General features: G+C 35.9%; 5 protein-coding genes and 1 pseudogene across 5 annotated transcripts; 4 read left to right on the top strand and 2 right to left on the bottom strand.

The window, feature by feature from the left end:
- The first annotated feature begins 12385 nt into the window (after positions 1 to 12385).
- LOC142642580 (pathogenesis-related protein 1-like) lies at positions 12386 to 13030 on the top strand. The gene has a single exon (XM_075816963.1). The coding sequence runs from the start codon at positions 12434 to 12436 to the stop codon at positions 12914 to 12916; it is 483 nt and encodes a 160-aa protein (XP_075673078.1). The 5' UTR covers positions 12386 to 12433; the 3' UTR covers positions 12917 to 13030.
- Positions 13031 to 18915: 5885 nt separating this feature from the next.
- Positions 18916 to 19353, bottom strand: LOC142644190 (uncharacterized). The gene has a single exon (XM_075818853.1). It carries the CDS (start codon positions 19351 to 19353, stop codon positions 18916 to 18918), a length of 438 nt encoding a protein of 145 aa, XP_075674968.1.
- A 1142-nt stretch (positions 19354 to 20495) lies between these two features.
- LOC142644191 (basic form of pathogenesis-related protein 1-like) lies at positions 20496 to 22702 on the top strand (annotated as a pseudogene).
- A 5485-nt stretch (positions 22703 to 28187) lies between these two features.
- LOC142644636 (pathogenesis-related protein 1-like) lies at positions 28188 to 28823 on the top strand. Its single transcript, XM_075819212.1, has one exon. It carries the CDS (start codon positions 28190 to 28192, stop codon positions 28706 to 28708), a length of 519 nt encoding a protein of 172 aa, XP_075675327.1. The 5' UTR covers positions 28188 to 28189; the 3' UTR covers positions 28709 to 28823.
- A 2141-nt stretch (positions 28824 to 30964) lies between these two features.
- On the bottom strand, positions 30965 to 31678 carry LOC142644192 (L-type lectin-domain containing receptor kinase IX.1-like). The gene has a single exon (XM_075818854.1). It carries the CDS (start codon positions 31676 to 31678, stop codon positions 30965 to 30967), a length of 714 nt encoding a protein of 237 aa, XP_075674969.1.
- A 26735-nt stretch (positions 31679 to 58413) lies between these two features.
- LOC142644193 (uncharacterized) lies at positions 58414 to 59099 on the top strand. Its single transcript, XM_075818855.1, has 2 exons — positions 58414 to 58598; positions 58688 to 59099. The coding sequence occupies exons 1-2, from the start codon at positions 58414 to 58416 to the stop codon at positions 59097 to 59099; spliced, it is 597 nt and encodes a 198-aa protein (XP_075674970.1).
- The last annotated feature ends 12990 nt before the right edge of the window (positions 59100 to 72089 follow it).

A 72089-nucleotide genomic window follows, 5' to 3' on the forward strand; every position in this document is an offset into this window, starting at 1 on the left:
TAAATCACATACTATGCATCTCATGGACTATATGATAATGTCTAAATATTCATGTTACTATTATTTTAGATAATAATAAAACGACTTTATTAATCACAATATTAAGTCATACACAATATCATACATAATGTCATACATAGTATCATACAATAGGATTTAAGGGCACTAATCCTAACAATGAATGAATTTCATAAATATATACTTTAGTAATTTTTTACCAAAGTGGTTAGGCCTAACTCTTTGAATAACTGAACCCATTAAACTTATCTCAAGGGAATATTTTATATCTCCGTTAAGAGATTATGAATTCCATCTTAAGAATATATGTTCCATCAACACTAAATGTGGCTGCTCAACATACTGAGATTTTGACCAATACTTTAGATCTCACTCCTGATATATCAAAACAACCTACACCTCATGATCAGATCTATTATTCTCTCAGAATTAAGAGTTCATGCAAATAAAAGTCGTGAGATTTATTATTTATTTGACAGTCGTTAGGAGAATAATAAATCTCACAGCGGTCCAGTTCAATATGTCTTAACTCTTAAAGCATATCAACATATCAACTAGAAGTCTCCACTTTCATGATCAAGACAAATCATCTTAGTTGATACGTTATAGTCTTCGCAGATAAAATGTCAAATTTCATCACCGACTACGAACTATAAATTCTGAGTTTATAAAGAACTTGTGATTTATATCTTCTGTGACTTTTCACATAAATCACATACTATGCATCTCATGGACTATATGATAATGTCCCAATATTCATGTTACCATTACTTTAGATAATAAAATTTTTTTTTATTAAACACAACATTAAGTCATACAAAATATCATACAATAGAATTTAAGAGCACACATCCTAACAATTATGTCATTATATGATGTTATATAACTAATGTAATGATAAATTGATCAATTTGTTGTTATTTTTTCAAAATTTGGAGTTTTTGCTCTAAACCATTGTGCTCTAACCTTGTCTAATGCAGTCTGCCATTGTTTTTTTTTTTTTTTTTTTCTACTCTCTTAGCACTATGGTTAGGAAAACTAGGGTCAACAAGAAAACCTCCACTCCCTTTATCCAAGCTTTTGATAGTGATAAGTTTCAAACTGAGAAAAACCAAGAGACCTATGAAAAGAATGAAAGGTTGTCCTTGATGAGTTAGATCCGGAGATATGTAGGAACTTTAAGTGTAGGGGTTGGTTACCACTCTTAGAGGTAGAGTATCCTTCTCTGGCTGCTTTGATTAGAGAGTTCTATTCGAACCTCTTTGTCCACTCCGATATTTTCAACACTTAATATGTGAGGAGTTGGATAAGGGGTGAGGAGTATATCATTATACCCCATGTAGTGGTCACTGCTCTTGGTGTACCTTTGGTACAGTAGCCCGTGTACCCATACACTAAGTCCTCTCCTTTTGATGACATCATGTCCTTCATTATCGGTATCACCATTAGTTGGGATATTGATCCTCATATCACTTCTCATGAGCTTATTGAGCTTAATTATTTGTTTTTCTGGATCGCTTGTCATTCTATTTGGTCTATCTCTCATTTTCATACCATTCCCATTAAGAGATGTGCATTTTTGTATGCCTCAGTTACTGATGTCCCTATGAGTTTTCCTACTCTTTTTATTCGATCTGTTGTTGAGGTTCATAGGAATAGTGCAAAATCTCATGGTCTTTTCTTCCTTGTTTTTATTCATAAGATTCTTTTAGACTTAGATTTAAAGGATTTTCCAGGGCCTGAGCCAGTGCATATCATAGCTCCCATAAGTGCCACCTTTCTTTGGCAAAGAGTAGCTTAGATGAAAGCTAGCTCTAAACGCCCTAGAGTTGAGTCTTCTACAGGTGCATCTTGGCCTTTTACATCTGGCAACCCCACTGCTGAGGAGTATGTTGATCCTACCCCTGTTGTTAATCCTCCACCTTCTTCTAGTGATGCTTCTATATGGAGTTTGCTGGATGCTATGATGACCGTTCAGGCGACTCATGGACAGTTTTTGGTGGATGTGCTTATTGAGCTTCAGGCTTTATGAGCAGATTTGGCGAGTGCTAGACATTCTTCTCCACCTCCACCTTTTGCTGATGAGTCCTGATTGTTCTTTGGAAATTCGTCATAAAAAAGGGAGTACATATGCATGTTGATATGGGGAGTTTTGAGTTTTTGTTCATAGGGGGAGTTGTTTTTGTTTTGGAGCTAGATTGTATCTAGGTGCTTTTTTGATGTATTTCTTTGGCTCATGATGTGTTTATTTTTATAAGTTGTATATGCTAAGGGGAGATACTTTGTTTTATATTTCTATTATTGTTTCTTGTTTCACATATGATACATTGGTTTTTGATTTATATTATGAGGTTATTCATGGTATATGTATTTTATTTATGTGTTGTGAAATCAAGAATTTATTTATTTTAACTTGTATTTCCACACATGCGTTTATGTGTTTGTTGAAGTGTTTCAAGAATATACAGGTTAATTCATTCGTGGCTGCTGTCTACACTGGCAACTGATAGAAAATAGTTAGGTTTGAATTGTTCTTAGGGCTTTTTAATTTTAAATGGGCTGTTTTGTAACTTTGAGCATTTAATGTTTGTGATGTGTTTTGTTATAGATTGCCAAAGGGGGAGATTGTTAGGTTCTAAGACCTTAGGTACTAATGTATTAGAATTTCAATATGTATTTGTGTATTGTGTTGTCAAACCATAATCAAAACATAAACTCTAGGTTTAAGCTTGCTTAACGTATGTTTTGTTGTAAAGTTGGAATCGAGTGATGCAGATATTATTTGTCATATTCTGCAAGGCTCGATCGATTGAAAATTGGACTTGATCAATCAAGATTTGTGCAGATTGTTTTTTTTGTAGAATTTCTAACTCAGATCAAGCCCGTTTGACATGTAGGATTTTATGTTTCATGTCTCATATACATAAAAAAAACCCTAGCTACGTTTTTAGGTTTTTGATATATTGTGTGTTTAAATCTCTTGTAAGATCTAGAGGTGTTTACCTTCACACACATTTAGGGTTATTAAGATCATGATTGATGTCAAGAGCTTGGTGATCCTTTTAGTTACTGCACAAAAAACATTCAAGAAGATCAAGATTCACAAGTAGGAGAACTTGTGGTTGCTGTAGACAAGGAAATAAGTAATCCGTGGACTCGAAGATGTCACGTGGTCATGGTAGTAAGTTTTCTACTCGAGGTACCAATAGGATGTTAGTGGTCTAAGTCTTATTGTATAAACTTCAATTCTTTCATAGTGGCTCTGTTTTACCTTGAAGATAGTTAGGTTAAATCCTCCTTAAGTTTTTTACTAGTTTGGTTTTCTTGGGTCATTAGATCTTTATATTGCCGCATTATATATTTTTTACATATTGTGATTCAACCTAGTTTTAATTAACAAACTTGTTAATCAACTTGGAATAATATTAGGTTAATCATACTATGTTAAGGGGTCTAAATCTCAACATTCAAGCATCGAAGAGAGATCAATCAGTAAAGAACATGGCCTTCAATTGCATCTTGATGATATAGCCCTATGGTAGAAGTTGAGGATGAGAATGTAAAGGACTCGAATCAGCTCAACAAAAGGTTTGGGTAGAAAGCTCGAACAACACATAAAATAACACATAATGTTCAAATTATGTGCTGCAAGATGTGCTGCTACTCGATCCCACTAGTAGCCCTTTTTCTCCTTTGATCCTAGCCTATTCGCCTCATTTGCGAGGGCCTTCTTCCTCTTTCACCCTTTCCTCTTTCGTTTCAAATTTGTCCTTCCGTTGAATTGGGTGAGACAGAAAGACGTGATCTTGCAATGGAGGAATGTTGATTATCATGCCATTTTCCTTTATCATTTGACACCTTAGGCCTATCCTTTGCTAGCTGGTTTTCCCACAGGGACTACTTCTTGCTCTTTTCTTTATTGTTGGATGGGGAAGAATAAGGTTAGACTGTCTCTGGGTAGCGAAACCTATGATTGAAGGTCTTTAAGTTTTGAAGCATACAAGATGAAAAGAGAGTCGTTTGGTAATCTTAAAAAAATGGTGTTAAAACAGTTGCTTTTTCAGACCAAAAATAAGTGCTTTAATGCGTGGACCGTAAGCCCCTACTCCTAATAAGTTGCAGAGTTCAGTCCCTTCCAATATGAGTTTATGACTTGCATCACATTACCTCTTGTGATAAAAAAAAGCAACTAATTGAGAATGCTAGGTGATATAGGACTACCCTTGCTTGTTTGGCGTAATCCCTTAATCGATTTCTTTGTAAAAGAGATCCCCCTTCCCTTTCCAGTGTCGCTAAACCGGTATGGTATTTTTAGATGCATTCCTTCTTTTCATCAAAAGATGATCATGAAGAGAGATGTGTGGGGGAATAAACTAGTTTGCTTCTACCTTTTGATGTTCTTATTATCGAAGCTAATCCTAGTCAGAAAGAGGGGAAGTTTTGGTTATGAGATATAGTTCGAAAGCCGGCAACAGTCCCTATAGATCTATTTTATGATCTTAGCTACGTGTGTCTCGACTTGGTTCACAAGTATATCCCTTCGTGTCCTCAATAATCCTATGAATATTTGATTACGGTGGTTACCTGTATGGTAATCATCACCCATTAAGGATTTTGTTGTACGGTGTATCTAGGCCTAAGAAAAGTCCGCCACTAGAACCCAAGCCTTAAGCGACTAAGTTCTTTAGTTTCCTCTTCAATAACATGTCTCGATATTATCTTGTATTTGCATCTCTCTTCCCTTACTCTTTAAGATTTTTATTTGTTGTTGCTTGCTTATGGTTATGACTTAGATAGTAGTTCTGATTATTGTGTATCATTTACTTTAATTTTGCACTTAGATAATTTAGAGTAAAAGCATTTTAGCTACAAGTTTTGGAAGTTTAAATTAGATATGGTATTTCACACTATTTGAGCTTTTAAGTCCCAACCGAGGAAGCAGATGTCCTAGTAGGCTGTAGCTAAGAAATCTTCAATTGGTACATAGACAACTGTGTGGACTTATGCGCTTAACAGTCTTGATTGGCGTCCCAAAGATATGCTTACTGCTATACAATTACAACCATCATTGCTCCTTGGATACAAACACCCATGCTTTAGCACCTAGTTCAATGGCTTACAAGCAATATTTAGGAGGGTTTAACATTTCCAAACCAATTGATGAAATTATTAATTAAAATCTTTGGTACTTAAAACACATGCATCATGACGCAATAGCAAGTTACAATTGGTATGATAGGGATACAATGTATAAATATCCTTTTATGTGGAAGGAAAATAATTTATCACTATTTATCATTGATTGGTATGTGAGAGTTAGAAAAAGATTTCTTCTTTTTTTCTTTTTCGTTTTTTATTTTTTAATTGAGGAAGTTTGTTAGTGAGAACATGTATGAGTTTATTTGGAGTTAGACTTCCTGTTTGACATGACACTTTCTAGCGCAACATCCCTAGGCTTGGATAGTAAAAGGTACGAGGTTAAATTAGAGCATCCACATCAGTGGATGCAAAGTCTTGCAAAATGAAAAAATCCTTCATTTTATACATTTTAAGCAAAAAAATACCCACATTAGTGGGTGTAAAAATGTGCATAAATTGACAATTGCTACAGTAACTGTGTATATACGTACGGTTATTGTAGCACTTGCATTAAATTTTTTAATAATTTTCTCTCTCTTTGTCTCTGGTTCCTCTCACTCTCCGTTTTTCCCGTTTGATCAACACCAAACCCTTTCCGCCTTTCTCCCTATTTTTCATTTGATCAACATCAAGCCCCTGTCACCTCACTCTCCGTTTTTCTCATTTGATCAACATCAAACCACTGCCACTAATCTCTTAGTTTTTCTCATTTGATCAACATCAAATCACTGCCGCCGATCAACTCATCAAACTAGTGCCACCACGAAGCCTCTCCGATCGCCACTTGTCATTGATTTCTCGTTGTTTGATTAGTGGGTTTCAGGTTGGGTGGGTGATGATTTGGCTTTCGGATTGAGTGAGTTTCGGCTTGAATAGATTGGTTCTTATTAGTGTCAATGGGTTGGTTTTCTGATGGCTTGAATGGGTTTGTTTTCTGATCTTGAATGGTTTTCTGATCTTGAATGAGTTTCTGATCTTGGGTTGGTTTTCTGATCTTGAATGGTTTTCTAATCTTGGATGATGGTTGGGTTTGTTCGCTCGGGTAATGATGATGGTGGTTGGGCCTAAGAGAGAGAGAGAGAGAGGCAGTGAAGAAAATAATAAAACAATGGTAAAAGAATGAATATTTTATTGAATAAATGTGTAAAATAGATAGACTGATGTGAGTGTTTTGTAAAATTGGATGTGTAAAATAGAAAAAATAGTTTTTTTTGTGCAAAATAGATGGAAAATTTGCATCCACTAATGTGGATGCTCTTATATTTTTGACATAGAGAAAGATTGAATGGTGGATTATAGGGGTGGCAATTCGTGTTCGCGTGTCAGGTTCGTGTCGTGTCAAGTCATGAGTATTCGACTACATAGGTCAACACTAACCCGACCTGTTTATTAAACGGGTCAAAATTTCTCAACCCTAACACGACCCATTTATTAAACGGGTCAGTCGTGTCGACCTGTTTATTAGATTTTATCAAAATGAAAAATAAAAATTAATGAAAAAATAAACAAATAAATATTTTTAATATAAAATTCAGAACTAACGAGTAACTGCATCACAAATAATCATTCAAAATTAAAGCATATCCCAATATCACAAATAATCAATCACAATATGTCAAAGAAAATAAATCACAACAACTAATAAGTTTATATACCTAGAGTTTGAAGGGTATATTGGTAAAATATCATTTAATTAAACGGGTCAGACAGGTCAAACAGGTTCTATGTGTTCAACACTAACCCAACCCATTTATTAAACGGGTTAGTCGTGTCAACCCGAATATGACACGAATCCGTTAAGCCTCAACCCATAACCTGCTAATTTCGTATCGTGTCGTGTCGGGTTCGCGGGTCGTGTCAAATTTTGCCACCCCTAGTGGATTAGAGGTGAAACACAGAGAAGGGGAATTTAAAAAATATGAGAACGAATCAAGCAAGAGATCATGGAGGAAACAAAGAATATTGACTAGTTTTCAAATCCTTTTAATAAGCGAGTTTGGGGTTGAAAACTTATTTAGTTGTAATATACTATCTAAAATAAAAATAAAAATCTATATATAATAAACTAAATAATATCTGGTCATTGTAGTGCATGAAGTTTTTAATTTAAGAATGATGCATGCCTTTTGTGTGTTTACTGAAATTTGGGCCAAAATCGGCAAATGCCCTTTTCGAGAAAAAAAAAAAAAAAAAAAAAAAAAAAACAGCATTATGCCTCATTTCCCAAACTAATTAGGGAAATGCTTATCTTTTGAAACTCGATTTTCTCAAAATCGAGTTAAGCCCTATAGTGACGTTTTAAGGAGCCTATAACGACATTTTAAGAAGTTTATAGTGGCGTTTTAGAACTTGAGCTTCATAAAATCGGGTTATAGGTAAAAAAGAAGAAGAAAAACTTGCATGGAACTTGAGTTCATGAAACTTGAGTTACAAAACGGCACTATAGGTCCTTAAAACGTCGCTATAGGCTCCTTAAAACGTCACTATAGGGTTCTAGAATTTTTTTTTAACTCGATTTTGAGAAAATCGAGTTTCAAAAGAAGGATATTTCCTTAATTAGTTTGAGAAATGAGATATTTGCCCTTTTTTTTTTGCGCAAAATGGGCATTTGCCCATTTTCGCCTTGAAATTTGAAACAAATTTGTCCAGTTCATAGTGATATGACTTAAAATCTGCCTAAGGCTGATGTGTAGCGTGGACACAAGAAGTTTCTTATCATTTTCCTTTTACCAAAAATTGGAAAAAAAATTTACCCAACAAATTGATATGCCAATTCATGGACTTCAGAATTTTTCTGTGGTTCATTTGTTTTCACGTAATTTTTTTTATATGTATTTGTTATTTTTGGGAATTTGGATTGGTCGAAAATTTCAGTAAAATAAAACCATTTTCTCTTGATCAAGTAAAATACTCGCTCTAAGGTCTGAAGGAGTGAAACGATTTCAACGTAACAGAAAGTGCTCTTCTATCTCGGAAACTCAAAATCTTCATTTTTCTCCTTCAAAATAACACCACCCCTATAACGTACTTTGAAAATCCCTCTCTTTCTTCAAGAGGATTCACAATATTTTAAGCCTAGGTAAGGTTATTTGCTTTGCATCAGATAAAACATCATGCTCCACCTATATCTAAATTAAAAGCTCCGAATGATAGAAATTTTAGTAAAATCTTGAAAATTACATACCAAAATACCCTTATAAAATTGAACATCATGCTCCACCTACCCAATATATTGAGTGATCCTAAACTACAAAAGTAACAGAATTATTCCTCGAAAAATATTGAAATGATAAAAATATCTAAAATAACCACAATATTCCTCATAATTTCGAGATTTTCTCTCAAAGTTATAGAAGTTTCATACAAAACTTTTAAGTAGGTTTTTTTTTTTTTTTTTTTTTTCCTTTTTTTAAAGTTGAATATTTTATTAAATATCTCTTCCTTTTTTTTTTTTTCCCTTCACATGTGTCTATGGTTTGATACCATAACTTGTAGCCATAGTTTATTGAAAAATTAGCAAACTTTTTCAACTGAAAATAAGGAGAGAAAAAAATAAAATTGGGCTGCCATCATCGCTCATGTATTCTTTAACTTTTTCAAGTGAGATAAGAAAAAGAGATATTTTCGTTGTACCCACCACGCATTCTTGTCTCTTTTTCAAAGTGGCGTGTAGCCTAGGGCCCTTTAGAACGTGATGTTTGCCTTTGTTTCCCACTAAAAAAAAGAAAAGAAAAAGAAGAAGGGGATGTTAGTTTCAAAAGTAGTGCATTTAATTTTCCTTTTCGGGACTATAATTATTCTCTCGTTCAATTTTATAAATTAATAACTTGATTCGTTAACTAAAAATTAAAAAGGAATGAATCTCATAATTAAAAAATGGTAAAAGAAGAAGAAGAAGAAGAAGAAGAAGAAGTAGATATCCGCCAATTCACAAATGTATGGACCATGTAGAAGGAAAAAAAGTCAGTCACATCCACATGGCTATGTCCTAGGTCTATAATCACTCAGTTTTCCGTGATTGGTGGTTAGCGATTGACCCCGACCATTTTTTTTTTTTTTGGGTGTGTCTGTGCGAATCGACCTGACCTTTTTTAAGTCTTGGATAACGACCTAACAGACAAGTATGTGCATTTTAGACTCACCGAATATATAGTTCCAAAATAGAAAAGTAAAACAAGATTATTATTATTATTATTATTAATTTAACATTAAAAAACCACTAGACCGATTGATCCAAATACAAAGAGAGAGTTTGATAACGTTGTTTATAATTTTTAAAAATACGTGTGAATAAAAAAGTATGTGAAAATACTTGTAATATTCTTCAAAATTTGAAAATATGTATTTAAACATATATACTAAACCGGCCCAAAATGTTCTAAGTTTTTTTTGTTTCAATTTTTATTTTTTGTGAAATGTTCCAAATTAGCTACAAAGAATTGGAGAATATTAAATCTATACCGGTGGTCATGATTTGCCTGTGTAACACGTCACACTTTGGGTTGAATGTGTGTGTGCGAATTGACCTGACCGTTTTTAAGTCTTGGATAATGATGTGCTTTTTAGACTCACCAAATGTATAGTTCCAAAATAGAAAAGTAAAACAAGATGATTATTATTATTATTATTATTAAAAAACCACTTGATCGATTGATCCAAATACAAAGAAAGAGTTTGGTAATGTTATTTGTAATTTTTAAAAATACATGTGGGTAAAAAAGTATGTAAAAATATTTGTAATATTTTTCAAAAATTAAAAATATGTTTTTAAACTTATGTATTAAAGGCCCGAAATGTTCCAAGTTTTTTTTTAAAATTTTTTTTTATTATTTTTTGAGAAATGTTCCAAATTAGCTACAAAGAATTGGAGAATATTAAATCTATACCGGTGGTCATGATTTGCCTGTGTAACACGTCACACTTTGGGTTGGTAGAAGGCAATGTTTGATCTGATCACAAGATAGCAACAAGTTCTAGTATGAAACCTGAACCAACAACTAAGAAAAGTTTGGTCCCAGCAAACTCGGCTCATTTTCTGCAAGAAAATGCGCTGTTACTTCCATGTAATTATTAGACAGACTTTCTAGGTAAGCTTTTATGCTGGTCAAAAAGTACGACTGTGAGGTAATTTTTTTGATGAATGACTGTGAGGTAATTTATGCTAGATTTTCACAACTATGGTAGATTGCGATTTGCCTCAGTTTACTTTCATACAGATCATCACATTTTTTTTCACCATTCAAAACTCACCAATGTGAGATTTATTTATGCAGTAAAATTTATAGTACTTTTTATATTTTTTAAAATTATAAATTTTAGTGACTCATTTTAAAACGAGTAATACTATCTATATTATATTTTCACAAAAAATTATAAGTGACAAACTATTATTGGTTCTAATATAAAGACTCCACTAATATTACTTTTTTACCTATCAATAATAACTTCACCTATAATTTGTTGTTTAATTGTTGTGAACATAATATTACTCTTTTAAAAATCATATGCCTGAAAAACTTAAATCAAGATCCTCTAGAGTTCCATAAAAAAAAAAAAAAAAAACCTTTAGAGTTGAGAGTTTTTAGGTTAATTAAAAGAATAGTTATATGATGTTAAAGTTATTTATTTTATTCTATTGCAATACTTAATAATATATCTTATATTATCTTAATATAATTTCATTAGATATTAAATAGAAATCAACTAAATAAGAATTTAATATACATCACCTCAATTTTTAGTTGTGTTTTCGAGAAATACATATAACAAGTTATTGAAGGAGTTTGATGTTTCATATTTTCCTTGTCACTTTTCTAAAAAATAAAAAATTTATTTATTGTATCATATTAATTATTATAACTTAATATGATTTTTTTTTTTTGTTCATCTAAAATCTAATATACATTCATGCATGCATACATATTATATATGAGTAGTAGAATCTAATTATTCAGATTATAGAAAACCTTAATAGAATATAAAGAAAATAAATAATATAATAAAAATATTGAAATTTAGTAAAGTTAAAGTATTTTTATACAAGTATTATACAAAAAGTTTAGAGTGCTTTCGTATGTATGGCAAATGGGGTTTCTTTAGAAACATACATACATGTATAACATCTGATATTGTATGTATGTATATGTAAGCAACTGAAAGTATTTAATTCAATTGACTTTACAAATAGTTAGTAAAATATGCGTACTATATGATATTTTATGTGAAAATATATTAAAAACGAATATTAAAATTCGAAATAATTTTTTAATTAAAATTATAAATTTTTAAAAAATATTTTCAATAATATACATGTACAGAAAATACTTGAACAAACATGTATTAAACATTGCTTGTATTAAATATTTAAATTTTGAACAAACACTTACCAACTACCAAGTTATTTTATTATATATGACAATAAAATAATGTAAATCAATATTTTCTAGATCCATGTGAATTTTACTATTTATACAAACATGTCTTTGTTCTCTCTCTCTATCTTATTGTGTGATGCACACATGCACATACAGAGGTATTAGAATTTAAATAAAAACAGAATTACATAAATTATAATAATATGTGTAATTAAATAATTTTGTTTGTTGTTGTTCTTGAAAATGTAGCTTTTTTTTTATTAAAAAAAATAATGAACTTAATATATATTAAATACTTAATCAGTTGCCTTTTAAGAATATCTTATAAAATTACGACTTGACGTGGTACTATGTTATTTCAATTTCAAAATTAAAATGTTTGCTACCAGCATTTGTTTCTTGAGATCCGGGTAGCCACTTAGATAATATATAATGCTACCAACCATTATAGTTATTCTGTCATTAGCAAATACCATTCAAGGGTTGTTTTTTCCTTCTAGTTCCTCCAACGTTTTTCGCGTTGTGCTTTTGAACATTGATTCTACCATTACTTTCAATGTTCATCACACCATTTTTCACATTATGGGTAAGTTTGAAATTTTGAATACGGTTTATTTTGCTGAAAATTAAAAACTAAAAATAATAAAAAAATAATTTTAAATTACTATTCACACTAAAATATACTGTTTATTTATTTATTTACACTGTCCATTTGTCTATTTGCACTTATGAATAGTGTAGCCGGCGTTGGTCCAAAGAAAAAAAAAAAAAGCTGAAATGCAAAACACGCGGAGGTGGACGTGATCCAAATGATCACTGTGTATATCCTTAATTCCCTATATATACCTCATGCACAAACCTTATTTCTCCAACAATCACTTGTGATTTTGCTTTGCACTAAAATGGGTTTGTGTAAAATTTCACTTGCTTTTGTTTTTCTCATGGGCTTAACCCTAGTCGATCTCACCCTTGCCCAAGACTCCAAAGAAGACTACCTTAATGCCCACAATGCAGCCCGTGCAGATGTGGGAGTTCCATCTCTGACTTGGGATGACACTGTAGCAGCATATGCACAGAACTATGCTAATCAGCGTATTGGAGATTGCAATCTTGTGCACTCCGGTGGAAAATATGGTGAAAACATTGCATGGGGCAGCGCTGACCTCTCAGGCACAGATGCAGTGAAGATGTGGGTCGACGAGAAAGCCAACTATGACTACAACTCTAACTCTTGTGTTGGAGGGCAGTGTGGTCACTATACTCAGGTGGTTTGGCGCAACTCGGTTCGTCTTGGATGTGCTAAAGTGAGGTGCAACAATGGTGGGACATTCATTGGTTGCAACTATGATCCTCCTGGCAACTACAATAACGAGCGGCCTTACTAAGAGCTATATGTTTCACTACCTATATAGCTGTTACTATAAGCATCTCCATCTATTACCTAAAAGTGCTTAATGATAATTAAATAATAAAAATCTATCATATTGTTAGTGTTTCAATATATTCTCAACGTTCATTTTCTCTGTTCCATAAAAAGTAATCAGGTCCCCTTTTTATTTTTATTTATATTTATTTTTATATATATAAGATATAACATAATCAAAATTGAAAACCGGAAAAGAATCATACACTTTGCACTTGATATAACGCAGTTTGTAGACTATAGATTAAAACACTAAGAGTGGATGAAAGTATTTTTATTCATACTTATGCTATATTTTAGGAGAAAAGGGATAAAATGAATTACAAAGTCATCCATCTTTTGATTCTCAAAAAAAAAAAAAAAAAAGCCATCCATCTTTTATTAGTGGGAATTCATCTTATTTGCATATTGGGGTATAATTGGAGACATTTATTTATCTATGGAGAATGAATTTAAACAAATATCAATGCTTCCTGGATAAAGACTTTTACTCTTGTAATCTGATACTTGTAAATTATTTTTTCTAGTAAATGAAATGAGACCTTGGTTGGGACAACGAAAATTTGTCACGGCAGGGGATATATACCACCCACCAAATTTGTCTTTGTGGTCATAATTTACTTGTAATGCATCCTTATTTTTAATCGTTCTAACACGGCACTTTGCAACTTTGTCAAGGCCCCTACTCCCTATTACCCAATCATGTTAGAGCATTCTTATCAACGATGCTATAAGTGTTAAAATGCTATTTTTAGCATTTATAACCATAAAATCCACTCTATCAAAGATTGCATATGGTAAAAAAATTTGACATCTTGCTACAGTGCGCTCTCATCTTAATATTTTCTCTTTCCTCTATTCTCTCATTCTCTCTACCCTTTCTCTCTTTCTCTTTCTTTCTGAGCTCTCTATTCTTTTCTCTGTTTTTCTCTGCCTCTCTGTCTCCCTCTTTCTTACATCAAGCTTCTTCTTCTTTTTTTCTTTTTTTTTTTTTCTTTTTTTTTCTGCTCTAAATTAGCACCGGTGTGGAGATCGGCATGCAGATCTTGCGCTCAGATTGACTCCCTTTGAAGATTTTCTCTCCATTTGTTGATTGTCGTTGGGTGTTTTGCCATGTGTTGATAGTCAAAGGCATCGGCGTGGGCATTAGTGTTAGGTGAGATCAGTGTGAAGATTGGCGTGGATCATTGGCATGAAGGTCTGTGGGTCATCAGCGTGGAATGGTGGTTGTTGTTTTGGGTTTTGTGGGTTTGAGTTGTGTGAATTTCGTGGGTTTGGATTTTGTGGATTTGGCTATGATGGGTGGGTTTTTGTTGGTTGTGGTATAAGTGGGTTCAACATCGTTGATGATGGTTGTGACTGTTGTGGCCGTGGTGGCTGGTGGCAGTGGCAATGGGTGTGGGTTTGAGTTTGAGATTTGATTTTGGGTTTGTGATTTGTTTTGAGATTGTGATTTGGTTTTGGGTTTGTTTTTGTTTGTGATTGGGGGTTGAGGTTGTGGTTAGTGTTGGTTGTGGCAATGGGTGCCGGGGGTGGTGGCTAGTGGTAGTGGGTTGGGTTTGCTGTGGGTTGGGTGTTTCTGTTTTGGAGAACATACATGTACAAAAGAGAGAGGAAGAAAGAAAGAGGGAGGAATAGATGAGATTGAGAATAATAAATAATTATAAAATAATATTTTAATGAAGTGTTAAAAAATATAAAACCTTTGATGTTGGTTATATTATAAAGTGAGGTGTTAAAATTGATAAAGTAGTATTTTGAGATGCTAAATGCTATATTTTTTAGCATTCTTGATGTGAATGCTCTTAGTATTAGGTCGATGGAAGGCAATATGATGTTTGATCACAAGATAACTTGGTTTACAACTCCCGTGAGAAAGAATTAATATTGCTATATATTTTAAAATTTTAACATTGAATTGTATGTTCTTAATGTTCTTAACATGTATGTCAAATTTCATGTCAATATATTATTTACTATTTGGTTCATAAACTTACTTTTTATGTATAATTCTAGATTACAAAAACTTGAATTTTCAACATTTGATTGATGATATAACTATAGTTTTGGTTTTTTGAAAAATTTTCAAGTATGAAGAATATAAGAAGAAAATATTATTCAATGGTAAATTTGTCAAAATTCACATCAAATTAAAAAATATTAAATGAAATTTTAATCATTAATTAACAACAACCAAATTTGTAGTCAAACTTTTTCCTTCAAAATAAGCTTTTATACAGGTCAAAATGTATGAATGTGTGGTAACTGATAATGCATTGATTTTGCTCCAACATATCACAAGAGATGCCTCTCCCAAATTTTGTTTAAGCACTACACTTTACATACCCAATGTGGACTCTCCCACATATATATATATATATATATATATATATATATATATATAATGATTTTCTTCTATCCAAATTACATAACCATCAACGTATTTGTCATACTAAACCAAAAGAAAAGTTGGGCAATTACCGTTTTTCTTAACATGGGATATACTCTCGTGTCTAAAATCCTGCAGTTTATTTCTAATCCCCAAAATGGTATTGTCAATAGCAACTGGAGGTTCACTTATACTATGTAACGAATTAACGACAATCTTAGAGTCACTCTCAAACACTACATCGCATACTCTCACATCCCTAGTGTACGGGGTGTTACTCCCCCTCAAGCCCATTGTTCATAAAAACTCATCTTAATGGTGCCACATGTGTAAGACCTTGGACTTGTTGGACCTTGGTTCTTAGGACATTGTGCACAATTGTATGTACTGTTGGGCCTACGAACTCAGCCTAGGCAAGCCTTGACGCCCATCAAAAGCCCAAAAACTGAGATAAAACCATTTATGACATGAATGGCGAAGGCAAGATCCTATATGGTCGGGGAATACAATTTCCCAGGAAGGTGAGTCCCAAGATGCTCAGTATCGCCTAGGAAGTATCGCTGCTGGACAAATTTTCTAGCGTGGGAACCAGTTCCAATGCCACTCTAACCACCTCCCACTCCCAACTAAACACTTACTTAAGGATAATAACATTGGACCTCCTTTTAATGGAATTTGTATTGCTTTCGAGTGGGCTTGTTTAAGAGTAATGAGTGAAGTTTATATTTGCTGAGTTGTCTAGGAAGAGACATGCATTGGGAATGATATGAAATTTATATTGCTTTTGAGTGTATGATGTTTTTCATGGGTTTGTTTCTGAGTGATGAGTGAAGTAAATGCTTGCTAAATTATGTAGGGAGATACATGAATTGGGGTATTCTATGGAATTTGTATTGCTTTTGATGAGTTAGTTTCCTAGTGAAGTTATAGACTCTTCCTAGTTGGTTAGAATTATAAAAAAAGAAAAGATGAGTATCCTTAGTTGTCTAGGAAGAAACATGAATTGGGTATTCTATGGAATTTGCATTGCTTTTGAGTTTGTGGTGCTTTTGATGAGTTTGTTTCCTAGTGAAGTTCGAGTGTTCTTAGGTGATTAGAATGATAAAAGAGAAAACAAAATAGTTTGCTAAGTTGGTAAAGGACATGATACAAGTACACGTTCATAGTTTGCTGTAAATGAAATATGGCTTTCGGGTGATATATGATACAAGTACCACAAGCAACTTGATCTGAGGCCAAGGTGAATTCTATATTGATTAAGAAAACATGGGTTTGGAAGGAAGCCTACAAGATCTAACTAGCTTTAGTCACCATGCAAAGCCAAATTTCTTTGGCAAATTGGTCTATCACTAGCTGCGGTTCAAACTTTCTTTGGCAAACTTGTTGACAATCTAAAACAAACTAACAAGGAAGGATACACTACTTCCATTAATGTTGTTTTGGTTACTTACTCTGGGCAAGTTGTAATTGTTCCTGTTGCTATGTTGGCTTATGGAAACTTTTTTGTGTACAGTTTGGAATTTTTGAAGCATTTTTCGTGCTTGCTAAATTGTTTAGGGAGATACATGAATTGGGTATTTTATGGAATTTGTATTGCTTTTGATGAGTTTGTTTCCTTTTAGTTATAGACAAGTATGCTTAGTTGTTTAGGAAGAAACATGAATTGGGTATTCTATGGAATTTGCATTGCTTTTAAGTTTATGGTGCTTTTGATGAGTTTGTTTCCTAGTGCTCTTAGGTGATTACAATGATAAAAGAGAAAAGAAAATAGTTTGCTAAGTTGGTTACAATTGAAAGTATAGAAGCTATATAAGATTGCATTTGGTAGTGCCATTATGGACATAAACTGTGTTCTACCTGTAAAAAAAAAAGGGTACAAAACCAATGCCCCACTTGTAGAGAAGAGCTTGGAGATGGTAAGGCACCCCTAGAAGCATCCGGGATAGCCATAGGAAGGTTAGAGACAGTTGAGGTATCTTGCCATCATATGTTGATGCTTGCTGCAACTTTTTTGTGTGAAATGGACCCTAAACTTTCCTCCATTTTGTTACTGTATTGAACTGCATATTCCTTAAAGATTTACAATAATCCATTTTCCGTATTCCTTAAAGCTTGATTTCAATTGTGACAGGTTTGAGAAAATTCTAGCTTGATATTCCTTTGAAATTCCGGCTTGTTTTTTTTGTTGCGTGCAACAAATTGGAATTTTGCAGGAATAACAAGCTAGAATTATGTGTGTGATAGGTTTTTTATAGTAGTGTTTGTAAAACTTATAGCAGCGTTTATAAATGCATTTGCCATCTGGCCTAGAAAAAAAAAAAAAAAAGAAAAAGAAGAAGAAGAAGTCTATTTTTAAAACGTGGCTATAGACAAATTCAAAAAACTATTCAAGGGTTATAGTCATAGTTTTAAATGCGGCTATAGTTCTGGGCTGAAGCCGCGTTTTCAAATGCGGCTATAGTTGGCACCTATAGCCGCGTTTTGAACGCAGCTAAAATGTCTTTGAACTTGTCAACATGTGACCGATAGCCACATTTTTAAACACGGCTATAGATGGCCCCTATAGCCGTTTTTATGAAAACGCGGCCGTTGGTCCAGGCCTATAGTCACGGGTTTTAGGCCACGATTGAAAACACAACCTAAAAAAATGTGGCTATAGGCCAAATTGTTCTATAGCCACGTTTTTTTTGAGCTATAGCCGCGTTTTTAAAACGCGGCTATAGAACTTTTTTTCGTAGTGATTTTCTAAGAAGAATGAATGTAATGCGAGTTAAATAAAAAAAGAAAAAAGAAAAAAAAAGCATTTGATATGAATTTCCTCAATGTTTGATCTAAAATGAATAACAATCTAGCTCCTTAAGCAATGAGCTTCACAATTTGGTTAAGACGAAATCTCTTTCCCTAGCCATTGAAATTTCTAATAAAAATGAAAAAAAAAAAAAAAAAAAAAGAATCCCGTTTACTCTTTGACTAAAATCCATTTTAGATTATTCAAATTCAAGTGGGTTCTAGTTAGCTCATCTGGTAAAATCTCTAATGATTGAATAATAGATTTAGGGTTCAATTCCTATATACACCAAAAGCCAATTGATGTTTTGGTTTGATGATAAAGAGCTATCTTCAGAAGTAAACGTCATAGTTTAAAACTCTCTCTAAAAAAAAAAAAAGATTATTCAAATTCAAGGGTTTAACAGGGTTGGCCCAAGAGATTTTGGGGCCTAAGGCAACATTTTAATTAAAGCCTTTTTATATAGTTAAATGATAGTTTTTTTTTAATACTTGAAATCTATTCTTCTAATTAGTTTTGATGCAATTTTTTTTTAATGAATTTCTCGTTCATTTTTTAGTTGTTCATCTTAATTTTTCTATAATTGTTTTATCTGAGATTACGTGCACTGTTATTAATGAGGTGAGAAACAATAAATACAGAGAGAGAGAGAGAGAGTTTTTTTTTTTTTTTTGGAGAAACCAAACCGGGATCAGCCTGGGCTTTATTCAACAACAAAAAATACTCAAGGTACATCAAAGAGGACTAGGGGGGAAATATCAGCAGGTAGGCATTCTAGCCATGCCTACATCCCCTCACTAAGTTTAGCCCTTTTAGCTAGCGCATTAGCCAAAATGTTGCAACTACGATTAACATGACAAATATCAAAAAAATGGAAAGCAGAAACTTGATGTCTAATATCATCAATGATGTTCCCAAACAGCAGAAAATCAGAATCCCTGCGAGTAATATCTTGAATGACTGTTGTTGAGTCACCTTCAAATACAACTCTTCTTAAACCAATTTCCCAAGCAAACTGAATTGCCCTACGGCAAGCCAGTGCTTCCAACTCATCAACTGACTGAGAAAGATGAATTGAAAGAGATAAAACTCCAATCACCTCACCTTCATGATCTCTGATAATGAAACCAATACCTGCAGAATTTGTGGCTTTAAAGACTGCCACATCAAAGTTTGCCTTGTAGTTTGGAGGATCAGGGGGATGCCATTGTTGCTGGGTCATTTGTGGAGGAGCATCTGGGATCAGAACCTAAACATCAAGGTATATATTCTTGGAGCATTCTACCTGCCGTAGTGATAATGCTAGCCAATGGTTGTGCTGTCAGTCCAAGCCGTAAGGAGTTGCAACGATTCCAGAGACACCAAGCACACAGAATAAAAATTCTTTTCTAAAGTCCTCGTGAAACTGTAAGAAGGTTGCTAGTAACTCTGAAAAGCTGGAGGGGGGCAATGTTGTAGAGTGGTGAGCCCACAAGAAATTGCCCCACACCGCTTTAACTTCTTTACACAACCATAAGGCATGAATTTGATTTTTAGGCTGTTCCTTGCATATCTCACAGGTGTCATTTGGAGTGATGTGTCGTCGATGAAGATTAACCATAGTTGGCAAAGCATTGTTACAAGCACGCCAAGCAAAATGCTTGATCTTATTAGGAATTCACATATTCCACACTCCTTTCCAAAATAGCTTTTGAGACCCTAAGTCAGAGCTACCTGCAGTGTTAAAAGAATCACAAGAAACTAATAGTTTGTAGGCATTAGAAGTTGTGAAACAACCAGAGGGGGTAAGGCCCCATATGATTCGATCAGGAGGCATTCTTGGGCTGAGGGGAATACCCAAAATGCTTCAAGCTTCATGGAGCAAAAACAATTGTTCCAACAGGTCAAATTTCCAAATACCAAGCTCTTGATTGATGAGGGAACTGACCTTAGTTCCATTTTGGATTGAAGGCCGCTGAGAGATGAGTGCTCTGTTACATTGTTTAGGGATCCATCTATCTTCTTTCACTCGGGCAGATTGACCATTCCCTATCTACCAAACCATCCCCTTACGGATAACATCTTGTGCACTTAGTATACTCTTCCATGCATATGACCCAATGGTGGACTCTTTTGCTTCGAGAGAGAGAGAGAGGTAATAATTAAGTAAATGGTAGAATATATATTTCCATATAAAAATATAATCATAATATGCCTATTACTAACTACTAAAGGGGAATTTTTGTCCCTTTAATCTACTTGTAAAAGCTTACCACACAACACTTAACACTATATCCCTGTAAATACCCCTTTAATTTACGCACATACCTTATTTTTCCATTAATCACTTGACATTTTACTTTGCATTTTAGGTCACAAACTAAAATGAGGTTGTCTAAGATATCACTACTAGCTCTTGAATTTTCCTTGGGCTTAACCCTGGTCCATCTCTCCTATGCCCAAAGCTCCATACAAGACTACCTTATTGTATAGAATGTAGCTCATGCAAAGGTGGGAGATCAACCTCTGATTTGGGATAATAAAGTAGCAGCATAAGCACAAAACTATGCTAATTAACATATTGGCGATTGCAATCTTGTGCACTCCGGTGGACCATATGGTGAAATCATTACAGGGGGTGGCAATGACCTTTCAGGTAGAGAAGCCGCAAATCTATGGGTGGCTGAGAAGCCCTACTATTGCTCCCCCCCCCCCCCCCCTCCCCCACGACCAAACCTTTGAAAAAAAATTCCATGGTATATATATTTACAAGAAAATTTTACTTTTAGCTCTAAAATTTATATACTTGACCCGCCTACCCAAAAAATTGATAGGCTGACCCGTAAATCTCAAAAATAGATAACAAGAAAAATCTTTAAAAAAAAAAAAAAAAAAAAAAACATATCCGAACAATAAGAAAAATCTTTAGACAAATCATAAATTTGGTCTTTTTTTTTTTTTTTTTTTTTCTCTAAAGAAGGTAGAATCATAAATCTAGTCTAAGCAAAAATAATAGCAACAAATTAATTACAAATCCTAGCAAAACAAATCACAAAAATCCAATAACTTTAACAAAATTTTCCCTCTTATTTGAGATATGCCCCTTTTAAATGACTCCACCTCATAGTCATAGAGACAATTCTTATGCCGCTGATTGCTCCATCCATACACCAGTTAATCAGCAACAGCTTGGATCAGTTGGTGTCCTTAACTCAACTAGTAGAAAAACATTTATCTATTTTTTGAATGGTAGAATTTTTATTTTTATTTTTAATGTTTTATTAACATTGGGACAGACTTGACATGCGTGCATAAATGCTAATGCATGTGTGAAACAATAATAATTTATTGTTTTATGCCTTACCTAAACTGCCACCAAAGCATGTGTGAGATTAGTCTATTGGTAATAAATTTTGTGACTTAACTAAATTAATTTAATGACAGGAAAAACTTTATTATTTACTTAGTTAGACAACTCTTTTCTATTATATTAGTATTAGTTAGCGATCCCAGCTCAGGGAGTCCTTTCTTCTGTGATGAACTGTTGGCACTAGTCCTCCATTTTTTCTCTGTGGACTGAGAAGAAAGGGGGCTCCGCAGGAAGGGGATTGTAACATGAGAAAAGCAAGGAGGTCAACCTCTTTCAAATATACAACATGGATTCTGGCAATGCAATGTAATGTAGTTGGACTATCATGTTGATTCGAATAAATCATCTTTTCCACGGAGGTAAATCTTTGCTTGCTCGGCAAGAGGATTTCAAGTTACAAATTCTGTCTCGGTAGGACATGTATGACTCAAAGTTATCGTCTATTATCATGTGATTGTTTAATAAATCTCTTTTAATTTCTTTTTACTATTTTTTCAAACTTGCAATTTTTCAAAGGAAATAATCTCAACCTTTCCAAGACACCAATAATTGTCTTACCCTATACTTCGTTGAATATTAGTGCATGATATTTATTAACCATTATTTTATCTGCTTTATTAATATAATGCTTGACATAGATTTGAACTTTTAACTAAAGTTTTTTGTTTTTGTTTTTTTTTTTTTTTTAAGAATCTTTTAACTATATATATAGCATTATGAAGTTATTAGTTGTAAAATTATGTGAAAAGAATACATAATTTTTTTTTAATTTATAATATCGATAGAATAAAGAATCGGACTAATCTTGGTCAAACCTTGAAAATATTAGGATGTGCTAATTGATTTACAAAACTCCTGATTATAAATTCTCATTTTTTTTTTCAAAATAAAAATCCAAATAATTATAATATTAATGCTAATAATGTATCGTTGTCAACCTCTAGTATTAATATTTCAATTTTTTAAAATCTTTTTTACAAAGAACTTCACCTCCTTAAGTTTGAATCCTGGTTCCATCCCTATGTATAACTCTAATTCTTGTATTGGTGGGGAGAGTGGCCACTATATTCAAGTAGTTTGGGCGAATTCACTTCATATAGGATGTGCTAAAGTGAGATGCAACAATGGAGGGATATTCATTGTCTGCAACTATGATCCCCCTGGCGACTAATTTGGCAAGCGGCCTTACATTAAGCATCTCCCTTCTCCATCTATGACCTAAAACGGGGAACTAGAAGGACATTTTCTAAGACAAATAAATGTAATGCGCGTTAATACATGTATAACATGCCATTGGAAAAGAAGAGTATAAATTGTTAAGATTAATATAGTTCAGAATAGAAATTAATTTCTTAATTTAATTGATAAATATTTAATTATTTTCACTAAACTAATCACACAAATTTTAAATTAATAATTTCATATGTTCGTAAATGTGTTTTTTCCCTTTTGGTTTGAAGTTGTTTCCATTGCTGTCAAAATAATGAAACTTAAGCAGGAATACTATGATCCTAATCAATTGTTTTCCACATAAATTTTAGAAAATAAATACAAAAATTTCATTTTATATAAATAATTAATGCGTCACTTTTTTTTGGACAAAAAAACATGAGTGGATTTTTATTAAGCCTTCGTTTGGGAGAAGAGAATGAAATGAAATAAAAATGAATGGAATGAAAAAATAATAATTTTAGAATATTCTTCCATTCCCTTGTTTGAGAGTTTTAATGGAGGGAATTGAAAATTCATTCCATTATTTAAGAGTTTAAGTGGAGGAGGGGGGAATGAAATGGGTAGGAAGGAACTCTCATTCCTCTCTATTCACTTAAAATATCAAATTTTCATTTTCTCTAAAATTGGGAAGAATGGGAGGGAATGAAATTAGATTTAATTAAATTTTTACTAAAACTTCCAAAATACCCCTACATATTCCACCATTTATTTTAAAACAGGGGTTTGATAGTAATATTTTTATAAAATTATTCTATTCCATTCCCTCTATGTTACTTCCAAACAAGATTACTGACATTCCATTTATTTTCATTCTTTTCCATTCCTTTATTTTAAAATATCAAATCAAGATTACTTAATTTCATTTCATTCCATTCTTTTCTATTCCTTTTCCTTGCTTAAATAGATTCCATTCCATTTCCTTATGATCATTTTATTCCATTCTTTTATGAACTCCCAAACGAAACTTAAGGTAAATCAACTATATCAGCCTGCATTACAAAAAAAAAAAAAAACTATAATGAAACATCCTCCACTCACACTAAAAAATTCTGAGACATTAACAGCGTGTCGAGCAAGGCCATAAGCAACTTTATTACCTTCCCTCCTAGTATGAGAGTAACATGACTGAGAAAAATATCTAGAAATATAAAATTAGCATCATTCAAAAGATTTGCATAAGAGGTCATAGATGAGACATGGTCACCCAATGACTTAATCACCAGCTCAGAGTCTCTCTCCAGTATAACATCTGTTATGCCAATCTCCAGAGCAAACTCTAGTGCATAGTTGCAAAAATCTCGACCTTAGTGGCTTGAAAGTCCTGTGATAGTTGTTGAGACAAAGAGCCAACGACTAAACCCTCGCTGTTTCTAATTAATGCATCACTATTTTTTTTTTATAATAATTAATGCATCACTCATACATAATTAGTGAGTGACAATAAATAAATGTGCCTCGTTAAGCTCTTTCTAATGACATGGTACAAATTTAGCGAACTACAACTTAGATTCAAATTACATCTAGTGTAATTTTTGCCAATTTTATTCCGTTTAATAAATTTTAATTAAATTTGTATTTTGTAAAATCCATCTTTGAATTACATTATGCAAATTTTCAAGAAAATCTAAGATTGATAGATATCTCATTTATATAATGTTTTAAGTTTCAAATTATTTTTACTTCAAAATTGTCCATTAAAATGAGTTAATAGATCAAATAGTAAATAACATCCTATTGATATACAATTTGGCATGTGTAAAATCTATTAGTGTAAAATTAAGAGTTACACTATTTATAACATGATACAAATAATAGTGGTGTGTGTGTGTGTATATATATATATATATTACATTGCTTCTTTGTATCCTCCATACTTGCAAAATATTAAAATAATAAGAAATTAAGAACCATTTTCTTTATAAAATAATAAATTTTAATTGTTTATGTATTAAATTTGATGTAGGAGCATACTAACAACTTATATGACATCCATGCATGCAGGCAACATATGTCATTTACAAACAAACGATTATACTTGTTTAGTCATTAGTAAGTTCTACTTAAGGGTTGCTTTTGTCTAGTTCCTCTAACGTTTTTCACGTTGTGTTTTTGAACATTCTACCATGACTTCTAATGTTCTCATAATATTTTCATAACAAATCTTAAGTAGCAAGTTTTTATTGACTGTTAAGGGTAGATAAAAAAGTAATTTTAGTAATAAGTTTAAATTTGAATTAATAACAATTTACCATGTAGAATTTGTTGTGAAAGTATTGTTTTTTTTTTCTTGAGAAAATTTCAACCTATGACTTCTGTTCTTGATGATAGCTCTTTATCATCAGATTAAGACACCAATCGGTTTTTGGTGTAAGCCGGGGTTGAACCTCAGATCTCTTATTCAACCATTAGAAACTTTACTAGTTGATAAGCTACTTGGAAAATATTATGAAAATTTGTTATGATCCTAGTATCCCACATTTGTTAATTGTGAGCTTAACCATGCATTTATAAGCTCTTGGGTACCCTCCCCTTGCAAACCGGTTTTCAAGGGTGAGTTCTACCCATGAGTTTGTAATATTTGGTATTAGAGCCAACCATCACTCTGATTAATTGGGTGTAGCTCATTGAGCATGAGATCAAATGAGGTGCAGCTTTGTGGTCGGATCTCAAAAGAGGTGATCTAGAGGCTGGATTAAAATTACTAATAGTTGAGTGGAGCCACCCAAAAGAGAAAAAGCTACCAACGAGTCAGTGTCGCTAGAGTGAGCTGTCGTGGATGTCGATTGTGGAACATGGTGGTATGTTATGACTCTAGTGTCCCACATTGGTTAAGTGTAAGCTTAATTATGCGTTTATAAGCTCTTGAGAACCCTCCCCTTGGAAGCCGATTTTCAAGAGTGAGTTCTACCCATGAGTTTGTAATAAAATGTTATAAACATAGCACTTCTCATAAATAAATACCCCCTCATGCATACCTTATTTCTCCACCAATCACTTTGAAAGTTCAAACCTACTAAATTAGGTAGTGACCCCCAAATTTTAATTTTGACTTGATTAATTAAGGCTAATTAACTATTAATTAATGTAGAATTAATCTAATTAACCTATTAACCAACCATACCATCAAACATTTGTATGGATATACATAATCAAACAGTGCAATTATGTAAGGGGTAGTTGATGAAGCATTAATCAGAAGCATATCATATTACAATTGATAAAACATAAAATAGAAGAAAAAAAAATGGAATAGATGATATTTATTTGTGGCCTACATGGTACGTATCCATTGTGATGATCAATAAAAAGTAATGGAGAAATTACACTTTAGCACTCTAAAATATACTCTAGATTCAACTTTGCACCATAAACTTTTTGAATCGACATTTTGCACCCTAAATTATGACTATTGATGCATTTTACATCTCAACATTAAGTTTGTTGTTAACTTTGGATGAAAAGTATGACATTTTTTGAATAAACCCAATTACCTCTTTTCTCAATCCCATAAAACAAATAGGAAATTACACTTTACCACCTTAAACTATACCCCTAATTACACTTTGCACCTAAACTTTAGATTTCCATTCAAATTAATGGCAAACTTAACATCGGGTTGGAAAATATAATTTAAGTCATAATTTATGGTTTAAAACATGCATTCAAAAAATTTAGATTGCAAAGCATAATTTGAGGTATAATTGAGGATGGTAAAATGTAATTTTTCCAAAAGTAAGAGTAATATATTTCTATGATTTTGCATGTAATTTCTTTCAACTTGAGGTGGTTGTTGTTTCTCAAAAAAAAAAAAAAAAAAAAAAAGAAAGAAAAACTTTGAGGTGGTTGTTCACTTGTTCTTCAATGCTGGATTAATTCTAAGCGCACCATTAAGTAACTGCATGTGCAAAGGTCAAATGCTTCCTGGATTAAACTTTTAGATCTTGTAATTTGTTCCTTGTAAATTTCTTTTCCTAGTAATTGAAACGACACCATGGATGGGACAATAAAGATTTCTCACGTATGTATTACGGGAGTAAATTAAGAAGGTATATATGGTTGTTTGTGCATTATGATTTTATTGGTGTAGGAGTCAGGTTAAAAATTTGAGAGAAATTATAATATTCTTGTGGTGGACTATGTCATTTATCTATCATTTTACTTAAAACTCTTACATGCATAAAATTGCTAAGTTAGAATTTTTTTAAAAAAAAAACAGAAACTAACTCTTTACTCAATAATTTTAAACATATAAGATTTTTTAGTGGAATGGTGGACAAATAGCGTATTTTATCACGAGAACTGTATAATTTCTCAAAATTTGGATTCAATAACCATGCAATTATCATATTTATGTGAGATGTAATAATTAATAGACGTGCTTTTAATGAATCCTTATTTTCAACCGTTTAAAATTTAAACGCGGCACTTTGAAGCTTTGTCAAGGTCCCTAGACTAGTGCTAACTGATGTTAGTAGATGTAACCCGACACACTTCAGGTCGATGCAAGGCAGGGAGGGAACCAGGATTCGTGCCCGGGGAGGGGGGCATAGCTTAAAACTTAAAAAAATTTATGAAAATAAAAACTAACATCTATTTCATATTCAACAAAATATTACATACAAAATAAGTATTTTTTTTAACATTTTTGTATTATAAAACACATCAATAAAGTATAACATACAAAATAAGTGTTTCTTATTTTGTGCGTGATTTTTGTTTAGTCCATATATATATAAGGGCAAATCTTAATTTTTTGTATACTATTTTTTTTTAGGTTATATGCATATATTAGTTTTTTTTGGGGGGGGGGGGGGCATGGCCCCCCTCTACCCTAGTGTAGGTCTATCATTGATGCAAGGCAATGTTTGATCACAATTAATGGCCTGTTTGGATGTTTAAAAAAGGAGGGGAGTAGAGTAAAGGAAGGAGGGGGAGGCATTGACCTTATAGCAACGAGGCATGATATGAAACCACAACCAAACACATTGGGAACAATTGGGCTCATTGTGTGCAACAAAATGCATTATTATTTCCATGTAATTGTACAACCACATTTATTTTGGAAGTCTCACAATTTTACATGTTATTATTATTATATATATAATTTAAAATTATTTTTTTAATATTTAAATCCTCCGTTAAAATCTTTGTACATAATATTTAGGCTATTTTAATTTCCTGAAATGGAAGAATATATAGCTCCATACATATAATCATAATAATTACCTAATGGTTGTATGTATTTTTTTTTTTAAATGGTTGAATGTATACTTCTATATAAAGATATAACCATAATAATGTCCATTAATGACTATTTGAGGTGTTATTTTGGTCCTTCTAATCCCTTAAGGTGTTACTTGCCAAAGATCATCAAATAACATTTAACACTATATCCCTATAAATACTCCCTCACTACGTACCTTACTTCTTACCAATCACTTGACATTTTACTTCGCATTGTAGGTCACAAACTAAAATGGGGTTGTGTAATATAGAACTAGTACTAGTTCTAGTATGTCTCTTGGGCTTATCCCTAGTCCATCTCTCCCATGCCCAAAGCTCCATACAAGACTACCTCAGTTCCCAGAATGCAGCTCGTGCACAGGTGGGAGATCCACCTCTGACTTGGGATAACAAAGTAGCAGCTTATGCACAAAACTATGCTAATCAGCGTATTGGCGATTGCAAGCTTGTGCACTCCGGTGGACCATATGGTGAAAACATTTCATGGGGCAGCGGTGATCTATCAATCAAAGATGGTGTGAATCTATGGGTAGCTGAGAAGCCCCACTATGACTACAACTCTAATTCTTGTATTGGTGGGGAGTGCGGCCACTATACTCAGGTGGTTTGGGCCAAATCACTTCGTATAGGATGTGCTAAAGTGCGTTGCACCAATGGAGGGACATTCATTACTTGCAACTATGATCCCCCTGGGAACTTCATTGGCGACCGGCCTTACATTAAGCATCCCACTTCCCCATCTATGACCTAAAAATGGGAATTAGGAGGACATTTTCTGAGATAAATAAATGTAATGTGCGTTAATATAAGTATGTTAGTGGTCTATGTATCTTTTTTATGAATAAAAAGTAAGAGTTGCATCTTGGTATGATCTTGATTATTTCTGTGGTTCGTGTATAATACTCATGTGTTATAACATTTGGAGATTTCTTTCGATTATATTACGTGACATTGAAAAAGAAGAGTATAAATTGTTAAGATCAATAAAATTTAAAACACATGTATTTCTTTATTGATTTAACAAATATTTAAGGTTAAAATGCAAATTGCACATTATAAATTTGACTAAAATTCATTTCAATCATAGCCGTAAGATTTTTCTCTTTTTGTTTTCAATTCTAACGGTTGTCTAAAAGCCAAAACTAAAAACTAAAATATTTAAATCTATTCAAAGGGAAATTATTGAGTACTCTGGAGTATCACAAATGTATAATCCCTCATCTCACATAATTATGAGTCTCACTAATTAAATTCGTGGTGGGACCCATAATTTATGTGAGATGAGAAAGTATGCATTTATGGTAGTTCGGAAGTAGTGAATAATTTTTCTTTTTAGACTATAAATTTTTATGAGATCCAACGGTTGTAAAAGTCAATTGTCCATGTCATTAGTAAATATTTATTACTTGCCACACTAACTAAATTAATTCAAAAGCTTTTTTTCTTCTCTGTCTATACCTTATTTAGTATTAAGATTACTTTTATAGAGAGAAGATTAAGCAATATTAATTACAATTTCTTTATATATATATATATATAGAGAGAGAGAGAGAGAGAGAGAGAGAGGTGTGTGAGATTTAACAATTAACACTGACGTTTTTTTTTTCTTTCTAAATTATGAAAAATATTAGAATAATTCTATAGAGAAGATGAATTTGAATTAAAAATAAATTCTCTAAGGATCAGATTGTGATGCTTTCTTCATCTAAAAATTAGCAAAAATGATCATTTCAATCTTATCATAATCTTTACAACTCTATCATTTCTATCTTTATCTTTGAGGATTGGACTTAAGCTTGATAAACAATAGATTGATGTTTAATGATAACATGAGTAGCTGATATTTTTTAACTGCTAAATTTTATAGAAATCTATGCTTTAAAAATAGTTCAATTTAAACCTTCTCTCTCCTCTAAACTTGCTTGTCAAATCACTCAAATTTCTAGAGCTTCTTCGACAAGTCACGACAAATTCTATAATTGCTGTTTTTTCAGTATTTATCAAGCAAATGTTGTGAATAATAGCACTCCAGTACCTTCTGTACTGTCTCAAGTTTAAGTTCCCTTTCCTTTTTTTTTTTTTTTTTCATGAACAAGTTTAACTTATCACGGCATATACTGTTTAGTTTTATTTTATTTTATTTTTTTATAAGTATTATATTTAATTATTAATATCTGTCATTTTCCAAATCCCGCCGCCCCTTCTTTTTTGGTTTTTGGTTGTCTTTTCGGTCCATGACCACTACCTAGTGACTTCCACCCCTAGTCATTATCATCAGTACTATTAATGCCACACCTTAACATGGTCACAATAAGTATCATTACCAAATTATTGTCAAACTATACTAGTATAAAGATATTAATTATCATCGTATACTCAAGCCGGACTGAAGTTCACAACTTGAATGTTGTTATTTAAAATTTTTTCTTTCAAATACAACCTTACCTACCCCAATCTTTTGTGGGCAAATATTCCAAAATTTCTACCTGCAAACCGAATAAAGATTCCTAACTATAGTCGAGAACATTTTCCACTTCCATTTTGATTTTTCAATTATTTCTAGGCTGTTAAACTTTTCTGGCAGCTAGAGTTTTGTAAAGATTCTATCTCTAATGTTTGCCCAACATGATAATGATGAATTGATAGAATATGGTACCACGAAAAGATTTTTTTTTTTTTTTTCCCCTCCCCTTATGTGCACATTTGGTTCTTAAACTTGGAACCTAATTATGACATTGTTACATATATTTAGAAATTTTTAACGTTTGCTTTAGTCCCTATATTCTCGTAACAACACAAACATATATAGGAGACGTAGCACCATCACAATCACTATAATTTTATGGGTCAGGACAAACAGAGTTTATATGCACCCATATAAAAAAGAGTATATATGCTATCATTTTTTCTTTAATATTTGAACTCAATTATGAACATGTACCCCATCCCACAATACTTATTATTATCAGGAAAGTAGAACAAATTTTAGAAAAAAGGAGTATAGAAGTTATTGAGTAGATGTATACGCCGCAGAATATGTTGTGAACTGTGAAGAACCGGTGTAGCTACCGGGGCTTGATGACTGAGCGTGGTGGTCTTCTGAATTACTAGTTGAAGATGTTGATGCAAGAATTGGAGGGGTAAGATAGGTTGGCATTGGCATCTTTGGTTCGAGAACGGGTAACGCAGCTTCAAAATCAAGCACATGAATGGCTTTTCTTATTGACGGCCTAGCATTGTAATCTGGATGAGCACACCAAAGTCCAACAACCATTAATCGTTCCATTTGCTGCTCATCAAAATCTCCACAAAATCTAGTATCGGTTGCCTTGAGAAGATTTCTTGTTCCATAAAGCTCCCAAATCCACTCTAACAAAATAGTTTCATCTTCCTTTGCCTTGGGTTCAACTGGTTTTCTTCCACAAGCGATCTCCAAAGCTACAACTCCGAAGCTATATACATCTGATCCCTTACTGGCCCTACTCGACATAATACATTCAGGGGCCAAGTAGCCCATGGTCCCGGCCAAAGCCGTGGTTTGTGTTCCTTTTACATGGTCCACTAGCCTAGCTAAGCCAAAATCCCCTAACTTTGCATTTAAATTTGAATCCAACATGACATTGCTTGACTTTATGTCTCTATGCAAAACACATTGTTCCCATTCTTCATGCAAGTATAGAAGTGCTGATGCTAGTCCTCGAGCAATATTGTACCTCTCCATCCATGTTAACATGCTTTTACCTTTGAAAAGATGCAAATCCAAACTGCCATTTGACATGAACTCATAAATTAGAAGAAGATCCTTTTTCTCATGGCACCAACCAATTAGTTGCACCAAATTCCTATGCCTGAGCCGACTGATACTCCTTACTTCAGATGCATACTCCTTTATCCCTTGTTTAGATCCCCTTGAAACTCTCTTAATAGCAACATAGGAATTCAGGTCTCCTAAATATCCTTTATAAACCCCACCAAACCCTCCTTGTCCAAGCTTATTTTCCTCGGCAAAGTTATTCGTTGCAGAAACTAATTCTTTGTAGGAAAACTTCTTTGGTCCAGTACCTCATTCAAATTCATCATCCATGGAAAGATCAAAGACTAAGTCGTCGTCGTCTTCTTCTTCTTCTTCGCTTGGACGCCACTTTTTCTTATACGCAAGGTAAAGCACCACCAAAAAATAATTAAAATGCATGCACCCACGCTGAGGCCCGCCGCCAATTTTTTGTTGGGCTCGTCTTTATTCTTTTCCACAGAAGGTGCTGGCGACTGCTGATTCAATAAAGGTGATGTCGATTCAAAAGACCACGCGGTAAGAATATGCAACTCTGAAAGCAATCCTGTAGATGCCGAGAACCCAAATTCAACCCATTCTGGTAGGAGAAGTGTCAAATTAATGATAGAAGATACGTGTTGTTGAATAGGGGTGGTATCATTATCAAAACTAGTGAAGGTGACACTAAAATTTAGTGTACTGGAATTGTAATTGATACTTGCATTATATGTTCTATTCTGCATAATAGTACAATACTGATGATGGCGAAAAATCACCAATAAGCTACACGCACTCTCAAATTGAAACAACACCTACAAAACGAAAAGCGAAGACCTAATAGAGAGCACTGGTATGGTGCCGGCAAAAAACCCTCCGAAGGTCAAATTATAACTTTTCACAACCTTAAAGTACCAGAGTTGAGTCAATAATGCATACCTTGATTTTTGAGGGTTTTAAGGTATTTATAGTAGTGTAGGGTTTTAACCTCCATGCCTTGTTCATGAAGTCCTTTTCTTATAGAATTAGAACTCTTTCCTTTTACACACCTCCCAGAATTCTTTTCCTTGTAGGAGTCCCTTGATCGAGGCTTAAACGTGTGACGCAAGGATTCTTCTTATGCACGTTTTTGTGGAGACCAAGCAAAGCCACACCAGACTTAACCGTAAAGTGAAAACCCTATTTTGGAATTAGTGGAACAAATGACTACTGTGTTGTATCTATCCGTCCACTGTGGATCCGAGCTCCTTGGCTATTGACCATTAATCCGTCACCCCCGTGTCGTCACATCCAGCCACGTGGACCTGTCGTGTTCATTTTTATTCCTCTTCAATTGCCCCCTCATTCCTTGAGATCGTTAACTTTCCTCTGCGGTTTCATGGAATGACAGTTAGTTTTGACACTTGACAGACGTGTTTTGATGGACAGGCTGGAACAATATCATAAATGTACCAAGGACACGTGGTGGTACTCTATTGGTTGTTTGTTGGAATCGATGAGCCCCTTCGTTTATCGCGCCGTTCCCTCTATATATACTGTCCACCCCCTTCATTTTTACACTTTGGAAAATTTTCTGCTGATCAGAGTGCAACCGTCCACATTGTGTGATCCGTCGCCTCGAGAAGTTGAGATTCGTTGTCCTCTTAGCTCGTCCGTCGCATTTCCTTGCCATCCAACTGTGAGTACCTTCTTTTCTTAGTTTCTGTTCTTTATTTCGCATGTTGGTCCGTCGTCGGTACAGATTTAGAGTCTTAGGTTTCCTTTACTCGTCATTTGTAGGTGTCAGATGTCTAGTGAGGTGTCAAGTGGTCAGTCTTATGTCCGTGAGGGAGCCGGCTATAAAGAGGTGTTCCCGTCAGGTCAAGTAGACCAAAACACCTCTAGCGAGGAGAGGGAACCGTCAGCCAGCTCTCCTTCCCATGTAGAAGATGAAGGGCAGGATGAGGACGGGTCAGAGTATGACTTGAACGATGACTTAGATGGTATAGATCCACCGATCTAGTCCGTCATAGGCCCTGATGGTTTCAGAGAATTTGTCTTGCTCCCCTTATGGACGGTGAACGACTTCATTTCTTCCGTCAAGCCAGCGCACTTCAATACACTAAGGCAAAAGTACCAAATACCCGACACCATACCCATCCATCTACCCTTAAAGTCAGAGAGATGTTACTACGACAGTCTTGAAGACGTCGGTGTTTACGAGCAGATGCTAAAAGCTGGCCTACCCTTTCCTCTGAGTGCCTTACACCGTCGTCTTCTTCAATACCTAGGTTTGGCTGTCACTCAGATCTCACCAAATGCTTGGAGGGTTTTCTTGAGCGTCGAGGTCTTGTATGGTGTAATGTTTGATGGGGCGAGACGGTTAACAGTGGAAGAGTTCTTTCATTGTTACCATCCGTCTGAGATTACCAAGTCGAAGGGCATGTATAGCTTTGCGCCGAGGAGTCCAGTGCTTAGGCTAGTGTCCGAGACCCCAGACTTCAATCGTAACTGGAAGGGTCGATACTTCTTCCTTCAAGAAGATAACTGGATGAGCCGCCCTAGTGATGATGAACACATGCCAGTAGATAAAACTTGGGGGATAATGCCCCCGTCCGGTATGAGCCCGCCTTATTCGTAACCGTTCACCCCCTTTTTTTATGGAATTATTCTTAGCCGTTCACTTTTTCAGCGAGGGACCGTCCACTTGTTACAACAGAGCAATTCGGCTTTCTGGAAAAAATCTTTCAAACCACTAAGTTGTCGGAGAGGACTTGGATAAAGCTCGTCACCTTAGACATGCTGCATTGGTATTGTGATGGTCCAGAACCTATAACTGCAGCCCGTCGATACGACGCAGGAGTACGTAAACGTAAGTCTTTAATCCTTCCGCCATCATTTTAACTTATACCACTACTTTTAACCGTCTTCTTTTGCAGAAATGGACGATGCAAGGAGAAGGGCCATTATTAAAGAGCAGGCAGCTAAGAAAAAATAAGGAGGTGATCTTCCTCCCAAGACGGGTCTGTCTCTTCCAGCTACAAAGAGACCTTCCACTGAAAAGTTGGACCGTCATAGTAAAAAACAAAAGCTAGTGACGGGATTACCTGCCGATCAAGGGTCTGACGTGATAAGGTTGCCTTCCAAGCTGGGAATAGGTAAGGGCAAGGGTCTGATGACCAATCCTGACCCCGTCAAGGAGAAACCGCCCGTCCTACTTTGGGAAGATCTCCAGTATGCTCTCTGTCAAATCAGATCTATTATCGAGGAGGAAGACTATGAGGATCTCGGAAACCATGCCACTAAAGCTATGGGGGAGACTTGTTTGTTTAGCCTAACTCAAGTTGTTACTCGTCACATATTTCCTTCATCTTGTTCCTTAATACTTCGAACTAACTTATTGATATTGGTGCAGGGGGTCCTTATGGCCAAAGACTTGACGGACCGTTGTCTTGCCCAAGAAAGAGCTCTAGAGCGCGTACGTGCAAAGGCGAAGGCGACGGTGGAGGAACTTGACGAGTTGAAACTTTGGAGGATTCGTCATGAAGAAAAGTTGAAAATATCCGAGCAGGCTCGTGAGAATTTGGAGAAAGATGTGGAGTTACTGAGGGAGATGGTAAAAGCTAATGAGGACAACATCCGTCAATAAAAAGTTGATGCTATTAAGGAATACCGCGACTCCGACTCCCTTCTGCCGAGCTTGGCTCCTCCTTTGGTGACGGGTTTGACAATTGTCTCCGTCAAGTGAAGGCCTCATTTCCTGACTTGAACCTGGGTCACATCAGTATAGACACCGAGGCCCAGACCCATGCTCGCCCCGTCGATTTTGAAGGGACGGATGAGCTTTTTGGCGAAGGTCTTGGTGATGACGGGGTCCCAAAGGTTGATGAAAAAGAATCCATCGAAGTTGACACCCGCTAGCCATTACCAGAAGGTCCTGAGGCCAACGAGGATACCGTCGTAGTTCAGGATTGATATGTATATTCTGTAGTGAACAAAAACAACTTATCCAGTTTCAACCGTTGCCTTTTGTTAACTTTGTTTCGGCGATATGTATAGCTATCCCTTTTTATGATCTTGTTGGTTTTTTATTTTTCATCGAGCAATCCATTCATTATGTGGACTATCAATTCCATCTCATTTGTGATGATCCATCCATTATGTGGACTTAATATATTTTTATCTTTCTTTGGATGATTCGTCCACTTGGTGGACCTGTATATTGTCATCCTACTTGGGATGATCCGGTCACTATGTGGACTTGATATATTATCTTCCATTTTGAGATGATCTGTCCACTATGTGGACTTGATATATTATCATCCAATTTGAGATGATCCGTCCACTATGTGGACTTAATACATTTTCATCCTTTTTGGATGATCTGTTCACTGTGTGGACTTTATATATTTTTCATCCTTCTTGGATGATCCGTCCAGTATGTGGATTTGTATATTGTTATCCTACTTGGGATGAACCGTCCACTGTGTGGACTTGATATATTATCATCCATTTTGGGATGATCCGTCCACTATGTGACTTAATACATTTTCATCATTTTTGGATGATCCGTCCACTGTGTGGACTATATATATATATTATCCTTCTTGGATGATCTGTCCACTTTGTGGACTTGTATACTGTCATTCTTCTTGGGATGATTCGTCCACTGTGTGGACTTGGTAGATTTTGAGCAAAACGTATTCCATATACTCTGAATAAACTCCTCTTATTATAATGGATTGGTAGACTATATTGTTCATAGAAAATTTAAAAAACGCCTTTTAGCTTAAAAAGTACTCGTAGGAAATAAAAACTATGGCTATCTAAAAATAAACTGGAAATGAGGAGATAAATGTTGCTGTCGTCTTTGCCTTTTGTCTATTGGTAGTATTTCTTCAAGTGCTTCGTGTTCCATGGATGACTCAGCTTTCTTTCGTCTAGTGTCTCTAAGTAGTATGTTCCCTTCCTATGCCATGAAATGATTTTGTATGGTCCTTCCCAGTTATGACCTAGTTTCCCTTGGGAGGCATCCTTTGTAGCGCCGAGTACTTTTCTCAAGACTAGATCTCCCACCTAGAAGTCCCTGTGCCTGACTTTGAAGTTGTAATGCTTCGCCATCAGGTCTTGGTATCACGCTAATCTTTGTTCAGTTGTGGCCTTGACTTCATCCACAAGGTCGAGTTGTAAACGCAAAACATCATCATTCTTGCTCTTTTCGTAGTTTTCCACACGGTAGCTTGTTAATCCTACCTCTGCCGATATGAGAGCCTCACTACCATAGGCCAATCGAAACGGTGTTTCCCTTGTCGGTGTTCTCGCCGTTGTCTTGTACGCCCATAAAACGCTTAGTAATTCGTTCGGCCATATGCCCTTTGCCCCATCGAGCCGGGTCTTGATAATCTTAAGCAAGGATTGGCTCATGATTTCAACCTGTCCGTTGGCCTACGGGTGAGCGGGTGACGAGTAGTGATTCTTGATCCCAAGCTGTGAACAAAAGTCTCTGAATGTGTCGTTGTCGAATTGTTTCCCATTGTCTGAAACCAGCACCCTCGGAATTCCATACCTGCAAATAATACTTCTCCATACAAAACTACAGATAATCTTCTCCATGATAGTGGTCAAAGCCTCTACTTCCACACATTTGGTGAAGTAGTCAATACCAATCACTATGAACTTTAGCTGCCTTACTACTGTCGGGAATAGACCCATGATGTCTATTCCCTATTGTGCAAACGGTCATTGGGCCGTCATAGGTATAAGTTCTTCCGTTGGTTGCCTTATGAAATTGCCAAATCATTGGCACTCGTCGCAAACTCTGACATATGTGTGGGCATCCTTCTGCATTGTTGGCCAGTAGTATCCTGCTCGGAGTAGCTTGTACACCAAAGACCTTGATCCAGAATGGTTTCCACAAACTCCTTCATGGACCTCCCTCATCACGTAGTCCGCTTCTTCGTGGCTGAGGCATCTTAGGTATGGTCAGGAGAATCCTCTTTTGTATAAGACGTCTTTAATCAAAACAAATCGGGCAGCTTTAACCTTCAACTTCCTTGCGTCCTTTTTGTTATCGGGTAGCTTGCCTTCCTTGAGATACACCGCTATTGGAGCTGTCCAACAACACTCATTGCTTACCTCCTGTATGCTAATGTCATCTAATAATGATGAGAGCTGGACGAAGGATAATACCTGTTTAGGGATGATCATAGGTTCGGCTGAAGCTGCCTTTGCGAGTCGATCGGCTTCTTGGTTCTCCTCCTTTGGGATTTGAATCATCTTGATTTGGAGGTTATTCATTCGACCCTATACTTCCTTAAGATACCTTCTCATCCTTTCATTCTTGTAGTCATAGCTCCCATTAACCTAGCTGGTCACGATTTGAGAATCGGAGTATACGACCACACTCTTAGCTCCTGCAACTATTGCAAGGTCCAGTCCTGCTACCAAGGCCTCGTATTCTGCCTCATTGTTGGTAGTAGAGAAGTCCAGATGGATCATGTATTAGATCTTATCTCCCTCCAAGGTGTGGAGTACAACTCCAACACCTCCAGCATGTTTATTGGAAGATCCGTCTGTATGGACTCTCCATATGGGCATCTTTTCTTTCCCCTGGTCTTTTATGATAGTGAATTCAGCGATGAAGTCTGCCAATATCTGTCCTTTCACGGCTGCCTGTGGTTGGTATCGAATATCGAATTCACTCAACTCGATCGCCCATAATGCCATCCGTCTGGCAGCTTCGGGACTACTCATTGCTCTTCGTAAGGGTTTATCTGTCAAGACATTTATGGTATGCGCTTGAAAGTATGGTTTGAGTTTTCGAGCTGCGGTTACTAGATCAAATGCGAGTTTTTCCATCTGAGGGCACCTCTCTTCTTCTCCTCTCAGTGCCCAGCTTATAAAATACATGGGCCTTTGACCTTACCTTCTTCTCTAATAAGAGCTGCACTGACCGCTACTGAGGAGACGGCAAGGTATAGGAATAATTCTTTCCCTAGCATAGATGGGCTAAGCAACGGCGGAGCGGAGAGATACACCTTTAACTCTTCAAATGCCTTTTGGCACTCGTCTGTCCATTCAAATGATCTTTTCAGTGTGCGAAAGAAAGGGAGGCATTTATCCGTCGCTCTTGATACGAATCCGTTCAAGGCTACTATCTTGTCGGTCAAGATTTGTACTTCCTTTACCATCCTTGGAGGAGATAGTTCCATGACTGCCTTTACCTTCTCAGGGTTGACTTCAATGCCCCTCTAGGATACCATAAATCCCAAGAATTTTCTTGCAGTTACCCCGAACGCGCACTTGCTCGGATTCAGCTTCATCTTGTACGATTGTAGGGTACTGAAAGTCTCCTGGAGGTCGCTCATGTGATTGGACTCTCGAATGCTTTTCACCAATATATCATCTACGTAAACTTGCACGTTTCGGACAATTTGGTGCGTGAACATCTTGTTCATCAATCTCTGATACGTGGCTCCAGCATTTTTAAGCCCGAAAGGCATTACTTTGTAGCAAAAAATCCCCTGACTTGTTACGAATGGTTTTTTCTTGATCAACCTCATCCAATTTAATTTGATTGTAGTCGGAAAAGTCATCCATGAAGCTCAAGAGTTCGTGTCTTGCAGTGGAATCCACCAAGGTGTTAATACGTGGAAGTGGGTAACTATCTTTAGGGCATGCCCTATTCAGATCCGTGAAGTCGACACACATTCTCCACTTCCCGTTGGCCTTCTTAACCATTACTACGTTTGCCAACCAATCTGGGTAGTACACTTCGCGTATGAATTCTGCTTCTTGTAACTTCTGTATTTCCTCAACTATGGCTCGATCTCGTTCCGGGGCGAATACTCGCTTCTTTTGTCGGACAGGGGAGAATGAGGGTGATACGTTCAACCTGTGGACTATGATCGACGGGTCAATTCTTGGCATGTCCTCGTGACTCCATGCAAAAACATCTTGGTTTTCCTTGAGGAATACTATAAGCGCCTGTCGGACTGTTTGGCTGGCCAAGGTGCCAATTCTGGTGGTCCGTTCCAGCCTAGAATCATCGAGGTGTACCTCTTCTAACTCTTCCGCCGGTTCCGCTACCATTTGCTGTTCCTCGATGTTCATTCCTTGCAGGTGGTCGTCCATTTCCATCATGGCGACGTAGCATTCTCGTGCAACCACCTGATTTTCGCGCAGCTCTCCAACTCCGTATTCAGTAGGGAGTTTGACCATTAAGTGATAGGTCGAAATTACAGCCTTCCATGCATTGAGAGTGGGCCGTTCGAGGATGGCGTTATAAGCAGAAGAGCAATCGACCACAAGAAAAGCTACATCCTTGGTTATTTGCTAAGGGTAATCTTTGACCGTCACAGGCAACGTGACGATGCCCAAAGGGTAGACCCTTGTTCCTCCGAAGCCAATAAGTGGTGCATTTGTTGGGATCAGTCGTTCTCTACCAATCCCTATTTGTTGGAACGCGGGGTAGTAGAGGATATTTGCTGAGCTTCTGTTATCCACTAAAACTCGATGCATGTTGTAGTCCCCTGCCCGTATGTTGACGACAAGCGCGTCGTCATGTGGGTGGTGAAGGCGTCGTGCATCTTCTTCCGAAAACCCGATGCTGGGATTATCACGTCACGCCATTTTCAGTGAGGAACCTATCAACTGGATGCTTTGAACCATCCGCAAATAGGTTTTTCGGGCCTTTTTAGATGACCCTGCAGAAGTAGTGCCCCCTACAGGTGGTCTAGGACACTCGTTCTCCCGTCGGGGATTTTGTTCCTGGAGTTGATCCGTTCTCTCTTTCCTTACAAACTTCTGCAACCTTCTTTGCCTAATAAGGGCTTCAATTTGCTGTTTTAAGTCATAACAATCCGTTGTATCGTGGCCATGATCGCCATGTAAACGGCAGTATCTGTCTTTTGGCCTCTTGTTCGGATCTCCCTTTAGCTTGACAAGAAACGTCAAGGTTCCTTCATCTTTGATCTGCATTAACACTTGGTCGATTGGGGCTGTGAGAGGGGTGAAGTTCGTGAATCTTCTCACGGGTGGTTTGGGTCATCGATCTTCTCGTCACTCACCGGTTCTAGCCATCTTCCGTCCCTTATCCGGTCGTGTATCTTCCTGCCTTTCCCTTTTTCTAGGCTTTTCCTCTCAGGCCAACAAGGCATCCTCTACGTTCATGTACTTCATTTCCCTATAAAACACTTCAGACATAGTCTTTGGGTCATTCTTATACAGAGAAAACAGGAACTTGAACGCAGCTACAAGTATCTTGTCATCCGCCTTGTCTATTGAGAGGGCTTCCTTATTAAAGCGAGCTATGTATGATCTTAGAGTCTCGTCTTCTTGTTGTCTAATGTTCATCAAACACGCAGTTGACTTCTTATGTCGGTGACTCCCGATAAAGTGTGATACGAACTGTGCGCTTAATTCCTTAAAAGTGCCGATGGAATTAGACGTCAGCCTACTGTACTAGTCCATCGTAGGTCCTTTCAATGTGGTGGGAAAATCCCTACACATGATTTCATCTGGTACACCCTGAAGATGCATTAGGGCCTTGAAAGATTCCAAGTGATCCAATGGGTCCTTGGATTCGTCGTAATTCTCCATCTGAGGCATGCAAAATTTTTGGGAGAAGGGGGCATGAACATACGAGCGCTGTGAAAGGCGAATCAGTTTTATGGACTAGGTCATCCAGGTCGCTGGAGATTTGACCTCTGAGGGTGTTCATCATCACATCCATCCGTTCCCTCATCTCCTGCATCTCAGCTGCTATGTGAAGTGGTAGGGTGTGCGAGATGGATGGCCGGTTAGTGTCATGCCGCTCCGGTCTACTTGGAGCGTTGCTACCCTCAAGCCCTTCTGGGTTCCTCCCATCTACGCTTGCACCTTCCTGAACTTTCTTTGGTGCGCTTGGGTATGAATTCCTTTGCCGCAGTTGCTCTTCTAGATCATGATTCTGCTTGGTTAGGCGCTCAACCGCTGCCGCAAGCGTTTGGACTTGCCTCTTTAAAGCTGTGGCGTATGGTTCGTCGCCTTGATTGTTAGTTGTTGCCATCGATCGAACGAGTACCATGCAACTTTTTGTCTCAGGGATAGAGCAAAGGCTGATTACTCTCTAGTGCTGATGCTCTTCCCACAGATGGTGCCAACTGATGATGCCGAAAAATCACCAATAAGCTACACGCACTCTCAAATCGAAGCAACACCTACAAAACGAAAAGCGAAGACCTAATAGAGAGCATCGGTGTGGTGCCGGCCAAAAACCTTCCGAATGTCAAATTAGAACTTTTCACAACCCTAAAGTGCCAGAGTTGAGTCAATAATGCATACCTTAATTTTTGAGGGTTTTAAGGTATTTATAGTAGTGTAGGGTTTTAACCTTCGTGCCTTGTTCATGAAGTCATTTCCTTATAGAATTAGAACTCTTTCCTTTTACACAACTCCCAAAATTATTTTCCTTGTAGGAGTCCCTTGATCGAGGCTTAAACATGTGATGCAAGGATTCTTCTTATGCACGTTTTCGTGGAGACCAAGCAAAGCCACACCAGACTTAACCGTAAAGTGAAAACCCTATTTTGGAATTAGTGAAACAAATGACTACTGTGCTATATCTATTCGTCCACTGTGGATCCGAACTCCTTGGCTATTGACCATCAATCCGTCACCCCCGTGTCGTCACATCCAGCCATGTGAACCTGTAGTGTTCATTTTTATTCCTCTTCAAATACCATGCTGTAGAGTTGTAAGATGTCATGTTGTTGCTATTGATACCAACGTGCTCAGGAACTTCATAGGAAGGATCCCATGGAGCATTGTGAAAAGTATCGAACTCCACTGCAACGAATTTATTGTAGCTAGGAAAATTGGTTGTTCCATTTGTACGAGGCTCACAAGGCCAAGGCCAGAGCCATCTGAATATGTATATTTACCTCGAGAATCGATGATGAAGGAAAAGTTGGAGGTGAAGTTGGCCACATTTCCTGAGTTCTTGTCCCAAAGATGCATTTGCTCTGAATATGTTGCTCGACCCCAGTTGTCCACTTCATCTGGTGTGAGTTGGATCACTGAACCTGAATTCGTAGCGTTCCTTGTTGGAGTTACAGGTTTGTACTTGGTTGTGTCATTGAAATCGCTGTAGTTGAAGGATATCTGAGTTGCACATGGGCTTATGAGATAGAGGAAAATTGCTTATCATCAAGTAGATAATAAACAGCTTTGGTGACTGGAAAATCATGGCCTAGAGCTAGTCTCCGTTTTTGGGACTTAGCTAGAGGCTTGTAAATTGTTATTATCAAATATGGTATGGACTGGATGACCACCACATCAACCTGTATCTTTTTTCTAAACACAGAAAATTTCACTATGTTTGATATGACAGGTTTTGATTTAAGTCATGTACAATATTACAAGGAATGTACCATTCATAACCTGCCACCTTAATCATTGTTAGAAAAATGATCAGATTTATTTTGCATTTGGAACTTGCTTTGGTTTGCAGAGATTGCGTATCCGAAATTGCTAGAAATTATTAGATTGATCGGTGGACGCCCACGTTTTTTTGACCGAGGACGCCCATGTGCTTATACCAACTAGTAGTAAAATTGACTTTGATAACTATTGTCATTTGGGCCAATATATTGAATTTTACGAGAATATATTTTAATAAATACATTATCAAGAATGTTCTGCTTAAAAATTTAAGTCTAGTGTTATGTTGAAATTTTTATTAAAAAGTATAAATGCTAAATAAAATGGTGTTTGGTTATGTTATTAGATAATATATTTGTTAACCTACAAACAAAAAACAAAAAGTGCATTTTTTATCATATTAAATAAGGACAAAGTTTAGCTATAAAATTGATTATAACTTTAGGCTATAAACTCATTCAATGAAATAAATATTATTATATATTTTGAAAATCTAACCGTTGAATTGAATATTCTTTACGCTTTTTATATACATGTCAAATTATCAAATTTTGTGTCAATTGGATCTTATAGTTTATACATAATTTTAAATTACAAAAACTTGCAATTTAAAAATTGATTGATGACATAGTTATTGTTATTTAATTTTCTTGAAATTTTGCAAACATGGAGGATATAAAAATAAGATGTAATCCAATGATAGATTTGTTAAAATTCACCTCCAATAAAAAGATATTGAGTGAGTTTGTAGCCTAAGGTAACAACTGATTTTGTAGCTAAACTTTGTCTATCAAATAATAACATTCAAAGTATTGCTCAATCCTTGGGAGGTTGCAGATTGAATTTTGTTCACTGAAAGGAAAATGCAATGACCCATGCTTTAGCTAGAAGAGCAAAATGCTCAAAAGAATTATTGGCCTAGATAGAGGATTTTCCACCAAACATCAATGTTGTATTACATTCTAATTAGCTTCTTAATGAATAATATCTATTGTTCTGATTATGAAAAGAAATATTATTACTATATAATAAAATAAATAAAAATTATTTAAAATTTGTAACTAATAACACAAAAATAAAATAGTTTCACGTACTCTAAATATAGGTCTAATATAAAAAGTAAAATACATTATACACTTGCACTATAAAATCTGAATCAAATAGTTTTTTAAATTTCTAATAAGAAACTCAATTCCCCCCTCCTTGTGTCTGTATATTTGTTTCTCAAGAAAAGAAAAATAGATAATTGTGTCAAATTACTTAAGATAGTGTGTTATCTGTAATATAACTTACTTCGTGCCCCTTAAAATTAATTACCATAATTTTAAATTAAAGTTGGTAGTGTACATTTGTGTTAGATCCCCATCTTCTCTCACTTATGTGTATGTGTGTTTTTCAAGAAAAAAAAAATTAATAAGAAGCAAATTACATTAAATTATTATAGATTCTGAAATTGCTTACCAACAATTCCATATTTTGCAAAATGCATCTTTTGTCTAAGAATTATATAGGTAGTGTTAGGAAGGACTGCCAGGAGAATGCATGCTACTAGAATGCATTTTGCATCATGTATGTTACTAGAATGTATTTCTTAAAAGTATATATTGCGTTTGGTATGACACTGAAACTTTAACTAAATTATAATTATACTGATTATATTGAATGAAATTTCGTTTGGTTTGAAGAAGTGTAAAATAAATTTTCAAAAATTATACCAATTTTTATAGTTATTTAAAATTTTCAACAAACATTAAGTGACTTTCATTACATAAAATACCAAAAGTATGAATTTTATTTAATAATATCAACTTAAAAATTGTCCCCTGCTTTTTCCCCAACATTGCATAAAATTTTCCCCCCAATTATTTTCCCACCTCTCTCTCTCTCTCTCTCTCTCTCTCTGATCAGAGTGGCTTGGAGGTGGTTTTGGGAGTGAGTATTTGGAAATCTGTTGTTTTAGGCATAGACTTGGCTGAATCAAGTTAAAATTTAGCTATCTATTCCATTCTCCCCTTTATGAGTAACACCCCAAGTCCCCCATCATAAAATTTAAAGATTCTAAAAATAAAGTTATTAAAAATTAAGAGCAGTGAAATGTTGCAAAATTTTTGAGAGAAAAGACTTAGAGAGGAGACATTAGGTTGCTCCAACAACATTACTCCTCTTAAGTCTTCAAACACATTTATATACATACAGAGACAAAGCTAGAAGTATAACAAAAGAAAATTTTAATTATGAAACTTTAGATAAGTTTTCCATTTAATATTAATAAACTATCAACAAGAATATAGACACAAATCACAAAATTATTATTTCTTTATATATATATATATATATATAAAGGGTTGGGTTCAAGTTACACCTGGTGTAACTCTAAGCAATATTACACCACTCAATATTTTTTAATTGGATGTGAATTTTGACAAATCCACCATTAGTTTAAATTATCTTCATATATTTTCTATGCTTGCAAATTTTCATGGTGATCATCATCAATCAATTGTTTAAATTAAATTTTTTGTAGTTTAAAATAATGTATAAAATATGAGCTTATGGGTCGAATAGTAAATAACATCCAATTGACATGAAAATTGGCAAGAATATTAAAAACATAAAAAATATGTAATTGAACAGTGAGATTTTTAAAATATGAATTTTATAACAAGTTATTAGGTGGTGTAGCATTGTTTAGAATAATACTAGATGTAACTTGAACCCAGCCCATATATATATATATATAGACACACACATATAAAAATAAATAAATAACAAAGAAATAAATGCACATACACAAAAAAATATTCATTGTCGCACTATGTACACAATACAACAATATAATTCACAAACTTTATTATATCTCAAATCCCAATTAATTTTAAAGTGTCAAACAAGCTCAACAGACAAACATAATTATTAACTATTAAACAAATTTCAATTCATATAAGCACAAAAGGACAATTCAACTCATAGAGCATAACATATGGGTGGACATCAATCCGCCACTAGTCACTTCTGCTATTTTTTTACAGTTGTTGTTTAAGTCTCTTAAAAAGAGAAAGAACACTCTCTTTGTCTTGCTCATATGAGAGAGAGAGAGAGAGAGAGAGAGAGAGAGATACTAGATCTAGTGAATCTGGGCTAGGGGCGGGATTGGCCGCTCTGCTGCTGCCGTGCTGCCGCTGCTGCCTCTCCCTACACTGCTTCAGTTCAGCCGTTCAGCCTCTAAGTCTCTTGGTTAGGCTTAGGGTTTTGTTTGTTTGTTTGAAATGACAAATTAGTTTTATTTTAAAATTGTGAAAGGTCGGGCTATTTGTTTTTAGCAAAATTTGATTGATTGGGTTAAATATTTTTTTAGCTTTGATATCTATGATTTTTGTTGTTATGCTAAATTTTTTGGGCTTGCTAAATTTTCATTTAAAATGGATCCATAAGTTTTTTTTTTTTTTTTTTCATGTCCATTTAGAGTGCAAATAATATTGGTAAGAGTGGCCAAGTGTAATTTTATTGAACCAAATTAGTAAAATTAATATATATATATATATAAGCATTTTTTTAAAAAAAATATTTGGGCGCTTCACGTCCAACAATAGCTCTGTCCTTGTATACGCAGATTCTTACCCATCAAATTCTTCATTAACATCACGTCAAGCAAGCTAGAACATGGCCTACGACATTACATAAGCACCCACATGCACAACTCCCCTTAGAGTCTTAGATGTTTGGCAAAAGATTCGTGAATAAGAAGGCCAAGCAAATAAGAGTCAATTAACCTTCAGATTCACCATCGAGCAATTTGAAGAAGGACGTGCATGCATGTATAGGAATCATATTCACATACCATGCATTAGATCAGGGACTTATTGATTATTTTCTATAATTTTATAATTATGTTCCACTGATAGTGGTATTTTTGACAAAGTAATTGAAACTTATTAAAAAAATGGCTAAGAAAGATGATGACACCAACTGGGCTGTCAGCCTCACAGAACTGATGGAGGCTCCAAAACAACTACAATGGAGGCGATGCACCCTTAATAATCAACAGTGCTTTCAAAGGACAATGCCACAACAAAAGCCAATGGATGCATCTCCCTTAAGAACTGACAGGAGATCCTTGAGCAACAGATGACCATAAGACTGACGGAGTGGAAAAGCCGATGGGTCCTACATGGCCTTGCTTGGTTTTCACAAACACTCATATATAGAAACATCTTGTGTATGCAAAAAAACCCTAATACTCACTCATATCTCCCTCATATGAGAAGACACCTTAAAATCTTGGAAACCTTAAAATCTTGGAAACCCTAAAACCATATCCTCCTCACAAGGAAAAATCCCTACTGTTAAGGGATCTTGGTTCACCATTCACCAGTATATAAGCACCAGACCCCTTCTTTCCACAGGTACGCAGAAAATCTCTAACTCTCTCACTATAGAGTTTTTAGAGATTTCTCATTCTTTAACTTGACATTTGGAAGGTTTTTGGCTGGTATCACATCGGTTCCTTCTGTTTGGTCCTTGTGTTCTTGTTCCTTAGGTACCCATCAGCGCGATTTGGAGCCAACAACTCACTAACGATTTTCGTGCATCATCAGTTGGTGCCATCTGTGGGAACAAGTGATTAGCCATATCATTGTTTCTAAGACAAAGATATGCATGGTCTTGACGTGTTCAATGGCCACCATCAACCAAGAAACAAGGAATCCCTCCAACGCCTTAGAAAGACAAGTGCAAACCCTAGATGCGGCAATAGAGCGACTTACCTAGCACAACCAAGAGTTGGAGCAATAGCTAGACCAAAGGAATGAGTGACGTCCATACAACTAGTGCAATGAGCGGGACAATGACGAGCAAAATGATAGTCACCAACCAACAAGAGACTGACAAGAGAGGGAGGACTAGGACGAAAGCAATGTCCCCAGCAGACGGGATGGGTTAGAGGACGCTAGTCATCCGACTAGCTGAAATGGAGATCAACGCAATGTGCATGGCCCAGGATATGCAAATGACAAAGGAGAAGATGGACGTGATGATGAATGCCATGAGACAATGGGTATTTACCAATTTGGACGAGTAGGTCCAGTGGACAGACTCCCCATTTACTACCCAGGTGACTTCTTTCCCCCTCCCCGCAAAGTTTTGGATGCTGCAGGTGGAAATGTATGACAGATCAAGGGACACGCTCGACCATCTAGAGTCATTCAAAACCCGCATGCACCTACAAAGGGTTCTAGATGAAATTATATGCAGAGTGTTCCCTACTACATTAAAGGGATTGGTAAGGGTATGGTTCAACAAACATACCCCCAACTCTGTCTCTACCTTTAAAGAATTGAGCAGACACTTCGTAATATACTTTATTGGGGGGCAGAGGTACAAGAGGTCCTCCACAAGTCTACTGAACATCAAGCAGCGGGATGACGAGAGCCTAAGGTCGTATGTGACTCATTTCAACAAGGAGGCCCTCTTGATTAACAAAGCCGATGATAAAGTTCTTATTACTACATTCACCAACAGGTTGCAGTCTGGAGAATTCCTATTCTCTATCTACAAGAATGACCCAAAAATGATGGCCGATATAATTTACGAGGCCATGAAATACTTGAATGCTAAATACATGATGATCATTGGGGGTAGACCAAAGAAGAGAGAAAGGCAGGATGATCCTTGTCCATAAAAAGGAAGCAAGTCAGCCAGAATGAGTGACCGAAGGGACGACAAGAGATTAAGACCACCACCGGGGAGGACGATGAACTTTACTCCTTTAAATACCCCGTTGGATCAAGTCCTCATGCAGATAAGAGATGACGCGGCATTGACTTGGCTGGATAAACTGAAGGGCGATCTAAACAAGAGGCGTAGAAACAAGTACTGTCGCTTCCACCGGGATCATGGGCACGACACTTCCAAGTGCTATGACCTAAAGCAGCAAGTAAAGGAAATTATAATGGTTCGTCAAGGATGGAGACAACCCGCTAGGGGACCCCGAACCTAACCGATGAGCTGAAGAAAGACCTAGAGCCCTGCTCGAAGAGATAAGGGTGATCGTACGAGGGAACACGATGGCAAGATCCTCTAAGAAGGCAAGGAAGACATACTTATGAATGGTGCAGAGCATCTAGACTTTTGGACGGCCACCTAAAGCAACCAAGGTTGACAACCCCACCATCAGCTTCACAGAAGAGGATGTTAGACGGCTACACCACCCTTATGATGACCCCCTGGTCATTAGCTTGTCAAGTGCAGATTTCACTACCCAACGAGTGCAAGTAGACAATGAGAGCTTAGCAAATATCCTCTACTATCCTGCATTCCAGCAAATGAGAGTCAATAAAGAGCATCCCCTACCCTCAAAGACACCATTAGTAGGATTTGGTGGCACCAAGATCTTCCCCATGGGGACCATCACCTTGCCAGTAACCATTGGGACATACCCTCAGCAACTCACTAAGGAAGTCAATTTCTTGGTCGTCGATTGCTCTTCTGCCTACAACGTCATCATTGGTCAACCTACACTTAATGCATGAAGAGCAGTTACGTCCACATACCTACTGGTAAAATTCCCAATGGAGTATGGGATAGGAGAAGCATGAGGGGACTAGATGGCCGCCTACGAATGCTACATTGCCATGCTAGAAATGGATGATCACTTGCAGGCTTTAAACATCGAAGAGAGAAGGGTCGTAGTAGAACCAATGGAAGACTTGGAAGAGATTTCCTTGGATGATAACGTCCCAGGCTGAACCACTCACTGTAGACACTTGATTTTGTACCCATAATTTAATCTTGGAAAATGACTAGAGTGACCATTCATATACCCAAAATTTAGAGTTGTATTACATGCATTAATTAATTCATTGCATATCATAAAATGATCTTGAGGTTTTAACGAACGTGACACTATGCTCGATTTCCAAATTGGACCAGATTGAAAGATATCACATGATCAAGATTTCGCGGTCTGCATGCATTTTTTTTTTGGGTGGAATGTATCACGCATAATTAATTTGAATTAATTCTTATTGGTTAAAAAATTGAAGTGAATTAAATAACTTTGTGAATGTTTGTTGGTTAGTGTCAAAAATAGGCCTGCTTGCATGGGAATAAAGTGGATAATCATATAAGAAAGAAGTTAAGGATAATCAAGTCTTTTTGGAATATTTATCTACAAGATAATTATCACTTTAAAGACCTGAATATCAAGAAAAAAGTCATTAATTTTTAGAATACGGATAAAAAATGCATCAAAGTGCAATTTTCGGCTAAATTGGACCAAAACTCAAACGTGTACCTAACACCCAAGAGGGCCATTCGGCATTCTTGGAGTGCCGATCACATGGCAAGTGGAATTGGCACTTCCCAAGTGCCGATTGGCCCAAACTTTTGGCCTAGCCCGGGGACCCCTTGATTGAGATAAAACCTATCTTTTTCTACTTTTTAGAGGTAAGGACGTGTTCCAATTCATATCTGATCTCATTCAACTTAATTTTTAAGCATTCCAACCTCTATAAATAGAGGGAAAAAAATAGAATTAAGGGCTTTTCTCTTCTAATTTGTTTGCTCCCCTTACGTTAAAGACATTCTGGAGGCTTTTGCCTTAGGAATTTCTTTTTTGTAAGGAAAGTATTTTAGACCTCAAAGAGGTGAACAAAATTCTTTTATTGCTAAAATATTCTTTCATTAGAAGAGCACGCTCATGCAAGAGGTATCTATTTTTCTTTCTTTTCTTCTTCCATTAATTAGTATGTTATTGTTCATCTCATGAATGTGATTAATATGTTTTATTGTGTCTTGTTCTTAATATATAGTTGCCATGCTTAGATACTTTGTTGGAATTTTCTTTGATATGTTCTTTAGATGATTGTTTGTTTTAATTCTTTCCCTTTGATTTCAAAATCTGCAAATGATCATCAAAGTTTTTTTTTTTTTTTTTCCCTAAACTCAAAACTGATCTATATTTTCGTTAAATACAGATCTGAGTTTTTTTCTAAACTCAAAAACTGATCTGTATTTTCATTAAATACAGATCTAAAAATTGTTCTAAAAAGTTTTCTTTGTTATAAAATTGCAAATTTTGAAATTTTAAAGAAGGGATTGAAAGTTAGGTTAAAGTTTTTTTAATATGCGATGTATGCATAAAAAATTTGTCTCATGAATGTGAACTCTCTTTCAATTTTTTTTTATTTGTTTCCAACAATAGATTTGATTTTTTTTATAAACCAAAAATTCTTTTCTTTTTCTTTTCAAAACAGATTTGCTTCTTTTTAACAAAATCTTATCCTTTTCTTTACAAAAGCAAATCTGATTTTCACAAATCAAATCTCATTTTTCTAACTTTACACAAAATAGATTTGATTTGTTTTAACAAAATCACTTTCTTTTTTTTTTAATTTTACAAATCAAATCTTTTTTTCTTTTTTTTTTTTAACTTTACACAAAACAGATCTGATTTTTCTTGATAAAATCTCTCTTTTTTTATTATTTTTTTTTTACAAAAACATATCTGATTTTTACAAAACAAATTTTTTTTTTTTTAATTTCCAAGATAAATAAGAATTTTCTTTAAAAAGAGGACACATCTATAAGGAAATTTATTTAAATTAATTTTTTTCAAGTGTTTCTCATGTGCATTATAACATATCACTCAACATCATTTAAAAAGGGTATATTAGTCATTAGTGTCTAGAAGACCAGACTCTGTTTGGATGGAATGAGTGCCTAACACCTTCTCATGTCGTAACCTAGCCCTCGAACTTAGGATTTTTGGATAGGTAGATTAGTGTTTTGTCCTTTAATTTTGGTAGATTGTAACTAGGACCAAAGTTTTGTATTCTTTTGCATAGATTGTAACTAGGACCAAAGCCATGTAAGGTTGATTTACCAAAATTGTACTTTTTCATTCAATCAATGACATTCAAAGTTTTTTGAACGTGTAATTATATTTATTTTTCTTATTTTTTTGTATAAAAAATAGGTGACGACTCCACACCACTACCCAAAAGAGAGGTTTCCTTACAAGCGCCCAAATCTCTTTTTGAGAAGCCTAATTTTCTGGTCCCTCATAGTGGCGACTCCACTAGGGATGTCGAGGGCTAAGCTTCATGTTAGACTTTAAGTGACCAACTATATACCCTTACAAGCTTTGTTTGTTTATGTCTTGAGATGTTTGCATTATATTTTTTGTTTGTGTTGCCTAATTGTTATAGTGTGTGCCATCAAAACAACAAATATATATGAACCCATCTCAACATATGGTGGTAGTAACCATGGATCACCGGTTTTTATTAGATTCAGATACCCAGTGGCAAACTCACCAACTCATAGCCCAAAGTGAATGGATCACTTCTTATTGACTATAAAGGATAGACCATGTCGTTTGGACCAATGTAATGTTCATTACATTACAAGTTGGGAGGTGTGATGTCCTAGTTATGGGAAACAATGAAACAACAAACCCACCCTACAATGTAATGACTTAGAACCTACCCTTAGGCCAGTCCATATTAAAATTACATTGCATGTTGTGTGTATTTGTTTGGTCAGCTGATTGATATAGATGGGGACCTAGCTTTGATTGACCTGACCAAGCCTTTTCTTAAGGGAGAATTTGGTCAAGATCAGAGGGAAGACTCCAAAGAGAACCCAAGATCAACACTCAAGCTAGCGGTTCCGATTCCAAGCCCATCACGGCACTGAAGCCCGTAAGCATAGAAGACATTCCACTGCTGCAACATCACAATCCTGTGTTCAACTTACAAGATAGTCTGAAGGCGAAAGGGGGAGAACTTCTAAACATTGAAGATCCCATGAACACTCAAGAGCTACTAAACACCATGGTAGCTAGTTAAATCCAACTGAGGGAGGACATGAACCTTATGGTGTAACAATTTCAAAATCTGAAGAGTGGCTAAAGGAGAACAGAACAGACCATAGTTCCCCAACCATGGAGGGTGAGAAGAAGATCAACGAGAGGATAAACAATGTAGAAGAGATGATCAAGAGAGCTCGCAAGATGGAAGACCTCATGGACTACCAATTACTCTCATTTTTCCCTGATGTGAGATTGCCTTCCAAGTTCAAGATGCCAACCTTGGACAAGTACGATGGGACTAGCTGCCCAAAGCCTCATTTGAAGATGTATTTGAGGGCCATACAACCCCTAGGAGCAACAGAAGAACTACTTGCTCAAATGTTCCAAAATACCTTGACTGGACCTGCTCATAGGTGGTTTCTCAACCTAGATGATGCTAGAGCAAGGAGTTGGAAGGAAATCTGCCACGAGTTTCACAATCAATACAAGTACAACATGGAGGTGGATGTGACAAGGAGAGACTTGGAGACCACGAAGCAAGAGCCGAAAGAATCTTTCTTTACCTTCATTACTAAGTGGAGGTCCAAAGCTGCACATATGATGAATAGGCCCAATGAAGAAGAGCAATTAGCAATCATTGGAAAAAATTTATTGCATGTATTCCATAAGTATTTTTTTGCCCAATATTTTCCTAATTTTAGAGCTTTAACTACTACTAGAACCCAAATTGAGGATGCAATAAATAATGGCACTATAAAGAATGAGGACCCACCAAAGTTTAAAAAGAATTTAGGATCTAGTTCTAAAACTATAGAAGTTTCTAATATATACAAAAATGATCCTTACCAACTTATTGCCCTTATTGCCCCCATGCAAATATCACAAGGGCCACCTCCAAGGCCGAGGAGGGAATTTCATGAATTATATATGCTCGTGAACCAAGTGTTTGAAAAACTAAAAGCAAAAGGGTTACTCAAACCCTTAGATCTGAGACCAATCCCAAACCCATTGCTTGAAAGATTTGAAGTGAGTAAGAGATGTGCCTACCACCAAAGCCCTGGCCATGATACTGACAAGTGTTTTGGCCTTCGTCTTGCAATTTAAGATCTGATAGGCACTAAGGTGATTGCACTGCCTACAAGGCTTAGCATCACTAATAATCCCTTGCCCAACCACAATTTTAGGAGAGGACTCAGGATTAATTGCTTAATGACTGAAGAGGAAAGTGAAGAGGACCCATCTAAGATGGTTTGTGACTTACCCGAGTGCTTTATGATGACATGGGAAGAGCTGGTGGGTATGACATCCACTACAGGGTATGATATATGGAGTGAAGATGTAACAAACACCTCAAATTATCCAACATCCACAAATAGGGAGAGACACTTTAAAGCCCAATCAAACTACCCAACATCCACAAATAAGGGGAGACACTTCAAACCCTAAGCAAGTTACCAAACGCTTACATATGGAGGGAGACACTTCGAACCCCAATTAAACAATCCAACATACATAAATGGGAGGAGACACTTCAAACCCCAAGATATTGATCTAAATGACACAAAAAAATTGCCACATCATAAGGGAGGATGAGGTCCTAAAACAACTATAGAAGACATAAGCCAATATATCTTTATGGGGTTTACTCATAGCCTCATACAATCACCGTCAGAACCTAGTAGACCTTCTCAATCAAATCCAAGTTCCTACAACCACTACTTCTCAAGATCTAAATGCTATGATTGGGTACATATGTAGGGAACTCACTATTTCCTACTTTGACAGAGATTTGACGAAGAAGGGAAAGCACGACAATGACCCATTGCACATTATTGTAGATGCCAAAGGCAAGAGGATTCCAATGGTTCTAATTAATGATGAAAGTGCCTTAAATGTGCGACCTTTAAAGACCACAAGTTGCTTGGACCTAAGTATTGAGGATTTTGTGGCGATTGATCAGCATGTGAGGGCATATGACAATAGTAGAAGAGAGGTTTTAGGAACTGTGACACTAGAGCTTACTATAGGGCCACTGATCAAGAAGGTGGAATTTCAAGTCCTAAACATAGCATCGTGTTTCAGTATGCTCCTTGGGCAACCATGGATCCATGACACAGAGGTCATGCCTTCATCCCTATACCAAAAGGTTTGGTTTCCACATGAAGGAGCCATAGTTACCATAAATGGCGATACTTTGACCATACCAAGGCCCATTTTTAGTATTGATTTGAGAAGAAGCATTGACCTTGGATGGCTTTGAAATTAAGAAGCCTGGTTTTGGAAGAAGAGAAGAGGAAGTGGAGAAGACCCCCAAGGAATTTGCCCCCTACAACAACAATAATGTGGTGGTAATGATGAGGAGAATGAATTACCTTCTGGAGATGTACTTAGGGAAAACTGTGAAGAAGCCAAATGCTTAAGTCCCAATAGTTCCTACTACCACACCACCTTTTAGGCTAGGGTATAAGCCCACAGATGATGACTTACTAGAAATGGAGGTGAGAAGAATGGCTCGTGCGAAGGCCAAAGCAAAGGGACTTCCTTGTTCTTTGGAACCCTTAAAGTCCTATACTCTCACATTGAAAGGAAAGTTTGTGAAAGCTGGAGATAGTTAACGCTATTGGGGATTTCTTGAACCGCGATTCGATCCTAAGTCAAGAACAATGGTGCTTAGGTTTGAGCTATTATTTGATTGCAACAACAAGCTTCCAGAGCTGAAGAAGGAAGACACAAATTGGGTCCCGACTGATTGGGCTGATTACGTGGACCCTAATGCAATGACTGCACTTTTGGGAGATGCCATTTGTAATATAGAGGAAGAAGAGTACTAGAAGGCTTGCTAACATGCATTGAAGAGACCAAATGAAGCAAGAATAAGTGATAAAGATGAGGAAGGGGAGAAGCCCCTAGTGATGATGATGAAGGTAGCAAGAGCAAGAGCGATAGTAGTAGTAATAGCAGTAGCAGTGACAATGGAGATGGTGAGGATGATAGCAACAGTTATAGTGAAAGAAACCATAATGAGGACTATGATAGCCAATATAGTGGCAATGATTAGGGTGTACCCCCTAGTGATAGAGAAGATGAAGATGTAGAACTTTTCTATGAAGACCGCTCTGATGATGACGTAGACTACTATGACAAAGATATTGAGGATGATGCTGAAGTTGAACCTATAGACATGGAGAGTGGTGCTGAAAGTGAAGAATCTGAGCTAGAAAATGTGCTGGAAGCTACAGGAGATGAGGTTAAAGAGGTCGGGAATATAGACTATGGTGATTACCCCTATGGGCATCCCTTGGATTGGAGCTGCATTACTAATGTTAGTTCAAACTCAAGTCCTCAATATGACAATCATGGTAGAGAAATTCTTGAGTTAGGATTATTTCACAATTCAGAACTTTTCTCACTAATCCTATACACTAAAGAAGTAGATGACATAGATGTTAGATTGGCCGCCCTAAACCGAAAGTCGGTGATCCACAGTTTCAAAAACTTAACACTGAAGAGTCTTAAAGGTGAAGATAAGAAGATGGAAGGGAATGAGTCAGAATACCTCCCCCAATACATCCATCAGAGCAATAAAGGAAAGCAAGATCTGTTTGGTGAATGGATGGACAGTATAGAACACTTGGATACTTATGTGATTGACAGGCCTACAAATATGAAGATTGATGGTGAAGGCACAAATTGTATGGATAAAGACCCCATGATACTAATGCTAAGGGAAGAAGGAACTCACTAGGAGCCACCTGCCATCATTGAAGCCATAACCGAGTTGAAGAATTGGGCAAGGGAGGGAGCCGCTCACCCCATGGAAGACTTCATGAAGAAGATCAAGACCATTGAGCCAATCACTCTTGCCAAGAAGATCAAGACTATTGAGCCAATCACTCCTGCCAAAAAACATTGTTTCTATCCCTATTAAGTTTGTTTCTGCTAGTATTATTGTTCCTGTTGAGCCTGTTTATGATTGTATTCCTATAGAGCTTGTTTTTGTTGAGTCTGTTGAGAATTCTTTTCCTTATAATGTGATTTTTTATTTTGCTTAAATGTTGGCTTTGAATGTTTTTATTTCGGAAATTGGTAAAGAAACTCTTAATAATAAAGAATTAAAACAAGGGCATCTAGAACTTATAAAAGAAGAAACCCAACCTGTTAACTTGGGAACTGATGATGAACCTAAAATGATACAACTGGGCAATACTCTAACCACCTTTGAGAAAGATGCATTAGTGGCACTACTGATAGAATTCAAAGAGATATTTGCATGGTCATACGAAGATGTGCTTGGGTTGATATAGATATAGTGCAGTATTGCATTCGAATAGATCCAACCATGAAGCCAATCAAGCAGAAGTTGAGAAGAATGAAGCTAGAGTGGATTCTCAAGATCAAAGAAGAGGTTGAGAAACAGTACAATGCAGAATTTCTAAGGGTCTTCAACTACCCAAAATGGTTAGCTAATATGGTTCCGGTGCTAAAGAAGGATAGGAAAGTGAGAATGTGTGTAGACTTCCGAGATCTCAATAAGGCTAGCCCAAAAGACCATGTCTTGAGAAGATAATACAACAGGACCCTTGCCTCACATTGACATCTTTGTTTATAATACAACAGGACATGTCTTGCTATCATTTATGGATGGATTTTTAGGGTACAATCAGATAAAGATGGCTCAAGAAGATATGGAGAAAACCCCATTCATTACTCCATGAAGGACGTATTGCTACAAGGTCATGCCATTTGGCCTTAAGAATACTGGTGCTACTTACCAACGTGCAGCCACCACTTTGTTAAATGACTTGATCTATAAAGACCACGAAGGGTATATACTAGCTTTACGAAAGTTCTTTGAAAGAATCCAATTCTATAAGTTGCGGTTGAATCTAAAGAAGTGCACTTTTGGCGTCACATCCAAAAAGTTGTTGGGGTTTATGGTAAGTCAAAGGGGAATTAAAGTCGATCCTGAAAAAATCAAGGAAATTATAGAGATGAAGCCTCCCAGGACTGAGAAGGAGATTCAAGCGTTTCTAGGGAGGATACGGTACATATTCATAGCCCAGCTCACCATGACATGTGAGCCACTTTTTCGACTACTCAAGAAGGAAGTTCCTACAGTATGGAATGAACAATGTCAAGAAGTTTTTGAAAAGATTAAGAATTATCTAATGAAGCCACCAAAAAATATTGGTTCCACTGATGCCTAAAAAGCCATTATTGTTGTATCTCACAACTACGAATACATCAATAGGGGCTTTGCTTGCATAGTATTTAGAGAAGACTAGAAAGGAGAATGTGATTTACTACATTAGCAAGAAGATGTTGGCTTATGAAGAGAAGTATTCACCACTTGAGAAGACATGTGTAGCACTTGTATGAGCAACCCAAAAACTCAAACATTATATGCTTGCTTTAAAGGTCTTATTGATTGCAAGAAGGGATCCTTTGAAATATCTAATTAAGAGTCCTGTGCAAGATGGGAAGACAGCTAAATGGGTTTTTCTTCTATCGGAATTTGATATTAAATGTGACCCAAAAGTCTATAAAGGGGAGAGCAATTACTGATCACTTAGCTCATTGTTCACCTAAAGAACCTAAAGAAATCCAAGGAGACTTTCCAGATGAGGATATCATGGGGCTCGAGGTAGAATCATGGAAGATGTATTTTAGTGAGCAACTAATCAAAATGGAAGTGGCATTGGAGTTCTCCTAATCTCTTCGAAAGGGAGACACATCTCATTTTTTGGTAGGCTTAACTTTCCTACCACTAACAATGCCACTGAATATGAAGCTTGCATTATGGGGTTACAAGCGGCCCTGGGTCTTGGAGTAAAAGAGTTGGAAGTATATAGTGACTCAGCCTTTATAATTTCTCAGATTCAAAATAAATGGAAGATCAAGGAAGAAAGGCTAATGCCTTATCATGAATGTCTTCAGAAGTGGGCCTCAAAATTCAGTAAAATCCAGTACCAATGTGTGCCACGAATGCAGAATCAGATTGCAAATGCTCTAGCAACAATGGCATCCATGATGGATGGACCTAAGGAGGATGAAGCTAGACCAATAGTGGTGGAACAAAAAGAAGAGCCAGCTTATTGCATGTCAATAGAAGAAGATAAGGAAAAGAATGAAGAAGGTAAATGGTATTCAGACATTCTATAGTACTTCAAGGATGGGACATACCCAAAGTCTACAGACAAGAATGACCAATTGACATCAGAAGGTTGTCCACTAATTATATTATTTGTGGCGAAAGGTTTTACAGAAGATCATATGATGCGATTCATCTCTTTTGCGTGACCACCAAGGAAGCACAGTGATAGGCCAAGAACGTATTGACCCATTGTGATAAATTAATCAATTAATTAGCCAAGTGAATTAATTAATCCAATTGACATGCAAGATGCTTGGTAGCATAAACAAATCACCAACTAAGTTAATATGTAGCAGAAAATAAAGTTGGCACGATGATTTGTTTATGAAATGGAGAAAAACCCTACCAAGTGAATTTAAGGTCACCACACATGATAATCCACTATTATCACAACAAGTGGTTACAAGTAAAAGAATCCCAGTACCTTATACTAACCTATAGTTGAATTGTTGCCCCAATACATAATTGGACTTGTTCTATAGTGACAATATCTCATTTTCAAATGCACGGCTCTTAGTACGTAACTAACCAATCGATGTGCGGATCCCAGTACGCAGCTTACTCACCAACTTCAGAAAGATGTTGGCTGCAAAGTTCATCAATTTATCAACACGTTGAAGATCACGAAGCTCCTTGGTCACAAAACTCAACGGCGTACAAACGCAGTAGCTTCTTCAAGAGAAAGATGAACTAGGGTAAATTCTATCTTCGACACAATTTGCATGAACAAAACTTTGCTTCACACTCGCGCAACCTTTGACGGCCCTTAAAATATTCTTTATATATGTTTAGGGTTGTGAGAAAAGAAAGCCTAAACATGTACTTACGGATTGAAGTGAAACCAGATTTGAAAAACTGATTTTCATAATTCTTGATATATAGGTTATCTATCGAGGAGCTGTCAAGCATCGGGCTAAAGTAGACCTCAATAGATGTTATCTGTCAAGTTTTAAAATCCAGCACTTATTCACTTGTTTCTTGGACAAATTTGCATGGCTTCAATACCTGAACTTGTACTCTTGTTCCTTGAAGTATTAAACACATCCTAGATCTACCTAATTACAAGTAAAGTGCGTTTTGTCGAAGGATTAGCCAATCCTAAATGACATATGTTCTTAACATCATTCACATATATCCTAACAATCTCCCCCTTTGACAATCTGTGACAAAACCACAACAAACAAATGAACATATGAGAAAAGTCATAAATCACTTAACTCATCCTCACTTGTTGAATACAATAAAATCTATCCTAACATAAACTCTTGAAAAACTTTGCAAGGCAAGAAAGATTTTGACAACCAGTATTTTTGAAACACTTTAAACAAAATCATCACAACATCTTAGTGTGAAAAAGAAATAAAAGATTGCATACAAATAATAAGAAATATATGCATAAAGAGAGAAAAGAAACAACACATGAAGAGATGGGTGAAAGAAAGTAATAACAACCTCAATATATATATATATATATATATATATATATATCATAATGAATACAAGATTTACTATCAAAATGTAAGAACAATGTATCTAAAATAGAAAGAAAAGAAAAAATACATAAGTCCTCACCACATCCCTCATAAACAAAAGCACTCCCCCTAACAAAAAATCTCTTATACTAACTCTCCCCCTAAGTACATGACTACTTTCATACCCAAAAATACTCCCCTTTTTTGTCACGAATGACAAAAAGTAAGTCACTAAGAAGCAGTCATCTCCTCGTCACTAGAAGAGCTAACACCATCATCCTTATCACCATCGAAGTCACCACCATCACTCTCATCCTCCAAAGTCTCTAGAGAAGGAGTGGGAGACTCGACGAAGCCACCAAGGCAAGCTTGTCATCGTGCAATACGACCGACACGAGTGTTCACTTGACATAAGTTATCGCTGAGAGTGTCAAGGTAAGCATTTATGCGCTAAAGCTGCGCCATAATCACCTCAAGGGTCACACCATCCGCAGAAGAAGAAGGAGCGGATGTGGATGGAGCTGAAGAAGCTGGAGGAGTTGGTTTGTGGCTACTTCGGTCAAAGTTGGGCCTCACTCTGTCTCACGATCGCCTCATCAATGGCACACCTGACAAACAAAGGATCCGACACGGGAAAGGAGACAGAAAAGTGCCGAAGGATCCTCATGATAGCTGAAGGAAAGATAAGGTTATCACAGGTTGTCGTATCCCTATATACATCTATGAGGGAGAGAATGAAGTGAGAAGGGAAGTCTATAGTGAGGTTCTCTAAGAGGGATAACAAAAATCAAGCACGAGGCTTTGTGATAGAGTTATTGTGAGACAATGGATGGAGAACGAATGTTATCACCATGTTAAGGAACCTTGGACCTTTAGCAAAGGCCGAGCAATGGGTGTTTTGATGACCACCCCAAGAATAAAGAGTCTCACAAAATAGAGACATGAGTTCGTCTTTAGACACAATCTTAAGATGATCACAACTGGGGTAGTCAGGATGCGTTACCCTTGATACATGAAGCACCTGAGATACAAGATCCAAAGTGACTACAACGCACGTACCTCGAATGTGAGTGATAAAATGAGGTACTGAATAATCGAATCCATGCATATTGGAGTAAAACTCCTATATGATCACAGAGGGACAAGTGATCGGGATGTCACAGAGTGACTCTTAACCCCTACTATAGATGACAGTGGGAAGGTCAGTATCAAAAAAATATGATAAGATGACTTGGCATTACGAATGAATGCCTCGTCGAGAAAAGTTCTCCATGAAGTCCTTATGGGCTTTCTCATCATGGAACCGAAGATGAGAAAGGGTAGAATCAGAAGAAGATGCCTCGGAATGAAGAGGATTTTGGGACGGAGTGGATTTACGCTTAGGTGTCATGATGCAGACTAACCGAAAGAATGAGAGGGAGAGAGAGAGACAAGCAGAAAAGAACCAACACAATTAATATCAAAAGATAGAAAAAGGAAGGTACGTATGCATGAAAAATGCATGAACATGTGACATGTAACAATAAAAGTATTATGGGCTCAACCAAATCCAAACGTACAAAGAAACATCATTGCAACAAAGTAAACACACATTTAAAATGCATGAATCATTGTTAAAATGCAAATGTGATGCAATGCATGATCATTTTAAGATCATTTGAATAAAACCCATCCCAAAATTTTTGCAAAAACCTCATTAATTTTGAAAAATCCCAAAATCTCTTTAAAGCCCCAAAAGTTAAGCCAAAAAGATGAAATGCATGATTAAATGAGAGAAAGAGAATCATACCAGAGGAAGAAAATGATCTTGAGGTTGAAGATTGATTGGGAATGAGGTTTAGAGTGAGAGGTGAGTGTTTGGGAAGGTGAGAAGTCAGAAAGAGGCGAGAGAGATCGAGAAAAATGAGTGAGAATTTGCGCTGAACCTTTATATGGAAGTCCACAATTCTCGATGGATCGAGAGGTATCGAGAGGTGTCAAGAGTTAAAAATTGATGGATAAAGCTATCAAGGAGCTATGTGTTGGAAAATCTGGTTTTATATCTCATACAAAACACACAGCGGAAGTAACAAATATGGATCTATTTCATTCATGATTGATAACATGCACTATGTAAATTTCAGAATTTAAGAACAAGATAGTGTACCTTAATATGGTGAAATTCAAAACAAAAAATTAGAAGTACTTGGGAACACTTTTAATCTTTACTCCAATTCCACTTTACGCCTAAGAAGTGTGGTCTCTCAATCAGTTTCCAAGGGAGAATAATCGAGTGGCTTCACTCACTCACACATACACACCATTTCAAAATGATGTTTCTCTCTTTAATAAATTTTTTTTTTGTATGTTTCTCCCTTTATATTTAATTAATTATCTAATTGGACTAGCCTATTGGGCCTTTCCAATTGGGCTTTAGTGTGTGACTTAGAGTGGGACCAATAAGACACTAACTCCAATGGGCCTTGGGCTTTTCTGTCAACTCTTGACAAGTCCAAAGTTACCATTAATTATATTTAATACCCCTTTGTAAATATAATTGCACTCTAGGCTTTATTAATAAATTATATCCCAAGACTTTATTATACATGCAAACCCTTCATAAAATATTTGTAGTAATACAAAGTCATGAATGTAGACTGTCACTTTGAAGATTACTACATCTTAATCCTTGAGTACCCAGTTTAATCCTTTAAGTTATTCATCATACATTTATGAAATCCAATTTCATAAATATATACTTTAGTATCTCCTTACTAAAGTGGTTTAGTTAGGCCTAACACTCTGAATAATCAAACCCATTAAATTTATCTTAAGGGAATATTTTATATCTCCGTTAAGAGATTATGAATTTCATCTTGAGAATATATGTTCCATCAACACTAAATGTGGCTGCCCAACAAACTTAGGTTTTGATTGTGACTTTAGATCTCACTCCTGATATATCAAAGCAACCTACATTTCATGATCAGGTCCATTATCCTCTCAGGATTAAGAGTTCATGTAAATAGAAGTCGTGATATTTATTATTCATTTGACAGTCATTAGGAGAATAATAAATCTCACAGCAGTCCAGTTCAATGTCTTAACTCTTAAAATATATCAACATACCAACTAGAAGTCTCCACTTCCACTATCAAGATAAATCATCTTAGTTGATATATAATAGTCTTTGTAGATGAAATGCCCAATTTCATCACCGACTACGAACTATAATTTTGAGTTTACAAAGAACTTGTGATTTATATCTTCTGTGACTTTTCACATAAATCACATAATATACATCTCATAGACTATATGATAATGTCCAAATATTCATATTACCATTATTTCAGATAATAATAAAACAATTTTATTAATCATAACATTAAGTCATACATAATGTCATACATAACATCATACAATAGGAATTAAAGGCATACATCCTAACACTATCGAGAGGTGTCCATAGCTAAAGAACCTCGATGGATCGGGAAGTTATCGAGGAAACGAAAACTTTCTCAATGGATCACGAAGCTATCGAGAAGCTATCGAGACAATTTCTCAAAAACTTCAATGGATCAAAATTGCAATAGTACCTATCGAGAAAGGAAGATCAAGAGCTCAATAGATAGCCTATCTGTCGAGAGGTATAGAGAAGCTGTTGAGATTGCTTAAAACAGTTTTTCAAAGGAGAGAAAAACATAGAAAAAAATGCAATCAAACATGCTACTCTACCAAGGATCCAATCAACATTTTAAACTCTCAACAAGAAAAATTTCAAGCATATAGATCCAAAACACACACAAACACACACACTAAACAAGTCTAATCAACTTTATATTTCAAAAACAAGTTAAGACAGTTTAGTGAGTATACATTAACACATGTATTCCTTGTGATAGCCAAATCACATTGTACTTGTACATATATCAAAAGTAGCAAAATAATATTGCGTGTTGTGCGTGAAAAATATTGCAAGATTGCACAAGTGTCTACATGTTATGACGATTTGAAATATGAGTAAATCAATTTAACTCACACACGATCATAACTGCTTGATGGAGACTATCACCTTCGAGGTACACCCTATAATTCCCACATCTCCAAAAAGACACGCTTGCAATCATATATAAAGTATATTAATTCTTTTTGCTTTTATTTTTCTTTGCATATTTTCTTTTAAGCATATCATACATGGGCATATAAGAGAGAGAAAAGAAATACCCAATGATGTTAAGCTTTTGACATTGCATGGGCATACAGATATCATTTTATGATTGGCGGGAAACAATGGTGAGATGGTTATTTATGCCTTTCTCTTAAGATTTTCTAGTCCTACCCATCAAAAAGAATGATACGAGTGTTAAGTACAAAAGATTACTTAATCTTACTCATCACAAACACGAGCCACAGAACTCAATTGCTTAGTTTTGCATAAAGATGCTAATCTAAGCTACAAATGATACAAAGTTTAGAAAATTTTGTTTCAATGGCCATTCAAGGTACATAAGTACTAATGTACCCAAATACACACTGTTTTTGTATTTTTATGATTTTTCAAATTTTTTATTTTATTTTTGTGAAAAACAAAATAATAAAAAAAACTGAAAACAAACAAACAAAAACATGTTAAGCATAGCATAGCATAAAACTAGATGCAAATGCATGAGGAAGAAGGAGAAGGAGAGAAAATCAATCCATGGAGATAACACAGATGTTTTGACGAAGGAATTCAAACTGTCTTCTGATCATCAGTGTGAATGAACTCAAGAGTGAGGGTACCATCTTCAACAAGCTCACGAATGAAGTGATGTCGAATCTCGATATGTTTAGTTTGAGAATGTTGAACCAGATTTTTAGAGATATTGATGGCACTAGTATTGTCACAATAGATAGTGAGGTGTTCTTGATGAATACCATAATCAAGGAGGAGTTTTTTCAACCATAGAAGTTGGGTGCAATAGCTACCAGCAGCAATGTATTTAGCCTCTACAATGGATAATGAGATAGAATTTTGCTTTTTGCTCATCCAAGAAACAAGATTATTACCCACATTAAAACAACCCTTCGAAGTGCTTTTTCTATCATCAGCATTCCCAGCCTAGTCAGCATTAGAATACCTAGCTAAGACATCACTTGTGTCCTTACTGTACCACACACCAAAGTCAATGTGGTTTTTGACATACTTTATGATTCTTTTCAAAGCAGACATATGGGAATCTTTGGGATTAGCCTGATATCTAGCACACACTCCCACACTGTAACTAATGACAGGTCTACTAGTAGTAAGATAAAGAAGGTTACCTATCATGCTATTATAGAGAGATGGATCAACACTTTTTCCCAACAAATCAACAGTGAGTTTAACATTTAGGCTCATAGGGGTTCTAATAGAACTAGCAGATTTCAAACCAAACTTTTTCACAAGATATTTAGCATATTTAGATTGAGATATGAATATACTTGATTCTTGCTGAAGAATCTGCAATCCAAGGAAGTGATTTTACTCTCTAATCATGCTCATCTCAAAATTGGCCTACATGAGTTTGGAGAAACCATGAACAAGTGCATCCTTTGTTGCCCCAAAGATGATATCATCAACATAGACTTAAGTAACTATCAACTTGGCTTCTTCCCTTTTGATGAAGCGAGTTTGATTAGCTTTTCCTCTTGTGAACCCATGTGACACCAAGTATTGTGTGAGCCGATCATACCAAGCTTTAGGGCTTGCTTTAAACCATAGAGTGCCATCCTGAGGTACAACACATGATCCGGAAAGTAGGGATCAATGAATCCTTTTGGTTGAGCCACATAGACATCTTCTTTAAGGAACCCATTTATGAAAGCAGTCTTGACATCCATTTGGTAAAGCTTGAACTTCAAATGGCATACTAGGGCTAGGAGAATCCTATTAGAATCCATACGGGATACTAAAGAAAATGTCTCATCATAGTTTACTCCTTTCATTTGTGAGTATCCTTGAGCCATAAGACTGTTGAAAAAATTCTAGTTTTGTATCTCATACAAAACACATAGCGGAAGCAACAAACAAGGATCTATTTCATTCATGATTGATAACGTGCACTATGTAAATTTCAGAATTTAAGAACAAGATAGCATACCTTGGTGTGGAGAAATTCAAAACAAAGATTAGAAGCAATTGGGAAAACTTTTAATCTTCACTCCAATTTCACTTTTTGCCCAAGATGTGTGGTCTCTCAATCAGTTTTCAAAGGGAGAATGAAAGTATGTCTCACTCTCACATACCCATCGTTTCTTATATCACTTATAAAAATTCTATATGTTTCTCCTTTTATAACTAACTTATTATTTAATTGGGTTAGCCTATTGGGCCTTTCTAATTGGGTTTTAGTGTGTGGCTTGGAGTGGGACCAAAAGGGACAAATAAGACACTAGCTCCAACGGGCCTTGGGCTTTTCCGTCAACTCTTGACAAGTCCAAAGTTACCATTAATTATATTTAATACTACTATATAAATATAATTGCACTCTAGGCTTTTTTAATAAATTATATCCCAAGACTTTATTGTACATGCAACCCCTTCATAAAATATTCGTAGTAGCACAAAGTCATAAATGTAGACTATCACCTTGTAAATTACTACATCTTATCCTTGAGTACCTGGTTTAATCCTTTAAAGTTATTCATCATATATTTATGAAATCTAATTTCATAAATATATACTTTAGTAATTATACTTTAGTAATTTCTTACCAAAGTGGTTAGGCCTAACACTCTGAATAACCAAACCCATTAAACTTATCTCAAGGGAATATTTTATATCTCCGTTAAGAGATTATGAATTCCATCTTGAGAATATATGTTCCATCAACACTAAATGTGGCTGCCCAACATACTAAGGTTTTGACCGTTACTTTAAATCTCACTCCTGATATATCAAAGTAACCTACACGTCATGATTAGGTCCATTATTCTTTCAGGATTAAGAGTTCATGCAAATAGAAGTCGTTAGATTTATTATTCATTTAACAGTCGTTAGGAGAATAATAAATCTCATAGCGGTCGAGTTCAATATGTGTTAACTCTTAAAACATATCAACATATCAACTAGAAGTCTCTATCTCCATGATCAAGACAAATCATCTTAGTTGATACATTATAGTCTTTGAAGATGAAATTTCCAATTTCATCACCAACTACGAACTATAAATTATGACTTTACAAAAAACTTGTGACTTATATCTTCTGTGACTAAATCACATACTATGCATCTCGTGGACTATATGATAATGTCTTAATATTCATGTTACCATTATTTTAGATAATAATAAAACAACTATTAATCACAATATTATGTCATACATAATATCATACATAGGATCATACAATAGGATTTAAGGGCACAAATCCTAACAATCTCCCACTTGGCCTAAAGACTATTGTGCACTAATCTAACTCTCATTCCCTCCAAATGTGACTCGAAAGTCCTTTGAGACAAGGCTTTGGTAAAAGGATCTGCTAGATTATTTGCACTTTCAATCTTTGCTACCACAACATCTCCACGAGCAACAATGTTTCAAATGATGTGGTACTTCCTCTCAATGTGCTTTCCTTTCTTGTGATTCCTTGGATCTTTGGATTGTGCAATTGCTCCACTATTGTTGCAAAACAATGTGATGGGAACTTGCTCCATTCTCATAACACCAAGATCAGAAAGGAATTTCTTGAGCTAAATAGCTTCCTTTGTTGCTTCACAAGCAGCAACGTACTTAGCTTCCATGGTGGAATTTGCAATACAAGATTTCTTAACACTCCTCCAACTTATGGCTCCACCTCCCAAGGTAAAAACACATCCTGAAGTGGATTTTCTGAAATCTAGATCTGACTGAAAGTCTAAATCTGTATAGCTAATGGGAATCAAATCCTCACTATGGTAAACAAGCATATAATCTCTCGTTCTTTGTAGATACTTGAGAATATATTTTACAGCTTGCTGATGTTTTGGTCCTGGATTTGATTGATATTGGCTGACCATGCCAACTGAATAACAAATATCTGGTCTAGTACAAAGCATGGCATACATGTGACTTCTCACTGTAGAAGCATAAGGAACTTGTCTCATCATATTTTCTTCCTCTTGAGTCTTAGGCCTTTGGTCATCAGACAGAGGAACTCTAAGTCTAATAGGAAGCAATCTTTTCTTGGAGTTTTGCCTGCTAAATCGTTCTAGGACCTTATCTATATATCCAGCTTGTGATAAACCTAACATCTTATTCTTGTGATCTCGCCAAAGTTTGATCCCTAGAATAAAGTTAGCCTCACCCAAGTCCTTCATATCAAATTGGCTTGACAACCAAACTTTAACTGATGACATTACCTCTACATCATTCTCAATGAGTAGAATATTATCAACATAAAGTACTAGAAACATTACTACTTTGTCTCCATGTCTTTTGTACATACATGGTTCATCAAGATTTTGTTCAAAACCAAATGACTTGATTGCTTGATCAAATCTGATATTCCATGACCTAGATGCTTATTTAAGCCCATATATGGACATATTCAACTTGCATACCATATGCTCTTGGTTCTTCGTTATGAAACCTTCTGGTTGTAACAAGAATATTTCTTCTTCAAGATTTCCATTAAGAAATGCAGTCTTGACATCCATTTGTCAAATCTCAAAATCATAATGAGTAGCAATGGATAAGAGAATTCTGATAGATTTAAGCATGGCTACTGGTGAAAAAGTTTCATCATAATCAATACCTTCTTTTTGTGTATACCCTTTCGCCACTAGTCCTGCTTCAAATGTTTCAACCTTTCCATCTATCCCTCTCTTCCTCTTGTAAACCCATTTGCAACCAACAGGTTTAATGCCGTTAGGCGCCTTTACAAGATCCCATACATGGTTGGAATCCATATAATCCAATTCAGATTTCATAGCTTGGACCCAATGATGTGTATCTATATCATTCATTGCTTCATCATAAGTGTAAGGATCTGATTCAGCCTCTTCTAAGATAACCTCATAAGTTTCTCCCAAACCTATGAATCTTATAGGAGGCCGAACAATTTTCCCACTATGACGAGGCACCTATGTACTAGACATCTCATGAGTAGTAGCTTGTGGTGTATCTAATATAGTCACATCATCCCTAGTTTCATCCACTGGTTGTTCAACTACAGGGTCATCTAATTCAGCCAGTACAACTTTACTTCTAGGATTAAAATTATTCACATAATCATCTTCCAAAAATTTGGCATGGGTGCTAACAAATACTTCGTTATTCTTATGATTAAGGAATAAATAGCCCTTGGTTTCTTTTGAATACCCTAAAAACATGCATACTTCCGTTTTAGCTTCCAACTTATCAAACTTCCCTTTCAACACATGTGCTGGACATCCCCAAATGTGGAGATATTTCATACTAGGCTTACGCCCACTCCACAATTCCTTAGGTGTGTTAGGAACAGATTTTGATGGAACCAAATTCAAAACATGCATAGCAGTTTTTAGTGCATATCCCCAAAAAGAAACTGGTAAAGTTGAGTAACTCATCATGGACCTAACCATTTCCAAAAGAGTCCTATTCTTTCTTTCCGTTACACCATTTTGTCGGGGAGTTCCAGGTGTGGTCAATTGGGAGACAATCTCATTTTGAATTAAATAATCCTTGAAATCCCCAAGAAGGTATTCGCCACCTCGATCAGATCGAATGGCCTTTATACGTTTACCCAATTGATTTTCAACTTCAGCCCTAAACTCTTTGAACTTTTCAAAGGCTTCGGACTTCCGTCTCATTAGGTACACATAACCATATCTTGAGTAATCATCCATAAAAGTGATGAAATACTCATAACCTCCTTTTGCTTGGGTTGACATAGGTCCACATACATCTGTATGAACTAATTCAAGGAACTTTTGGGCTCTTCTACCTTTTGCATTAAAAGGTCATTCGGTCATCTTACCTTCCAAATAAGATTCGCAAACTAGAAATCCATCAAAGTCCATGGGCTGTAAAAGTCCATCTTTGATTAGTCTTTGAATCCTATTTGAATTAATATGACCCAAACGCAAGTGCCAAAGATATGCATCATTTGTAGAATGAAACTTTCTCTTTAACGATTTTACATGAGAGCTACTATCTAATTCAGAATTGTATAATTCATGCTTGTCAGGAGTTAAAATATAAAGACCATTCACAATATTACCAGAACAGATAAACATTTTATCCTTCTTTATTACAACATTGTCTTTGAGGATAACACAATATCCATGTTTACCTAAGTAAGTTGCAGAAATTAAATTTGTACGAACATTAGGTACATACAAACAGTCTTCCAATATTAAAACTCTAAACTTAAAACATAAATTAAACACTCCAACAGTTACAACTGGAATCCTGCTCCCATCAGCCAAAATAAGAAATAGTTCTCGCTCATTCAACTTTCTGGTCTCTTGGAACCCCTGCAAAGAATTGCAGATATGATTAGTACAAACTAAATCCATACACCAGGAATCTGTTGGATTCTGTACCAATTATATTTCAAGAAGAAATGAACTTTTCATACCCTTATTCTTGGCAGCCTTGAATGTTGGACAATTCCTCTTCCAATGTTCTTTCTCACCACAATGAAAACATTTTCTTTTGGTTTTCTTTCCTTTATTGGCAACTCCTAAGGCAATTTGTTTAACATTTTTCTTAGTGAAGTCCTTCTTCTTCTTGTTCTTGTTCTTGTTCTTCTTCTTCTTCTTACCCTTGCCTTTCGAATTAGGTTGAGAAGTAGAAGTTTCACCCATATTGGCTTCAACACTAGAAGTACCAAGGATGCCTTCTGCCACCACTAACTCATTTATTAATTCAGACAAAGAATAAATCTTTTTGTTCATATTATAATTGAGTTTGAATTCCTTGAATGATTCCGGTAGTGACTGGAATATCGTATCCACTTGGGATTCTCCATCAATGTCAGCACCTAAAACTTCTAATGTGTTCAGATTAGCAATCATCCTAAGACAATGCTCCCTCACTGAACTTTCTGCAGCCATTTTGATATTATAAATTTGTCTTATGGTTTCTTGCCCTGCAGAACGACCTTGCTCACAAAACATCTCTTTCAAACTATGCATTATGTCCGAAGCAAGTTCTACATCCTGTATTTGATGTTGTAGAACATTTGAAATAGATGCTAGGATATAGCACTTAGTCATCTCATTAGATTTCTGCCAACGATCATATCGTTATTTTTCCTCAAGAGAAGCATCTAATGAAGAAAAGTTAAGACATGGTTGAGTAAGCACATATTTGTGCTCTTTAGCTGTAAGAACAATGTCCAAATTTCTTTTTCAATCAACATAATTGGATCCAGTCAGTTTGTTTTGGTTAAGAATAGCAACAAGTGAGCTAAATGATGCCATGATTTAAATCTGAAAATAATAAACATGAATACAATAAGTAAACTGGACATTATCAATTTAGCCTATAAGCATATAATATGGAACCTTAATAAAACCATAAAATAATATATGCAATGACAACCTAATCCATGTCTATAATT

This window comes from Castanea sativa, chromosome 7 (genome assembly GCF_040712315.1).
Source record: "Castanea sativa cultivar Marrone di Chiusa Pesio chromosome 7, ASM4071231v1".
NCBI classification, from domain to species: domain Eukaryota; kingdom Viridiplantae; phylum Streptophyta; class Magnoliopsida; order Fagales; family Fagaceae; genus Castanea; species Castanea sativa.

Excerpts from the sequence above, each read along its gene's own strand:
- LOC142642580 (XM_075816963.1), top strand. The coding sequence starts at position 12,434 with ATGGGTTTGTGTAAAATTTCACTTGCTTTTGTTTTTCTCATGGGCTTA.
- LOC142644190 (XM_075818853.1), bottom strand. The coding sequence starts at position 19,353 with ATGACCCAGCAACAATGGCATCCCCCTGATCCTCCAAACTACAAGGCA.
- LOC142644636 (XM_075819212.1), top strand. The coding sequence starts at position 28,190 with ATGGGGTTGTGTAATATAGAACTAGTACTAGTTCTAGTATGTCTCTTG.
- LOC142644192 (XM_075818854.1), bottom strand. The coding sequence starts at position 31,678 with ATGGAGAGGTACAATATTGCTCGAGGACTAGCATCAGCACTTCTATAC.
- LOC142644193 (XM_075818855.1), top strand. The coding sequence starts at position 58,414 with ATGGGAAGACAGCTAAATGGGTTTTTCTTCTATCGGAATTTGATATTA. Across the intron at positions 58,599-58,687 it reads GAGGTAGAATCATGGAAGAT|GCTTAACTTTCCTACCACTA; the intron begins GTATTTTAGTGA and ends ATTTTTTGGTAG.